Source organism: Dendronephthya gigantea, unplaced genomic scaffold (assembly GCF_004324835.1).
Source record: "Dendronephthya gigantea isolate DGI-Jeju-01 unplaced genomic scaffold, DenGig_1.0 000041F, whole genome shotgun sequence".
Lineage (NCBI taxonomy): Eukaryota > Metazoa > Cnidaria > Anthozoa > Malacalcyonacea > Nephtheidae > Dendronephthya > Dendronephthya gigantea.
Window position 1 is genome coordinate 1,134,638 of NW_021163051.1, and position 72,089 is coordinate 1,206,726.

Here is a 72,089-nt window from a genome sequence, read left to right on the forward strand (position 1 = left end):
CAGATTTTGCCGAAAATAATATCTTTTGACTGTAAGAATTCCTACATTATTTATAAATGCTTTTATTTCATCATTTTACATCATTTGGAAATCGTTTTTTCGCTTCACAAGCTGACAAGCAGTTACGGAACAATTTTTGGCATTTCGCATTCGCCAGCCTACGGTTCACTTCTACCTGCTAACAAGCCCGCTTTTTGGGAGTTTGCTTCTTCGTTCAACTCAATAACATAACTCAGAAAGACATCGTCGTAGCAGTTGAGATAAAAATAGAACATTTTTGATACAGTCAGCGGGGGGGTATAAGCTATATTTAGACCGTTCGACTGTATCAAACCAATCAGAATCGCGGTCACTGATACAGTTTGATACAGTCAGATGCTGAGTCAGCTACATTGCTCTATTTGAACGATGTCCAACATTCCACGCAAAAGGCGCAAGTCTCATTACAAGCAAACTAAGTCTATACGCAGTTTATCTGGCTATCATGGCATCACGCGCACTGTTAGACAAGTTGAACTGTGCGCTCAATAAGCGAAATTCTTTGGCTGAGAAGGTCGAAGAGCTAACGAATATCAAAATTCATGCGAAATGATTTTTCTGCTGCTCAAAGAGGGGAATAAATTGCGAGATGTACACATGTCAATTTGCGGAGCTACAGTTACCCAAAAGCCAGCGATTGCGCTCTCATAACCATTATCCCGTCAGGTAACTACAAAGCTTTGTGAATATATTAATATCTTATTCGTTGTGATGATTTTGTGAAGTTAATTTGTATCATGAGTGGAAAATCTGGTTAAATTAATATTCATGTTTGATATGTATACAATAATAGCATCGCGTTAGGATCAATGCACATGTTTATATTAAAGCCGCTATTATTAATATTTTCTTAAGGCTGGTCTGCTAATAGAAATAGTACTAAAGTCGTTACTGTCGTTAGAAATTTGCCTGAATCATTTCCTAAGCTTTGTCCATCTAGTTTTGATAGCTATGATTGAGTTTATGAATAGGAGTTTGCTCTAAATTTTGACTGTGAAATATGAAATGCTCACGATGGGAAATATGATACCACTATGCCCAATGAATAACCTTAACATTATATAAGTCTAGTCAATGACTGCTGGGAGTAGAACTACCTTTAATTTACTGCAACTTCCAAATTTATCAATTTGATAAGAATAAATAATCATAATCATAATCAATTTTTTAAGTACGCGTTTTAAAGCCGGGAAAAATCTGCTTTGCTAAGAACAGCCGAACATTTTGGTAAAAAATATATCAGGAAAAGTACGCTCAAATCGCGGGAAATGGCATCTCCGGGCTTCCAGTTTCAAAAATTTTTCGGGGGGGCATGCCCCCGGACCCCCCTAGTTATGCGAGACCTAGTCCGTGATACAGTCACATTTTCGGCCAGATCCGCCCCTGTACCAAACATTTACTATGCTACGAATGCCATAGCATTCCAATTTATCCATCAAGATATCATGATTTACTGTATCAAATGCTTTGCTTAAATCTAAAAAAATACCATACAAAAAATATTTATTTTCAATCGCTTTTTGAATTTTATCTGTGATGAGTGTTACTGCTTGTATTGTGGAGTGTCCAGACCTATATCCAAATTGATACTCAAATATAATTTTCTTATTCTCAATATATTTAAATAATCTCCCATACATTAATTTCTCTAATATTCTATTGAACACAGACAATAAAGAAATTGGTCGATAATTTTCCACGCATATTGACAACCCGTTCTCTTAAATACTGGAACTACCTGCGCTATTTTAAATTTTTCTGGTACAATCCCTGTAGAAAAAGAGCAATTATAGAAAGTCACCAGAGGTTTAGACAAGTAACAACTTAAGCGTTTCAATAAATTTGTTGGAATACTATAAGGTCCTGTGGATTTTGAAATATTTAATTTTGAAATCTCTCGTTCAATTTCTTGAGAAGTTACCGGAGAAAGAAAAAAACTATCAGGGTCCTGAAAGTTCATATATTCCAGAGGGGATTTATTTACTGGAATAATGGAATTAGCCACATTTATACCAATAGTTGAAAAGTATTTATTAAATGTATTAGCCATTTTTTTGGTATCCTTTATCTCTAAGCCATCTTTAATCAATTTAGTTGGAATTCCTTGTGTGCCATTTTTATTAGTATTAATTATCTCTCTAATTTCTGACCAAACCTTTTTTAAATTAGAAGAATTATCCCTAAAATAATTCTGATAATACATCTTTTTACTTACTATTAGCAACTTGCTAAGTTTATTACGATAAGTTCTGTATTTAAATGTATGCACTTCCATTTTGCAAATGTTTCTTAAATAGGATATTTTTTTCCGAATTGACACCTTCAGTGCTGGGGTAATCCAGGGTTTTAAATTAAACTTAGTCTCTTTTTTTGTTAATTTCTTTAAAGGAACATGCCTATTGACAACCTCTGAAACTTTTGAGTAAAGACAATAAAAAAATTTCATTAACATTTTTACTTAAGGAATAAAAAAATTTCATTAACATTTTTACTTAAGGGTAAAATCTCCTCCCAGTCTATAGATGTTATTTCATTAATCAGTTTTGATTCATCAAAATTTGCATAGTCTCTTATAAATTTTAGTTTTAGTACTCACATTACAGGTTTTATTAATGATTAAAAAGTTAGGTAAATGATCAGTTAAATCAGATAGTATATTACCACTGATAGTGTTATAATCAATCGAATTAACAAATATATTGTCTATTAGAGTTGCAGTATGGTCAGTTATTCGAGTAGGTTGGATTATTCGAGGACTAAAAAAGTATGAACTTAAAATATTTACAAAATTTTCAGTTTAGGGGTGTGATTGGTAATTTAACAGATTAATATTAAAATCCCCCAGGATAACACACAGCCTATTTTCATTCTGAATTTTGTCTAATGAAGAATATAAATAATTAGTAAAACATTAAAAAATTGCCTTAGGGTCGATATAAAACAGCATAAGTTATATTTTGACCATGACTTTCATAATCAACCCACAATGCCTCAAATTCATTCTTTGATATACTTAAATAATTTCTTATAACATACTTCAAGTCATCTTTTACAAATAAACCTACCCCTCCTGCATTTGTAAGGGTAGGTTGTGACAAAAATGTATAACCACACAAGTTTACATTAACTAAACAATGTTGTTGATGTTTAATTCCAGTTTCGAAGAGGCCAATAACTGAGAAAGGATATTTCAATTCATGCAATAAAAGAGAAAGCTTATCAATATTAGCTGGCAGACTTCTAATGTTACAATGTAATGTGGCAAAGGATTTTCTTTTCAATAGATCACAAATCTCCCGACTATTTAAGAAATCATCACTGGAATAATAACTAAAATTTATCAAGGTGGGTAGCTCATGATCAATATAAGCATTTCTAAGGGGCGACGTCCATACTCACATTGCCACGCAAAACGTCAAACTGATGTTTTCAGGCATACCCATCCACCCAGTCCTGAAAACGTCAGGTGTAATATGCACTTTTCTTACGAGATTGGAACACCAGTGTATATATTTAATGTGTGATATATTATTACAACATCAACAACTAACCAACGACGTGAAATACACCTAATACCAGCAAAATATCAAAAGTAATTATAATTCAATAACGGTTTTTATGCTATGCCATTAAGCAGGAAACAAAGCAAAACAAGACAACTATTATAAATTGAAGGTCTAAAAAGTTTGTATATATTATATAGTGCATATTTTCATAGGTTTATCACATGTTTGTATTCTCTTTGTTCTGTTTATTTGCAAGATTCGCAAATGAAATCATCATTCGGCAAAATGTCTTCAAATAGGGCACAAAATGCACACACCCATGCTTTACAGTGATCACACTGAACCCATTCAATGTCGTCATTTTTGTCACGGGCTATAATACATTCTATTGCACCACATGCATCTTCTCTGCCTTCGCAATTTCTCTCATCTACATTCCTCAGCAATTCTTGCAAAGACCTTTGTTGTTTCCTAGACGATTTTCCTGTTGATTTACCCTTTCGCTTCACAGCTACTGGTTCTTTCATGACATTTGGCTCTTCTGAATTATGGGCGTTGTCAGTTCTTGACATCATGCGTCTTGCTGTATGGCCTTCCTGCCTCTTGTGGCGGTTAAGAGTAGATAAACTGGAGAAAACCTTTCCGCAGCCACTTATCTTACACTTGAATACATTTTGTTGCTTCCCTGAAACGATAGATTTCCTGCGATGAAACACAGATATGTGCCTTTGCTGTTTTGGATTTGAAATGATAAGATTTGCAGCCCTGAGAATATGCACCAAGGTTATCTTTAACTGCAGTTGGCTCCCCATCATGACCATATCATTTACTCTCATTCAAACATTCCTGCAGGAAAGTTTTGTAGTGGCCTCTTCTTTCTTTCGATAGTGTCGGAGAGGGAAACTTAACGTTGCTACTCGTTCCACTGAAATGATGAGAAATATCCTCAGATTGCCATTTTTTGCAGCAACTCAAATCTTCACATTTTACAAAAGCGATTTCGTTTAAATGTCAATCAAGGTGTTGGTGCATGTTGGTGAATTCTTTGCGAATCTCTGTGTACTTCTGAATGTCTCGAATTGGACAAGTCATAAATTTTTTTACTTCATCGTAGTCGTTGAACAGCAAATCAGCTTCCCCTGTTAGTACCGGGTACGAAGAAACCGGAAAGCTATCAAATGTTGCATTGTTCCAGAAATTCTGTACGATGGATTTAATAGCGTTGTCAAAAACTATTTTTTTTGCTTGCAAAGTTCTTCTGCTGATAAACCAGCTTGATGACATGGTGGTTTCGGTTGATCTTCAAGAGTGGCGCTAAATTGGACACCCGCCAACTTATTACTAAGAGGAGACCAAAGGTGCTCAATACAATTGAAAGCTGAACACCGTGCAGCATAAGTGAAAACAGACAAAATGTCAAGTTCTAGCACTTTAAATAATCGATAAAAATATAAAGTATTCAATACTGACACTGGGGTGAAATCTGGGCCACCATCTGACATCACCATCAAAACTGGTTTTTTCTTTAGGCTTTCGTTGGAGGAAATGATCTTGTGAAGATCTGAAATGTGTGAAACAATTGTTGTTCCATCATATTTGCTGGCTCGAACAAAGACGTGAGCAGGACCAGAATATAGTGTACCTAAATGAAGCCGTCCAAGATTGTCTAACGTAAGACAGTCAGAATCTGGCTTCAAGGGAATGCTTGAAAACTTTTCATGAGATTCCTTGTTAAAAACTGGTAATGCAAAGGTTGTCGAAGTACCTTCTTTGATCATACAGATGAAAATCGGAGCTTCATCTTTAGGGCAAGAGGTTTCGACATTAACGAATATATTTTCCGTAATGTTAAGGAGCACTATACCAGTTTTCAGAATGGATGAGATCGCCGATAAAATATCCTTCAAGTTTTCATACGATGGGTTTTCAAGTTCTCCAGTATCAAAAGATTTTTCTTTTTTTAGAGAATCCATAATTTCTTCCTTGGATATTTTAACATTCAACTGGGTACTGGCTTGGTGAACGATAATGTTGTACAAATCATTGATGGACTCATCATAGAATATATCAAATTTATTACAAATAGTGTCGACTGGGCTTGTTACGTCTGTGTGTCCCTCATAATCGTATGTAGAAGCATTAATTAGATCTGATTCAGGCGTTTCACTTGCAACTATGCCAAGAGGAGTGGCCTGCAACAACATATATCCCGACACTGACAACAGATAATTAGGCACCGGAAAGTCATGGTCGCTGTTGTTTGGTGTGTCATTCGTTGGGAAAAGACGTTTAATCTGATGATACCGGGAAACAGCAGGTGGGCCAACTTTGATTTTTGCCATGTCATCTGTGCTGATAATTGTTACCGAGTCTCTGAAAAGCTAAGCAAATTCTCTTCGTTGTTTGTTTTTCGAAAACAGATAATGAGCATCAGGGTGGTGCTGGTAAGAATTACATTTTGTTCCGACTCTTGCATCAACATAGCCCTTGTATCTTGCGCTCGCTAGGTTACCGTAGTTAGGTGCGTTAAATAATCGTCAAACTGTTGACAAAGAAATTCCAAATTCTTTCAAGCTATCGATTTCATTTAACAGATGGTCTCTGATTTGCGCTATTGTAACACCACATGAGTAACCAGTCTCGGTTCGCCTACGATGGTGAGCAGCAAATCTGTGTTGCTTCATGAATTCTGCAGCTTTGTCGATTATCTCAGGAAATTTGGAAACTAAGGAAGGTTGACCTGTATAATTTCGTTTGAGATCGTTCTTTGATTCATCGCTTTCTTCACCCTTATTGCGGCTTTGCTCCTCGTCCTCATCTACAGTTTTGCTATCAGAGCATAAAAAGGCTTCAAATAACCCGGGTGTGAAAACGAATTCATGAAGATTAATGAACAAATCATCTTTCTCGTTCGCAACCATCATAACGGGCATTCTTTGCAATATTTCGCGTTTTTCTGCTTCGCTGTCAACAGAAAGCTCCGAAGATGTTAGTATGATGTTGGTTGAGATTAGCGTTGCGACAGAGTAAAGTTTTTCTTCCTTGTCTAATTGCGTTGAGCCACAGGAATTTTCTTTCTCAACAAAAGTTGAAAAGACGTCATCCCAAGAAAGCGTTGTGGTGTTGAAACAGAAGCACGAAATTAGCTCATGTTTGAAGCGAGTGGTGAGATACGGAAGTGAGCTCTTGTTTTGTTCTTGTTGTTTAACTCTCCTCCTCAATGACTGCACAAGATCCTTGTTGCAAATTAACATTTTCAGTTCTGATCCAGCTAGAATGACATTTTTTAATGCATCTGCGCATTTTAAATAGGCTTGACTAAGAAGACTAGAGCATAATCCAGGACCACACTTCATAGACACAACGTTTTCGATTGCTTTCTTTAAACTGGCTTCAGCGTTTTTAATGGCGTCAAGCTTCAATTTCAAGTTAGATTTTCTGTTGTATACTTCTTGAGTCTTATAGTTTTGGTGGATATCATGAAACTCACTCCAAGAATACATCAATGAAGTCAAGAACTTCATGAAAACCGCATCAGCTAAAACATCCTGCTAAAGAAATTGCTCTGGATCAATACCAATTGTTTCCAGAAACTTAGTGATTTGAACAAGTTTGTGTGATTTTAGGTATTGTTCTCTGTTCTGCGTTTTGTCTCCAGGATTATTTGTGTTGCCAGAACTGGATGGTTTCTGTTTTGCATCTGGACTTGTTGCCACTTGAGAAGTTTCATTGTTTCCCTGAGATAGCCTTTGAAAAAACTGTTTATTTTGTTTTGGAGTATCCTTTTCTTTTTCAGCTAGATATTCTCGAGCATTTTCGGGATTGTCTTTCACCTTTTCCCATTCTCTTAAAACATACGAAAGGAAATCCTGCTTCTTACCGAAACGATCATGTTCCGTACTTCATTTTTTGTTCACAAACTTCTCATAGAGAGTAGAATCCTTTTTGAAATAAGGTTTTGGTTTGAATGAAATTCCAGTCAATGTCAACTGTTTAGACATTATCGACAATGAAAGACAAAATTCTAAAACAAATGATGTATTAGACTATTTACCGCTGTCTACCGTAGTCTTCGTTGTAATGACCAACCTCGTTTCCAACTTTTTTTATGAAACTCTGAAGCTTGAATAGTTTCACTATGTGCAAACCACAATAAATAATTTATCACATTTTTGAGAGGATTCGTTGATTGTGTTAAATGCGTCTTGAAGTAAATTTAAAATTATTTGCCGCAATGCAAAAATTAGACAGTAGTGCAAAGCAAAATTGCCCAAATAGCCGGCAATTGTTATCATGTGACTATTCTGGCAGGCGCTTTCTTCCTTCTAAAAAGTACTTATACTTAAAAATACTTTATACTTAAAAAATTGATTTTAATATATATATAATATATTATATATAATATATATATATATTATATATTATATATATATATATATATATATATTATATATACACCCATTTGCAAAAACGTTGGCCGCAGATAGATAGATAGATAGATACTCGAAGTCTAATTAGAATTGCATATGAGTACATTTGCATGGGATTTTAATCATATTATTACACAACATATGCAATTCTAATTAGATTTCGGGTATCTATCTATATATCTATCTGCGGCCAACGTTTTTGCAAACGGGTGTATATATATATATATTTTTTTATTTAGAACTTCCCTTCGAAAGTACTAAAAGCTTGAATTCCACATTTAAGGACGAAATCTTTTTTAAAAAGATAATAAATATTCAAGTTTGAAAAGTACGAATGCAAAATATTAAACTGTGCAAATATTAGGAAAAAAACACACTTTTAAATATATTTCTAATACTAGGAAAAATATTAAATATATACAATCAAGGTAAAAAGGTAGAAAATATTTTTGCATATTTTACTTACCTAAAATAGCCTAAAATACATCCGGCGCCATTTTCCAGGATATATGCGATATTAAATGTTCATGATAACATGAAGTCTCCAACAAAATTGTGGCGACCGCTGGAATAAATCTTGCGGACACCGTGAAGGAGATTATTTATTTATTTGACATATTTCTATGCATATTTCGGATACATTTTATGAATAAACATGAAAATCTGAAGTCAAACAGCACAAGAACGTAAAACTGCAACACACAGGTATAAAACATTCAAAAGTATGCCACGCAAAACGTCAGACAGGATCAAATTTAAACACCCACCCACCCAAAACGTCAGTTTGACGTTTTCCGTGGCAATGTGAGTATGGACGTCACCCCTAAGAGATGGAATTTTAGTCAGTTCTGATATTAGATCAATGCATGGTAAATTATCAAGACTTTGATTACTCATAGTTATTAATAACACAACAAATTGCTACAAGAAAATTATTCCACGAAGAACCAAAAAAGAATACATATAGAATAGTCAACAAGTGAAAGTTATCTTTGCAATCTTTCCAAAATCTATGAATTGTCAATATAAATAACTGGGCTGTCATTATCCTTTCTTAACAGAATTCTACCATTTCAAGTCCACAAATAGCGATAATCTAGCTCCTTTTTTCTTCTTAATCTCAGTTTGACGTTTTCCGTGGCAATGTGAGTATGGACGTCGCCCCTAAGAGATGGAATTTTCGTCAGTTCTGATATTAGATCAATGCATGGTAAATTATCAAGACTTTGATTACTCATAGTTATTAATAACACAACAAATTGCTACAAGAAAATGATTCCACAAAGTACCAAATAAGAATACATATAGAATAGTCAACAAGTGAAACTTATCTTTGCAATCTTTCTGTTTCCAAATAAACTGTCGAGTAATTAGACCGAATCAAATCCCTCTAAAAGTCATCTATTTTCGCTATAAGTCTCAGGCAATAATACAGAACAAAAACAAAATACAAATATATTTAACCGCAACGTTTTTCTTGCGATTCAGACGCCCGCGATCCATGCATATCGCAGACTCAAAATATTGTCCAAACTTTAAGTAAGCTAAATCATAAGCAGTTTACTCGTTCCTTAACATTCCCCTCCCGAATGCATAGCATTCGAAAGTGACTGACTAGATAACAGTCCAAAAGTTTAACAATTATAACAAATCCTTTCAATTGTCATCCTTTCTGGTCAACGTACTCCAGCGGACTCAGGCGGTCTCCTGTATTCCTTTCCATTCGACCACGACTTTACAACTCTAACCGTTCCGTTCTCATCAGGAAAGACTTCCGTAATACGTGCTAAAGGCCACTCTCCTCGATTGTTCTGTGGTTCAGCCACTAAAACGACATCACCTACCGCGATGTTATGTCTCGGATGAAACCATTTCCGCCGGAGACTCAGCTGTGGAAGGAATTCTCTTTGCCAGCGTTTCCAGAAATGCTGAAGAAGTTGTTGAACCCTATGCCAACGTTTCACCGGATGACACGCGTCAACTTTGTCCATAGCCTCCGGAGCAAATGTACCCCCTACTTCTCCTACGAGAAAATGATTTGGCGTTAAAGGCGTCAGATCTTGAGGGTCCGAGCTTACGTAAGTGATAGGTCTAGAATTTAATAGTTTCTCAGCTCCGCAGATGGCCGTGTGCAATTCTTCGTCGTTTATCTCAGCATTTCCCAAGATGGCTTTGATTGCTTTTTAGGCACTTTTCACCATTGCCTCAAACACCCCGCCAAAGTGTGGGGCGGAAGGGGGGTTGAATTTCCACTCTATGGGATGGTACTTGCCCATCATCTCGACGATTTTATCTTGCTCCAGTTGTTGAACCAGCTCTCTGATCTCTCGTTCTGCTCCAACGAAATTGGTTCCGTTGTCGGTAATCACGTAAGAAAGCGTTCCCCTCCTTGATGTCATGCGTGGGAAGGCATTCACAAACGAGTCCGTATCCAAATGATATGCCATCTCTAAAGGGACTGCCCTCGTCGCTAGGCACGTAAACAAACAGAGATAACGTTTTGCGCGGGTCTTCCCAAGACCTTGCTTTGTCGGAAACGGGCCGGCAAAATCTATGCCAACATTGTCAAACGCTTGTAAGGACTGTAGCCTTTCGTTGGGCAAAGGTGCCATGATTTGCCCAGTAGTTTGAACTCTAAATCTCCTTCGACACTCTTTACACGATGATACAATATCTCGCACGACGCGACGTCCTTTAACAATCCAGAATCGCGCTCGCAACTCTGTCAACGTGTGTTCCACTCCAGTTCCATGTCCGAGAGTTTCGTGTGCGTTCTGCACAACCAATCTTGTTAAAGGATGTTTCTTTGGAAGGAGAAGTGGAAACTTTGCTTCATAAGAAAGACTTTCAGCTCTTGCTAAACGTCCGTTAACACGGAGGAGTCTGTTTGCATCTTTAGTTGGGGTTAACCGTGCCAAGCATGGCTCCTTCACTCCGTTTGGGAACGCTTCAGACTGGCATCGCTTGACCCAAAATTCTTCGGCTTCTTTAAGTTCAGTCGGCGACAATGTCTGAACAAAGTTCTGCTGGTCTAAGTTCTGTCTACAGTTGTGAATAAAGCGCTTTATCCAGCACGCCACTCGATACAACTGTCTCAGACTGGAATAGTCGGCAACAGAAATAAACTCAGTTTCATTCAATGTCGTTGTGAATGTTTTGACTGTAGATCTCTTCTCTAGATCCACCTTTGCAACGTCTTTTCTTGGTGATGGAGGCCAACAGGACTCGTCGCTCTTGAGAAAAAATGGACCCTCCATCAAAAAACTGCTTTGGCTCAATTCAACGGCGGTCAGGCCTCTGGTTGCAGCATCTGCCGGATTCATTTCTCCAGGCACGTGGCGCCACTGCTCCGGGTTTGAGGTGCGTTGGACTTCGGCGATACGGTTTGCCACAAAAGGTTTGAACAAACGACTTTGGTTTCGCACCCAATAGTAGACGTTCTCTGCGTAAGTCCAAAATACGATACGATCAATAGTCAAAACGTGCGAGATGCTAACGCTTAGTTGGCTGGAAAGAACGGCACCCAACAACTCGAGTCTCAGAATGGTGACGGCTTTTAGTGGGGCGACGCGGGACTTTGATGCAACAATACGTGATGTGAAAGGGAGGTCTTTGTAGCGGCCAACTAGGTAAGCTACGGAGCCATACGCATCTTGTGAAGCATCGGAGAACAAGTGCAGTTCGACAATATCTGGATCAGAGAGACGCAAGCAGCGTGGAAGGGAGACTTTCGAAAGATCTGGCAGTTCGAATGTCCAACAATTCCATTTCGCCTTCAAGGCTTCAAGCAGTACATCATCCCATTTCAATCCCTCGGTCCAGATTTCTTGCATTAAGATCTTGGCTCTTATCACGAATGGGGAGAGGAACTGCAGCGGGTCGTAAAGTGATGCAATTGCACTAAGAACAGTTCGCTTCGTTGGTGCGATGTTCGGGTCAGGTGACTTTAGTTTGAAAATGAATACGTCGCAGCTAGCTTCCCACAAAACGCCAAGGGTCTTGGTCTTTGGCGATTCGCCATCGCTGAGCTCAACAATAGGGAGACGGTCGGTTGGTGGCACATTTTCCAGGACAGCAGGTTCATCGGAAGCCCGCTTTCGCAAGTTGAATCCTGCGGCGCTCAACATATTTGACAACTGGCTTTGCAACGACTTTGCACTCTCGACCGTTTCAGCAGAGTCCAAAAGATCATCTACGTACATGGCGTTGTCCACAGAGTCTGCAGCTTCAGGAAAAGCTCCCTTGTTCTCTTGAGCATGGCTGTGAAGAACATACTGAGAGCAGAAAGGCGATGCAGTATTCCCAAACACTAGTCTTTGAAACTCGTACACGTCTGGGTCTCAAATTCTTGCCAAAGAAAGCGGTGATAGGCGCGGTCTGGTTCGTGGAACTTTGCTTGCAAAAACATCTTGGAGATATCAGCCATAAGCGCAACCGGGGCTCTACGAAATCTAGTTAGGACTTCGACTACTTCTCTCTGCATCTTCAGTCCAGCGTGAATGGCATCGTTCAAGCTTTTACCTTCGTACCTCATCGCGGCATCAAACACGACACGAACTCTCGTCGAGCTCTTTTCTGGTCCAATGACTGGGAAATGGGGTAAAAACCATTGTTTTTCGCTGTCCGACTTTTGCACTTTCTTTATGTAACCCTTTTGCTTATAGTCCATGAAAATGTTGCCATAAGACTCCATTATGTCTACACCCCGTTTCTTCAGCAACTTTTCTTGGCTTTGTAGTTGTACAAGCTCAGCTTCATAGTTAATCTTCAGTCCCGGCTCCTCTTCTTTCCACGGAACACCAACGGTGTATCGGCCATCACATAACGAAATAGTATTTGCAACCTTCTCTACGACATTCTTCTCTTCCATTGACATCTCTTGTTTCACATCCCGTATACCAATCGACTCGAGTTCCCAGAATTTGCATAATGTGTCGTCAAGTTGTGTCTGTGTCAGAGCTTGACTTGTCCGATGTGTCCGAGCAAAGTTACTTCGGGATCTGCTACGAGGATTCTTATCAGCCAATGCAGGACCAAAACACACCCAGCCAAGGTTAGTCAATCGTGCAATAGGATCCTGCAGGTCACTTCCAGATACTTCCTCTATAACAAGGTGAAGAAGAGGGTGGTCACTTCCAATCATAACATCAATACACGGCCGTTTCGACACAGTCTCAAAGGGAATCGAGCGTAAGTGTGGCCAGTTTTCTTTCAGCTGGGACCATGGGAAGGCGGGGGTATCACTAGCAATGTTGTCCAGGACGTTTGCATGTAGTTGGGAGGAAAACTTCTTATCTGGGCTAGCTACTGAAAAAGTTAAGCGCGATATCATGTTGTTCCTGTTCTTCGCTCTGGGAATATCCTGAATAACATTGTGTATAGCTTCTTGAAATATCTCTGATGCCGAGCAGATTCCGAAATTTAGCCGCTTATATCAATAGAGCCCGACATGAGTATTAAAAGTTGTGATGTATCTGGAATCCTCGTGTAACTCGACTTGATGATATCCAGCACGTAAGTCCAGCTTATTGCACATTTTAGCCCCGTTTAGATCATTAATGAGTTCATCGACAGTTGGCATTTGATGCCTTTCACATTGGATTGCTTTATTGGGCTCTCGCATATTTACACACAGTCTTATAGCTCCTGGTTCCTTTTTCGGTGGTGTGACGATAGGTGATACCCAAGGTGTGGGGGTGTCTTCAACCTTCTGGATAACATCTTCTTTCAGGAGCTTTTCAATTTCTTTTGCAACTTTGTCTCTTAGATGGAACGGTGTTCTACGCTGTTTTAGTGCTACCGGCTTAACCGTTTCATCGATGTGCAACTTTACCGTGGTGTTCTTTAACCTTCCTATTCCTTTGAAGAGATTCTTATGCTTAAGGAGGGGGTCAGTTTTTTTAGTTAAGGACAGCTATGAGGTCAAGTTCAATGGAAGTGGAATATCCTAGGAGTGATCCATGATCACCTGGGACGACATAAAATTCATGGCTTTGGATTTTCTTGTTTGTTTCCACCAGTAATTCGCACCGGCCAACCACCTTCAATGGTTGGCCACTACCATAGGGGTATAAGCATCTTGTTATCGGCTTTTTCTTTAAATTGGGTTGACCTAACCGTTTGTAAACAGTTTCATCTATAATGTTAACAGAAGCTCCTGTGTCAATTGTCACTTGGCACTTGACATTGTTCAATTTCACTGAGGTTTTAGGTGTTTTTTTTGTGCACAAATTTTAAAACGTCTTCGTCAAAACGGACGCCATAACAATATTCATCTTCACTGGATGAGTCAGACGCATCCGAATCATTTTGTGGATCTTAAAGCTGGGCAAGATCCAGTATGTGGATATGCACCCCCACAATTCTTGTGGATATGCACCCCCACAGTGTCCTGGTCTTGGGTGGTGCCTTTGTAATTTGACGGTGTGTCTCCTCGTTTTGCCTGTTGCTTTTTGCTGTATTTGACTGCTGAAATAGATTTATTCTCCATAGAGGCAGCATGTTTATCTGTTAGTTCCAATGTTCTGCCTATGTTCAAGATTTCAGTTAACAATTTATCAGGTTCTCGCAGGGCCCTTCTACGAAACCGACTGGAGCTACAATGCTGGATCACTTGGCATAAAATTTCCTTGTCAAGGTCAGTGAATCCACAATTCTTTGACAACTGCCTTAGTTCTGTTACAAATTCATCCAAGGTTTGCCCTTCTTTCTGCTTGCAACTACGAAAGTTGTAAATTTCTATTTGTATATTTGTCTTTGGCTCAAAATACATAAGGAGCACTTCTTTAGTATTGGCATAGGTGTTTCCACTTTCCCCTTTCTTCGCTTCATAGATTTCGTAAACACGTTCTCCTGCATAGTGTAATAATAAAGCTCGTTTTCTAGCGTCATTGTTGATGTTCATACCGACTAATAAGTTCTCAAGTCTTCCAATCCATTTTTTCCAAAGCGTTGGCCTTGTCTGCTACGACATCGAAGGCTGGAAAAGATGGCAGATTTGCTATTCGTGGTTGTTCGCTAAATAAATCGTTAATCCGACTTGTATTTGTCCAAATTTACGTATAATGCGTTGGCTATGGCTCGTAGGTTCTCTTAATCCTCGTTGCCAATGTAAAGGTTCTAATTTATTGCTTTGATTTCATCTTACATAAACTCACATTAACCGTATAAAAACTCTCTATCTCACGTATATAAAATGTTTTCTTCTTCCTCTTATGCGGGCTCACTTTTTCCGTGTGGTACTGGACACTACAACTGTGATTTGTGTGATAAGATGTGACTGATGAACCTGTAATGGTTCATCTAATGTTATGATATTCAACAACAGCTAGACATATGTACAGTAGTTGCGGTAAATGCTTACTTTTGCTCATATTATAAAAGAATCAAGAAACAACATGTTCAAACTCTTCTGGAACACTTTAAAATGTCAGTTGGCTCTGAAGTGAGGCAAAATGCTATTCTGGATCTTCTTAATTTATCAAACTCAGAAAAAAATTCAAGTCACCAAAGCAATTAAGGAAGCTCTCCCAGGAACCTGAGTTACTAGAAAACACTTGAAAAATGGTTATGTCACATTTTATACAGATGTTGCTTGCAAATCATTTTCCTATACAGCGAGTGTTTTATCAGATACTACAGAATCAATAACACTGAATGAAAGTGTTGAAAGTGCACTTATCAGCAACATATCTTCAGAACTGGATTATATACATTCTCAAATAAACAATAAGTTATTCTCGATATTCAAGATATATTTGACCAGGACAGTTTGTTATCCGACGAAGAAGATGTATTAATTGCACAAATAGATAAAACATTTTGCAAGAATACGTCTGATTTACGTCATACACCATCACAACCAAATGGAGAAAATTGCAAAAGGACATGCCCTGGATTTGTCACACCAGTTGTGGGAGATGTTGGCACATGCAAAATTAACAAAGCAGCTATGAGCAGGTTGGGTGCACACAGGGGGATTGGCCTATGCCTGGGTGACCTTCACAATAAAGGGTATTTTTGTAAAGCTGCCTTCCAAGTGCACGGATCATCAGGATCTCACATCTTATTGGCAGAAATAATGAAACAAAAGAGGCTCACAACTGATTGCTTCATGAAAATATTCATGATTGCTTGATCCTTGATTGCTTCATGAAAATATTCTCCGGAGGGACAAGCGCCCAGTATCAATCACCTAAATCTGTATGGACTGCCATCAGGCATAGGGAAAGCAGTGATATAACGCGACTTCTCGGACAATGTGATCTGCAGATACCCTTGGGAGAGGTCTACTTCTGTGAATATTGCCAATCCTTTCATTTTATGCAAAATGTCATCGACTGTAGGCATCTGGACACGGCGGCGAACCAAAGCTTGGTTTAAAATTCTCATGTCAAGTACCAAGCGAACATTTCCTCGTTTCTTGGGTATTGCAATCAGCGGTAAGAGCCATGGTGTTGCGCCTTCTGCTTCCTCTATTATGCCTTGTTCTTCCATTTTTGTTAACTTGCGATTCATGGTGTGTGGAATACGTCTTTCTTGTTGAGCCACTGGTTTAATATAAGGATCAATTTCTAGTTTGACTTTTTTCTCTTTGAGATTACCCATTCCTTCGAATACTTTTTTGTGTTTATTCAATACCGCTGATATTTCTGGATCAGGATGGTCAAGTGCAACAGAATTAACTTTTAGGTTGAGTAATCCAAGAGCGGTGGATGTTTGGCAGCTGAGCAAACATGTGCTGTTCGTATTTGTGACGAGAAATGTACTTGTTATCATAGTTGAACCTGCTGTGATTCGGGCTTTGAAGGCGTATTTGCTCCGTACAGGAAAACTTTCTTATGGGAGATTTGTAACTGGATATCTGGATTTTATTTGATGGATTTTTGTAAAAGTTGACTTATTTAGAAGGTTTACTGAAGATCCTGTATCCATCATAACTTTAATTGAAACATTCTCCACCGTGACAGTGGTTTCTGGTGGCTTGGTGCTTGAGTTGATTACAAAAGTGAATTCCTCATCCGTATCATCAAGATATCTTATTTACATCCCACCTTGAGCTTTGTTTCTGCCCTTGCAGTTGTGCTTTTGACAGACAATGTTTTGCAAAATGTCCTAGTTTTCCACAAGCATGACATTTCTTCCCTCCGACTGGGCATGACAATTTGCCTTCTTTGTGCGAGAACTGTTCCCCACCATTGCAACACTTTTTGGAGTTTTGATCGATGTCCCTTTGGCTTTGCCTAGGTGGTATGTCTGCATTGTTGTTTTGACGAGCTTGGTAACATTGTTGTGGTTTTCGATTGTGTGGTTGATCTGAAGGGGGTTTGCTGACTGGTTTAACTCACGATTTTGCTCTAGAAGTTCAGCATTCATATCCGTCTTTTCCAACATTGAACCATACGTGAGAAGGGCTTTTAAATCTAGTTGCTCTTGAAGTGCTTTTCGCCGTATACAACAGGCGTACATGAGCAAAGATTCCTTCGGTGTTCATCACACATCCCGCCATTCAGTGCAGACCTCATTACCAGATCAAATCAAGGGTGCTTGGTTCTGTGACCAAAAGGGTTTAAAAGAAAAAAGTGCCTTGAAATTGAATGCTATCCTCTTAACCACAAGGGTTGCGCTTCTGAGAAAGTTCCTGAAAACTTCATTGATACAATTTTTAAAGGAAGGAAAAAAGAAACGAGACATTTACAGAAAAACTGTACGAATGTTTTCCAGATCTACTATTTACTATTCTCATGGAGTAACACCAAAAAAGAATGAACACACGTAAGGGAGGATTAAAAGTGCTTAAAACTATTGTTAGATACTTCATATCATTCAGGTCATATCATACCGCATCAGATAAACTTTCATATTGTGAACACCTATTTATATTAGATAATTGTTGCATATTCAGCTAATTGCATCCCTTGTCCATGCTACCTTAATGCAATTAACTCAATACCTAATTGATAAGAAACATTTAAGTGCGGATTTTGTTCTATGCCATGTAATGTGAACACTGCGGTCAAAAGGTACGCGCATGCGCGAGGTTTCACAAAAGCGCAGGAAAAGTAAATGTTAATTGTATGTAAAGGAGTGCGGGGTAAAGAAAAGCACAAAGTATAAGAAAACGGCTGGAAGTATAAGGTAGAGAACTTCTGAGTATACTCCTTGTGAAACTGTATAAAATCATTCTCAGTTTACCCACTCATACTCTTGTTTACCCATTTTTCTCAAGATTCATGAACGTGGCATATTTTTTCAGTCGTTTTACACTCTCCTAAAATAATGATGACTGCTGAAGGATACATTTACGTAAGTCAAATAAGTGGGATGCTGCAGGAGATGTTTTGTACATCATGAAGAAAGTTGAAGCAATCTCGGAACATGAACATACTCCTAGGGCTTATACAAAGAGGAGTGCACAATACTGAGAAAATTACTTGCTGGAAAGACGAGAAAAACACAAGCGACAGAGAATTGGCAACCCATCCCAAAGGGCAGTCCAACATAACAGTATAGAGCAGTTGTCACCTGCAGAGCTGGACCAGACGCATTGTCGCCATCCCACTTAGTTTAAGGAAGACGAGTTACGACTATGCGAAATAGTGAACATTACGAAATCGTAAGCACCTATGAATCTCTTACTCAAAGGGTGAAGCATCATAGAAATTTGCTCCAGAGTTTTACGAAGCGATGGAGAGACGAATACCTGTTAGCTTTAAGAGAGGAATCAAGCTGAAAATCAAGAGGTAATCAGAATCCTGAGATAACTGTGGGAGACATTGTTATCATTAAGAACAAACAAACAAAACAGAATTTTTTGAAATTGGCAAAGGTAGGGCAACTAATGGTCGGAGAAGATGGAGTTGCCCGTGCTGCAGTCGTTAGAGTTTTTCGTGAAAGCTCAAACCATTCTCAGTTGTTAAGGCGTTCCATCCAGCATTTCATTCCTATAGAAGTTAGACAGGTAATCAAGAATGATCAAGCAAGGAAGGAAGAAAAAAGCGCAAAGACGACCAAGCAAGTGTTACATCCGACTGAGCGACCACAGAGAAACACAGCAATTACTGGACAATTACGAAGGTTGAAGGAAATGGGAAAATTATAAAGGAAATACGAACTGTTATGTTATTGCACGTTATACTAATATTAATTTTTTGTTGTAAAGATTTAGTAGACTGTTGACTTGTTCATAGACAATGTCAACCCTGGGGAGTGTAAATAATGTTAAGAACCGGAAGTAACGTGTTAAACGTCACAATTAGATTTAGAGCACGTGATTAGAGCATGAGATTGAGGGTTATAATTTTTTTTGTTGTTGTTAAGATTTCATATGGAGTGAAATATATAAATTGTTTGTTGTTGAAGCGATTTAACGATTGATTAGGAAGCAAATACAAATGATTATAAAACATTATGATTGCAAAGATGGAGAGGTACTTGATAAGAAGCAAAGTACCCAAAGCAAAGTACCCCAACATTATGAAACTTGTGGCAACATTGGCTTAATTGCCATTTTCAAATGCTGCAGTAGAAAGAATCTTTAGTCAGCTCAAACTTGTAAAAACAGATCACAGAAACAACTTGAAGTCATCATCACTGATTTTCCTGCTTCAAAGTAAAATGGCAAAGAAGAATGGCTATTACTGTGCTGCTAGCCTTAAATCAAGCAAAAGATTATTTCGACTTGCCTCTGCAATGAATCTAATGCAACTGATGAAGTGAAAACAATATGTTTTTTTAGGCTTAAAAGGGAAATATAAGATTTTGAAAGTGGAAACACCGCACAGGAATCTGTTATTTATCGCCCATTGTGGTGAAGCCTTTAGAGGCAGAAAGTATCATTAATTTGCACATAGTGTTAAAGGCAAAAAACAACAAAAAATATAAATGATGATAGCTTGACAAAGCTTGTCTGGATATCAGGAAACCATTAATAACATTGAATATATTGTTATTGATGAATACTCCATACTTGGCCAAGTTAATTTTACAAACAAGCAAGTTTGCTAGCATTGCAAACAAGCAACTGGTTATAATAACAAAGTATTTGGTGGAACATCATTGATTTTAACTGGCAATCCAGGTCAATTGCCACCAGTAGCAAATAACCCTCTTTATCATGCCAAACCATCAAATGCTGTTAGCAAACAAGGTTATCAAGAAAATCATGTTTCACAAAGTTGTTAAACTCACTGTAAATCAAGGTGTACAAAGCATAACACCAGAACAAATACAGTTCAGTGATTTGTTGTTATGACTTTGCAAAGGTGAGTCGACAGTCAATGACTGGAAATTACTTCATACATGCTAACCATCGAGTGTCAATAATTTAAGCACTAGCCTCTTTTATAGTAATGAACAAGTTGCAACAGCGAACAAAACTCAAACATCCAATTGCTCATATTAATGCTCACCATTCCAAAGGCACCAGGAAGGTGTTCATGTGGGGTTTTGTTTGGCCAAACCATAGCCCCGTTATTAGAATGTTTTTCGATCGTAGATGTGGAGGCAGCTCATTCACCATGGACTGAATTGGCCAAATGGAGTACAATGATGATTTGAATACAGGTACACCATCTGTGTTCCACATTAGTGTAATGTCATTCCCTGAAAGGCGATGTTTCTGTACGAGTTTCCTGTACAGCAAAGATTAAGTTATGTCTGATATATAGATGGTTTGGGCAGTCAGGTCACGATTCGTCAAATAGGAATGTATTTTTGGATCACTTAACAGGTCAGTAAGCTGCTGCTTCAAGGGGATGTACAAGAAAAAATTACCACTTTTAATGCAGTCATCAGGGATGAATTCCTCTCCACAGTCATTGCAGGGTTTTGCAACCTTGTCTTTTCCCAAGTAGGCAGCACACACAGGGCAATAAAAGTGCACCTAAAATATAATCAAACATGTACAATCAGTGACAAAATTCAATGTAGAAATCCTTTAGATTTAATAGCTTCTATACATTTCAAAATCCGTTAAAGCTGGTAGTCACTAGGAAACCTCTAACAAAGTTAATTTGACACTTACTAAAATAACCTTTAAACAAGTGTCCCACATTTTAATGGCACTGATTGCAGCATATATCATGGTAGTAATCATGTTAGTACCATGTTAATCACCTGGTAAGCGTCACCATGTGATACACATATATATATATATATATATATATATATATATATATGTATATGTATATGTATATGTATATGTATATGTATATGTATATGTATATGTATATGTATATGTATATGTATATGTATATGTATATGTATATGTATGTATATGTATATGTATGTATATATATATGTATAGAGGGTGAGTCGAAAAAAAACTGACACCTTTGAGATTCAAATTAGCCAGAACTTTTGGCAGGAATGTAAAAGGCCGTAGAGTTCCAGGCAAATTTCTACAGTTTTATTATTTCTCGCACAATTAGAATGCATTTTATATCCCAAAGGGAACAAACTTTGTGTTTTAGGTTAACTTATTTCATATGCTTCGTATACCCATGAGATATTTTGGAAGACATATAGTCCAATTAATTACTCTATACATACCTGTGATTCAATTTAATTAAATGTCTTGTAAAATTTGTTCTTCGAAGTTGGAAAAATACTTGGGAAATGCAAATTCAGTATTCCTAGTAGATCTGTCAGAGCTGCATCTGTCAAGCCATGGCGCAGGAGAAATGACAACGAAATCAAAATACTTTGTGCTCTGGTAATCATTGCTCCTTGGTAAACAGGTTCATTACCATCTTCAATATCCAGGCCCTACGAATTGCAATTAAAATGTACATTAATTTACGAATTGCTTAGCATGCATAGATCTGTTTAACACATGACAATTTTATTAGCAGTGGTACAAGACCCAGGGTACTCTCAGTAAAAATGTTATAAAATTTTAAATACTTATAATTTTATCTTACATCATTCTCTCCATCTGATTGATCATCTGAGTAATCATCTGTATCATCATCATTGCTAGAACACCTTCTGTTCTACAAAAGACAATTTAATAATTGGGAATATGATGTCAAACCAATATGTATTTTAAGAGAACTTCCAACCTCGTATCAGAGTAAATGTAACAAGATTGGAAAACTTATGCTAGTACCGTACTAAAATTCTTGTTCAAAGAAAAACTAGCAAAAAACCCAACATATAATTGCCGAGGTGCAATTGCAAGAAATGCATAAGTCAAATACTTCTGGCCGACTCAATCTGGGGAATGAACTGACAGGTCTCTTTTACTCTTTAATTAACTTATTCACAAACACCAATAAGTAGTTGCAGCCAGAAACAACATACAAATTACTTTGCTAGCAGAATGTCACTTTCTGTTGCTTCTGTGTGGCTGTTGCTTCTATGTTGCTATACATGTACCAAACCAACAACCAGCAACAGAGAATGACACTCTGCTAGCAGGGTATGCACTAATTTGTTACCAAATATAAATGTTTGAATAAAGTCAATAAACCATACCATATTATTCTCCACATTCTCTGAATCATCACTGTCTTTGCTAATTGGTTTTAAACCTGCTGGTGATGAAGATCTCAATGATGTCGAATCTCTTGATGATGATGATGGAGAATATGATGATATTCTCTTGACAGGTGTCATTGATTTTACAATTTTTGTAAGCTCTGATATGGCCAAACTTACACTTGATAACTCTAAATAAAGAAAAAACAAACATATATATAAAAAACAACGCTTCTCATAGTCTCGTTGCTTGTCTTTGAATCTAGAAAAATTGATATAATTACCATAATATTGGCTGTATGAAATTGTATAAATGACCACAACACGAGAAATAAGTAATATATGGCCAGAAATTAAATTTACCTTCCACATTGGAAGCAATACGACGCATATCTCTGACTTTCTGTTTTAGGTCCTTGACTTTATCTTCTAGGCCTTTAACTTTTAGGTGCAACTCTTTGTTTTCTACTCTGAGTTCACATACTTTTGCTGGATTCCCAACATCCTCATCTGACGAGTCTTCATTATTCTACTAGAAATACATGCATGCAGCAACCCCTCGCTATTTCAAACCAAGTACACAATTTCCTGAGTTAGCCTGACCTAAACTTATATTATGAAATGACACAAAACTCAAATCAGTCTTAAAGTTTCCATCATTCAATACAAAAATAATCATAAAGCTAGTGTAAACATTGCCCGTTCAATTTTGCTGCATTATACCATGCCAGCAATTAAGTAACGGTTTAAAATCGAAGTTTCAAACAATTAAAACGGTACAAAATCTTCACAGACAAAGAAAAAACTTCAAATGTTATTTTATTCTGTATTTTGCAGTCGACGCCGGCGGCTAAAAGTTTTATACTTTATAAATATAGTGTGTATTTTTTATACCAAAATTCAAATTACACTTTCAAAAACACTTTTTGAAGTTAAAGCAAAGGTGTAATAGCCTTTCACAGGTTTATGCGTTTGCATAAAAAGCTGAAAATTTAACAAACAAACGGCATACAAAGCTGAAAAGTATACAAATAAGGCTCATTCTTATCGCGAAACAAATATGAAATAAACAAAGGAAACACGTACCCTTTGTCTATGAAAACATTTATAAGTTTGCAGATTATGAAATATTCCTCTTACACGGCTTTGTCTTGACCGTATCCACGTTCATCTTTGCTAACTGTCATGCTTCATATGTCTTGTTTCTTCTCGTTTTACTTTCTTAGTACCCTCGCAGGCGCGGAGCGCCCGCTCGGGGATTAAATAATATTGTCTCAGTATATAATAATCCAACCTCAGAAAAATCAATTTGACATGAGATAAAAATGCACTTCTGTGGGGCTTTGGTGGTGCAGTCATCAGAGCAAGGCACTGGCTACAGACTTATGCGAAAACAGCCAGTCAACACTCTGCCGAAAGTCGTGGGTTTTCTCCGGGCACTCCAGTTTTCTCCCACATGGAAAGTTGGCAGGATGGGCTAGGATAAACGTAATTAGGAAAGTAACAGTACAATAGTTGTAAAGATATACAGCCTAGACAAGCAAGTAACACAACTAAGCGCAATACTTGTTGATATTGGAAACTCTTGTTTGCTGAAGTAACACAGTCACATATCTTTAATTATCTATTACATGGTGTCTGTTTCAAAGGGTGGTGAACAACAAAATGAAAAATATGTTGTATAACCTGCACCATGCACCCTCTCCTTTCTCACCCCAAGCTGCCAGCGATGTAGGAGAAAACATTTTCTGATTATTTCATTTCTCTTCAGAAATTTTACATTTATAACATTAATAAACCAATACGTACTGTTCGGTCATTCAAACTATATTTTGCTTTCACCATGGCTACCATATTGTCAGTATTATTGGTGCACATTGTTCTACTGCATTTAGGTTTCTTAGGTGGAACCTAAAATAACACATTTCAATACATATTAGATACAAGTTACACATGATACAGTATTCCTATTAGATGTCAACAAGATATCATGTTTGTAGTGCACCAAACAGACTTTTAAATAACAATGCAATGCTCCTAATACTAACCTTGTCTGAAGGATCTTCTTCATCGCTTGCAGAGACATAACGACCATTTCTTTTGGAGACAGAATGTCCTCTGCCTCTATCTGGTGTTTTGGTGTCACCAGTCTTTAAATAGTTGTCTAAGTGCTTCTTAATGGTTTCAATGTTGTCTAAATGAGAATTTTTTTATTATATTAACATCAGTGTGGGCTACAAAGTTCACTATGTACATTACACCTTACCTGCTCTGTAACAAAACACTCCTGGCATTGCCAACTTCATGTGTTAGTTGTATGTACTACATATTGTATAAACAAGCAATGTGTGTATGCTAACCATCATGCTTTGCACACTCAAATTATCGATTTCGCGCCTAGTAAATTTGTGGTCATATTAGATTATTCAGATGTCCCTGTTTTCAATCGATAATATTCTTCAACATCTTATGGGTATACTTGCTCATTTCAAATTAGTTATCCTGAAAACTCTTCAAATAAATATATTTCATGTCCATTGGTTGCAATGGCAATGCGATGAACAACAGAAATAAGGCTACATGTCTTATAAATTCAATATAGTCAGTTACTTCGCAATTTTATGCAAGTATTTTCCCATTCTCAATACTTAAAACATTCAGTGTTGACTGTTAATTGTGTGCTTACTGTTCAACTTCACAATCGTTGCAGTGCAAAAACGTTGAAGCAATATCGTCTATCTTTATTGGCATCTTCCCCAACTTCCTTACAATTTTACTGAAATGTTTAGGCCATCGGACGACGACTTTTTTATTTGATAACAAGCAAAGATCGTTTGTTAACTTGCTTTTGTCTTCGTTGAGAATCCATGATGTCTCTCCAATCTCGCATGTGTGGTTGTCAAATTCGAATATGGCAAATTTCATTTTGACAGACAATATGAAAAGCCTGAAAATCCTTCACGGAGTCGGAGCAAAGCACCGAAAAATCACAGTAAATTTGAATAAATGTGCTCGTTCAAAGCTTTCAGAAAATGGCGGGATGTATTATATCATATGGTTTTCCACATATCATTGCAAAAATGCGCCTGTTGTCTTGACCGCTGACCAACGTAAACACCATATGGAATTTTGAATTTTCAAAGTTTTCTTCAGTCAAAGCTGTGTTTTTACCTTCGTAAAACGATGTTTAACTAACTAATACATGATGAACACAAGGCGAGGACCTTACAAAACAATATCAGGTGAATGGAAGTAGTAATATTCCGAGAAGAACCAACTACAGGAAACGTCTGCAATTGCAGTTAGAAGTTAATGAACAGATACAAGCTACATCAACCTCAAGAAGAGCTCTTGAACAAGTCGAGGTTTGTCTGCCTCTGTTTATATCACCTCTTTTGCATGTGTTTGTATGATGCGAAGTGTATAATTATTTTATCATTATTGAATACAAAGTATATGATTAATTCTTTGTATGGGTCAATTTTAGGAAGGTCTATTCAACGACTCTGAACGTGAGAATACTGACCAGCAGGTATGATACATTTTTATATTTCTATTCACATTTGTTACTCTCAGTAATGCTTGTGATCAGGGACCGCTGAAGTTTTTCAAGGTTATATCTGATATATTATATCTGATAATGGAACACAAGAACTGTGGAATGGTTTCACACACCTTATAATTACATTTCCTGTCAGAGGAAACTAGGATACCCAGAGAAAATGCCATTTGAATTTGAAATTCATATTCATTAATATATTTATTCAATATTTCAAGTTTTCAAATTACTTTGGAATGTACATACCATACTATTTATTGATCACACATTAATTTTAGGGCCTGGATGATAACAATGAATTGCTGATACAACAAGAAGATAGCAGCAGTAACTCTGGTGAATTTGAAGGTGAAAACATGCAGGTATTTATTTAGTTACCATAACAAATTGTTATATCTGCTAGATCTCCCAGTGTTGGTATACTTGTATTTTTAGAAAAAAATGTTAATGCATCACCACCATGTTGGTGGTGTTATACATAAAAATCAAAACTTACTTGTCAATTGATTTATTCGATGTTTGAATTTTGGCAAGTTAAAGCACTTATTGTAGTTCACGTTTCAGAAGATATAATGAATGCAAATATATTTATTTCTCATACATTAATTTTAGGACCAATGAATTACTGATACAACAACAAGATAGCAGCAGTAACTCCGATGAATTTGATGATGGAATCGTGCAGGTATTTGTTTAATTACTGTACCATAACAAATTCGCATAGAAATTTATGCTGTTGGAAAAGTAATAAATAAATAATAAAAATAGGCTAAATAATAAAAAGTATTGATATAACCGTGTAATGTATGTAATATGATGTTTGTATGTCTTTGCTGTGTGGTATCAAAGGTGGTTATCCATCCTGGCATTTCAATTTTAAAAGCTCAAAAGAAAATGTTCGACACCTGTGGAGATGCCAAGTCCTATACCTATTCCATAATGGAGATGTTGTGGTCAAGGAAAGTGCTGGCCAGTCATTCGATGACCAGAAGACAGGGCCGGATTAACCATATGGCAGAAGCGGCATATGCCGCGGGCCCCGCGGTTTTGGGGGCCCCGCGCTTTATCTTCAAAAAAAAAATAAAATGGGAAAAGTAGACGGTTCATGGTTGACAAAGGCGAGGGGCCCAATTCCTCAAACGGCAATACCACAAGCATCACTGGTGAAATATAATTATTGTATATTATGTAATTGTTTATGAAATGCCACATTATATGTGACAATTTGCGTTAATTTAGCTGCAGATATTATATTACATAGAATAACACAGTGTTTGACTGTCTGGCAGTAGAATTGCAGCTTGATATTGTAGTTTACATAATTATAGCGCTCTGGCTCTGTCGGATGACACTCAAACCACACTCAATCCTTTTACGTTTTCTTGATTCATTTAATAATATTTGAGGACTGAGATTATTGCTACTGTCTGTCTGTCGTTGGCCAGTTCAAAGTGAAGGTACTAACAGGATCTTGCTGAATGCTCACCGCTTACGCTGTAAGTTTTGATAATTTTATAGCTGCCATATGTATTTTCGCGTTTCTTCAATAGCTACCATTCCTACCAAGTCAACTTGGTTGTTTATTGCTTATATATAAAATGCCAATTTATATAAAGTAATGATATATTTGCATGGTGCAATCAGCGCAATGGCAGCGTTATGGCGCACGTTATCGATATTCCACGCAGCGTGCTTGATCATAGTGAAGCCGCAATTTTGTCTTAATTCTTAAAGCCAATATTTTAGATAAACGGAAGTCGCAAAATTCTCCCGTTTCTAAATAGGTTTTTACATGCCATTGCTTTTATGTTTATAAATGAAAACCTGTAATTTAACATGCAAATCAATGCTTAGTTTATGTATAATTTCTGAAAATATTGCGGAAAATATTGCTGAAACGGAGCTTTGAAATTTTTAGGTTCGCAGGCTTATTACTACAATATAGTTGGAAAACCCATATTGTTGATTAAAATGAGTTCTACCGGTGGGGGTGGCGCCCGCGACCGCGACAAAAATCGCAAATATGCATCCAGGAGAAGCAAAACGAAAGGCAAAGGATGAACAAATTGCACGGCGGGGAGGAGTACTTAGCAAAGTGCCAAAAATATCAGAGCTGTTTTCTCCCGCTACCAATAGCACCGGTGGCAATGCACCTTGTAGCAGCGTAGACGCCCACTTGCATGCTCTGCAATATGACGAAAGTGCTTCTTGTGAGACGACCACTAATCCTGAAGCGATGGCAGATGCAGTCGAGAAACCCGACAAGCCAGCAAAATCGTTGGCATCTGGTGATCCGTCCAGTTCCACTGATAGCACTGATGGATATTCTTGTGATTTGGGAATGTGGCCCGCAGATATTTCAGACAGCATGAGAGAGCATTGGGCAGTAAAAGGGAGTGACCAATGCAGAAATTTCGACGCAGATTTCAGCTCAATGTCAACCAGATTTGAGGGAGATGTTTACAATCGACGGTGTCAAAAAAGCTTGTTCACATACACACATGAGCTTACAAATCAGCAACATCCTCGAAACTGGCTCTGCTACTCACCATCTAAACACACTGTTTTCTGTTTTGCCTGTAAACTGATGACTGACAGTATCGTTTTTGGAAAACAAGGATACAATGACTGGAAACGCGCATCCCAATCAATTCCACGACATGAGAAAAGTTCAGCACACCTTAATGCTGTTATTCAACTACTCCAACGCAGCGACGCTGGCTGTCGTGTTGATTCGAATCTGGTCAGGCAGGCCAGTGAAGAGCGCAATTATTGGCGGGCAGTACTCGAGCGGGTAACAGAAACTATCCGTCACCTTTCCGAGCGAAGTTTACCATTTCGTGGCTCTGATGAAATCGTTGGATCGCCAAAAAACGGTAACTACTTAGGAACATTAGAACTTATATCCCTGTTCGATCCATTTCTAGCGCAGCACATCAACCGTAACGCAAACAAGGGGAAGGGTCACACATCCTATCTGTCAAAGACCATTTGTGAGAAATTCATCCATCTAATGGCGACCCGTGTACGCGAGCATATCTTTACAGAGGTTAAGGCTGCGAAGTATTTCTCCGTCTCTGTAGACTCCACCCCTGATATTTCACACGTTGACCAACTGAAATGCATTCTTCGATATGTTTTACTCTCTGGTCCTGTGAAAAAGATTTTTAACCTTCCTTGACATACGAGGGCACAGCAAAAAAGCACTAGCTGAAACCTTACTCGAGTATTTAAAAAACAATGACATCGATATTGCTGATTGCCGCGGCCAGTCATATTACAATGCGAGCAACATGAGTGGGAAATATAATGGCATGCAGGCCATTATTCAACAGCATTGTAACCTAGCGGAGTACGTACCCTGCGCCGCGCATTCTCTTAATCTTGTTGGTCAGTCATCTGCCAGTTGTTGTCAGCAAGCCGTTAGATTCTTCAGTTTCCTCCAACGACTGTACTCTTTCTTCGCTGCTTCACCACATTGTTGGAAAGTTTTGACTGACCAACTTTCTAGCAAGAGCCTTCCCACAGTCAAACGCATGTCTGATACTCGATGGTTGGCGCGTGCAGACGCTACGAAAGCTCTAGTAAAAGGATATGATGAAATTAACGCTGCTTTAGAAGAGATTCATAATGACGAAGATGAGAAGCCGGACGCCAAAGATGAAGCTGGTAGTATTTCGTCTGATATGGACCGACTTGAAATCGGAATTCTTGCGGCGTTATGGCATCAGATCCTGGAACGATTCCACAGAACAAGTCAGATCCTGCAATCAGCCGATCAAGACCTCAACACTGCGGTTGCATTATATGAATCGCTGATTGATTTCGTCCATTCGCTGCGAACAAGATTTGAAGAATTTGAAGCCAAAGGAAAGAAGCTCGGTGAATGTGATATATATGCAGGAGAAGTCAAGCGCGTGCGTAAACGAAATCGCCGTTACGACGAGCCAGGGTCAGCACCTGAGTTGCTGCGACTAGGCCTTCAGATTCTTCAACTGCAGCGAGACCTTCTCATCAAGCTAATGAAGATGACGACATCGATGTTAAATCGGATGATGATGATGACATCACAGTGAAGGTCGACTCCCTAGAGCTGCGCATATATAGGCTTCTTGTGGCAAATAACTTAGAAACTGTATTTCCCAACACTGTTATTGCGTTTCGCATTTAATGTAGAGAAGTGTGAAAAGTTAAAAAAAGCTGCTGGAAAGTAAGAACAATATGTTGTATTAGAGATATTAGCATTTTCTTATATATGTAGTGTAAGTGGTTTTAAAATAATTTTGCATACATTGTTTATTGAAATATGATCTACAGACTACAGTCTATTTCGTACTACTTGTTACAAAACAGGAATTGTTGGGAATGACTCCAAAATATGGGCCTTATCCATAATATTTCCAGATTTCAAGAAACTGTAGGGAGCCATTATATTGGTAGCGGTACTTAGTGAATGAAAGGACATTGGCAATCAAATTTTTTATTGTATATTTATATCCCTTGGCAACAAAATTAGAAATTTTTCTTCTGAAACTTTCACCTTTGTTTATTGTTAATCGTATAATTTAATTTAGTTTCAAACAGGATTTTTCAAAAGGTTTTTATTTTTATATTTACTACGTTTTGAACAATTTAACTGACCGTCCGGACAGTTACACTGTTCGAAACGTTGTAAATTTAAAAATAAAATCCTGTTTGAAACTAAATTAAATTATATGATTAAAAATTATAAATGTTTTTCAATGTTTCTCATCATGTAGTATCTGTATGCAAAACTTCGTTCAGTTTGATCGGGTCAATAATAAGTGAGCTATGCTATTCAATAAACATACTTACCCAACTAATGATGTACGTCACACAGCTTATTTTTTCATGCTCTAGCTAGCTTTCAAATAAAACAATAAAATGTTTGAATGTTAATGTTCTTTACATTAAACTTTCTATGCATGTGAAAACACTAAAAAGACAGAATGAGTGGATCAATGTTTTGTCCAGTTCTATTAGGATTATAACAAAAATAGACTGAAGATCATATTCAACGTTCTGTAATTCAATTGCTATGGTCACTTGTAAGATATCATTGGCATTGGGTAATTTGCACCATTTCTCATTTTTTTATTGTAGTATCTGTTTGAAATGTTTTAAAATTTATTGATGATTTGTCTAACTTGTTTGTCTTTATTTGTAATACATAGTAGTTTTGCAGAAACTAGCTGTAATGCCTGTTTAACAAATAGCAGGAGTAACTATGTAGGGATAGGCAGCCACATGAGTTACAGGTACTTGTAATTAGTTTCATCTATTGCATGCAATAGAAATCTAATCGCATTTAATTACCTCTTTTTCAGAATTTGTTATTGCCAATTTGCCATTGGATGCAATAGTAATACATACCAATTTAATTCCAGTGACAGTGCACAATTCATCTCCTTTGAATGGGCACTTCATCACACTCATCACACTGTGGATAAGTGGCATCATCACATCCATCCACAGCAGCACCGCAGTAGATGCACGCATCCTCATACTCGCACGCATAATACAATTTCTCCATGTGATCCCCACAATCATGATCCTTCACCATCACATTCATGCCCGGAAGATCAAGATCATCTGCATAATAAAAATATAAATTTAATTGATATTAAGGAAAATCTGAAAAACGTTTTTTAAATTTCCTGATACTCATACAAATATCAATATTCCAATATGACAGTACATCACCCACCTAGCATCATGCCACATGTGTAATCTACACCTTCAAATGCATCTTGTAATTGCTTCACCTTCTGCTATATTATATAAAAGCCTCAACGGCCTCCAACATCTGATGTAACTCAATTTTAATGGGTGCCTAAGGCATCCGATCCATGCAGGACAGTGCCGGAATAACTTCCCGAACATCAATGGACAACTTTGAAAGCTTCTGCTCTGAGAGATTTTCTAGCTTTCTCTTGCGATGTTTTGTTTGCTCTGGCTGGTTGAACCCAGAAAATCTCTTACCAAAGTTCTTGGGAAACTTTAGGTGTAAAGGCAACTCATTTTCAATCTTTGTGTATTGCCCATCCAGGTACCATAGCAAGTCACCCAACTTGTTCACAAATGAAGTGGCTATGTCAATATTGGTTCCATCAAACTTACACCCCTTCTCATTTTTAAGCTCGTGCTATTTTTAAGCTTCTCCCTCTGGTTTTTTGGATGCTCCACAGGTTTAAGTCTCTGTTGGCCACATTTTTGGCTGCAGACATCATAACCTGAAATGCACACATAGCAGGTCTTGGTGCTGGTGGCTGACATTCTTCACGATCTGCTTTATGGTGCACCATCAACGTAAAGAACTTCATATCAAAATTTTTCACAACATCAATCACATCTGTGTCGGCATTTCCAAGAATTTCATCAATGGAGGTCATGCTCGATGTTACCCTGGCCTCAACAAGGTCATAATTCTTGCAAGCGATTTTCAAGCCAGCACAAATTGATGGATACACCACATTCATGAAATCTACCCATATCTCTCCATATGTATACTGAGTTTTTATAGTATCAAGTGGAACCAAGACAAACTTCCATAGTAGCAACACATTTTTTTTTGTCATCAGTTACCCGAAAGACACATTGTTTCCCCACCATGAGGACTGTATTAAATAGAAATATATACATTGCCTAATATATACATCCATACCTGCTCTGTCAGAAGTCCGAAAATTTCTTAGTCACGCCAGAATTTCTTCGTCACGCCATTGGCGATTGTGTTAAAATTTGCATATAAACTACGAGGACTCAGGAATTTCCGAGTGTACCGAACAAATGCCGAACGATCATCGGCGATGCTGCTTTTTTAAATCGAAGATTTGATTATCTAGATCTGTTGTTTTATAATATATTTGAAAGTTTCGATGTGTAGAATTAAAAATAATGACAAATAATGAAAATTTTTAAGAATAATGAAAAATTGTTGCGGTAGTTGGTAGTTAGATTTTTTCCATTGCAAAGTTTGGACAACAAACCAGAAGGTGAACATACAGCAGACTAAGAGTATAAAAAAATTGACTGCCAATAATCGAACTACAATAGTATTATTGTGTCCCAGAAAAAGTAGCCTGCAACAAGCCATTTGGTTTAATACAGTGATATTCTCAATAACTTTATATCCATAGGCAGATAGGCGGACCTATTCTGATTGCTTGGCCTAAATTGCAGAATGAGGCAACAGACTAATGATTATTAGCTTACCATTCTAGCCTCAATGAAGCCTCAATGATGCTTCTCAAAATTGCCACTATTTACAACCAGCATATAAGCTATGTGTTTAAAGGCGAGCAAATGCAAACTGTAGAAACATGCAACAACCCCTTCAATTTGTCGCGCATTCGGCTGATTGAACAATTTAATTCCTTATTGTTATTGCCTCAATGCTATAAATATCCATTGATTTGTGAAAGCTGTTGTTTAATAAAAATTGGCAGCAGAATTCCAATTGTCCAAACATTTGGGGACATTGATTTAGAAACCACATCAAAACATCATATAGAATGTGAAATACATGTATTGGAGTGGATACAACCCTGATATTGATATAGGTGTCTTATTGCTACTTTCAAATTTGAAGGGTTGTGTGTTTGAGCGTACAGATGGTGTGCATGTTACGTCATTGTCACCATGTTGCATGATATTGACAAAGGATTTTCCTGGCTTGCATTTCAAATATCATCCAACATGGTAATAATCTCTTTGTCTTTCAAGTCTTGCGGGAATGCTTGCACACCACCTTTATTGTACAGAGGTTTTAATAGAGAACCGAATATATCCTTTCATGCACCAAAACTGAGCATTTTGGATAATCATGGCAAAATTGAAAAGAAGTGCTTGACCCATTAAATGCCCTTCCTTTGACATTCCCTACATGGCTCAATTTTGCCCTGATTATCTGAGATACTTTAACGAGAGGGCTTAATTCAAAAATTAGATTGATTGAGTCACAATGGTACCAAATTAATGTTGTTCGATAGTCTAGCAGTTATTAAAGTGTCTATGAAGTGAAAAAATCTCATATTTTTTTTTGTTTCAAAATGATAGATTAGGGATAGACGGAAAGTAAAAAAATTGTTTTATAAAATTTGGTATATTAGTGACCGAGATAGAGCTACCTAAAGTTAGAGTTTTAAGTGACCATTTTTTATGGAGCCTACTATGGCTACTGCGATGGAAGTTACTAAGGAAAGCGAATGCTCTTCGAGCTCGAATTCATCTTGACAAGAAAGTGCTAGTGAGGATGAAATTCTAGAGCTCCAAAGATGGAGCAAGGACGTGCCAGTGAACTCATGGTGAGTCGCTCTATTATTTGGTTCATCCTAAACTAAACTTTTCATTGAAGGCACTCTATTAATACAATATAGGTGTCAATGTGGACAGTGCAACGATCGCCACCTCAGTAGCGCAAGGGAATATTGTTGCTGTAAGGAAATCCTTGAGTGTGCAGGGAAGTATACGTATGAGGGTAAGGATGGAATCAATTTTTCAATAATTGTTTTCTTATTAATCCATAGATATCTATGTTCAGTCGCCTATCGGTGGCTTGTTTTATGGCTGTGTGGCTATCTGGGATGGGACCATTCACAACCACTACCAGCGTGCATTTATGACCACATCAGGTCTGAGTTCCCTAGTGCTGATGTACAAGGTTATAAAGGTGCCAGACAAAGACAGCAGAATCAGTGACTATATATTTATATTACCTTTTTTATTAACAATGATGAAATTTTGAATGTTTGACTGAAATAAAGTTAGACTGAATTATTTGAATTTTCACAAGCAGATTTTTTGTGTCCTTTCATTGGCTGGTTACATTTCTTGCATGTTGGTGCTTTACACTTGTGTTTGGCTGCTTGTTGCTCCCTTTGAGCATTCAGTAGTTTCTCTTGTTCAGCAACTGGCATAGAGAATTAATGATGTACTGAGTTCTTGGTAATAAGTATGAGACAAATTGTTCTGAGGAGATAATTTACCTGCAGGAAACAGTTCTGTTACCATTTTCTTTCTTTTCTCTTGTCTCTCAATTGCGTCTTTCCTTCCAAGACGATTCTCAAACTGTGCTGATAATGGTTGGGAACTTTCTTCCTGTACTTTTTAAATATTTTTTTCATATCTGTTAAGGGCAGGTTGAACAAAACTCTTTTTAAATCTGAAACATAACCTTTTATTATGGGAAAAAAATTGTGTCAATTTTTAAAACTATGAATTTGTCACTTGACTAGTAATGCTTTAATGTAAAATTCAAATATTACCATATGTGGGAGTGATTGCAATCTCACAAACTAATTCATCACCAAGCTTGTATTTTGGATGTCACTTTTATGTATGGTAAGCCTTCATTTGTTTTTCTAGTTTGCCTGCTTACATTCTCATTGAAGTGGAGACATGCCAAAATGTGTGTAACACATAAAATAAATTTTGATTGTTATGCAGAAAACATACAAAAAACTACCTACAGAGATAGCTGCATGGAACTTTCAACAATAATGTCAGCTGCAATATGTACCCATCCAAGAGAAGCTTAGCATCTTAGGGTACAAATGGTTTAATGTAGCATGAAAACCTTCCAAAGAGCTTGTCTGAGCTTCTGGTGAAATATTTTGTACATCATTAATGACGTTCCCTTTCAGCAAGATAGATTTTAATTTCTCATGTGGTCTACTGCCTGAAAAAATACTTGCATATATTTACTGCTTCATTTTATAGAACTGTTCCAAAATATGTTGTGTTTTGTTGTCATATACATTGGTTGTATAGCTGCCTCTCCGTACTGAATATACCTACAGTATTTCAACCGTTTTCTTGGCGCCAAATCACCATGAGCACATGCTTTGTACAAATGGGTCTGGGTGGTCCTTATGTTTATTACACACATGCCGGAGAAACAACTTCCACTTAGCAACAATCAAATATCCAAAACCAGGTTTTGTAGAGGTTGCACACCAGTAGAGATGAGACTTAATAGCCTTAGTCCAGTTTTTTAGAATTTCGCATGTATTGTCATTGTTAGCTTTGAGAACCTTTTTGATTATGGATTTTGCAATATGCCAAATGTCATAAAAGTGCGTTGTTCCTTTTTCTCTTGTTCAAATCTACCAATACCTCTATGTCAATCAGAAATAAAAGTCTTTAGCTCCAAACCAGATGTTTTTAAGTGCGAGAAACATCTTTTGGCGCCAGCCAACTCCATAGCATTGCTGCTGCCTGTCTTGTTAGACTAAAAATGCAAATTATCTCTTAAACTCTCCAAAAGACTGTGATACTAGATATAGCACAAAATTATTTAAAATACCTGCAATAACTCAAAATGAACAATCTTTTAAAGATCGCAGCAAAACATGCTGTACACACCATATTTAGCACTATGTCCCATAGAATCAAATCTTCCATCGCCACACCATGAAACATCTTGTAAACCTTTCATCTGCCAACCAAGGCAGCTCTATACCTTTCCCAGTGTTTCAGTATGACTGGGAACAAGAATTTTGCTTGATGTTGATAGAAGGCTCTTGCTGTAAAGACTGCTAAACCCATATGCTTAAACACCAGTAGAATTTTGCTTATTGAAGAACCGGCCATTAACGTAGCAAAACTTAAAAGTATGTTTCCAGCAGGGTATAGCCTGAGCACAAGAGGTTGGCTGTGCTGTGTCGACTGCTGGGGAGTTGTCTTTACATTTGAAGCAAAACATCGAAAATAATGACATAAGCGTAGAGTAAAACACAACAAACTTAGGTTCATCAGTGCTGGAGGTGCCTGGATCCACCCTATAATTATACAGGATTTACCATATGTACGCAGGTTCAGTTACCTTCCTTAAAATGCCAAGCTTAAGTATGGTATATGCAAAGCTAATATAAAGAATGTTTTCACATATTAACCTGACAATTGTTTTGGAGTTAGACTCGATAGAATCCCCTTCGACTAAATCCTCCGCATTTTCGCACCATTCGGGATCACTAGCTTCATTATAAACCTCTTCATCTGCTGTGCTTTTCTCATCTTCGTCCATCATTGCTTCAACTACTTCATCATCAACAGACATTCTCTGTATCAAAAAAACATGGTAAACAGATGCATGTTGTAGTGGTTTTCAAAAGGAATACCATAACTATATTTAATAACATTAATCTTGCTAAATGACACCACACCTTTCCTATATTTTCTTGCCTCTTTTTCTCTGATTCCAAAGTTTCATTTCGTTCTTCACAGGACTTTAACTCACGTTGTAGTTTTTTAACCTTTCGCTGATACATCTGCGCATTTTTACGTCTTTTTTTGCACATTTTGCATGAAACTGGAACTGCACTTTTATTTTCTTGGTTATCTGGAAGATCGCTACCAACGCTGGCAACTATCTAATACATCATCTGACATAATCATGGAATCATCTAGGCTCGTATCAAGTTGATCTGCTTGTTCTGTAGTTATCTTCTCTTCAGTCTCTGCATCTTCCATCAGCTGTTTAGTCGATGAACAGGAACCTTCTTCATTTCCTAGCATTTTGCGAATTACCTAAAAAACAATTAATCCCAATAATATAATTTTATTTGTTACATAGTTTTGTCATTTAATTTAAAAGTGCAATATTAGAGTAAGTAACTAGAAATTTACGTGGAATTGAACCCGGTTTGAGATACATTGCTTTTGGCTTTAACGGAGAAGGAACACCCAAGGAATAACGCATTGGATAACACGATGTTTCAAAATGAGCAGAGCAAATAGCCGAAGAGTTTGTAGGTATATAATTTACCCGGTGTTTTCGAACAAATTGGACCCACAATTTATATTCGTTTGGCTTTAGCCTCGGACTTCATTGGCAATCCTGTTGTTGTTGTTGTTGTGGCTGTTGCTGTTTCTGCTGTTGTTTTTCTGTTCCTGCTTCTGTTGTAGTTGTCTTTCTGTATGTTGTTGCTGGTGTTCTTCTACTTGTTGTTGCACCTGTTGTTTTGACTGTTGTAGCTGCTGTTGTTTTTTGTCCTGTTGTTGCTGTATCTGTTGTTGTTGCATATGCTGTTTTAATTGTGCATGCCCTTGTTGCTCTACCTGTTGTTGTTGTTCTGCTTGTTGTTGTTGTTCCGTCTGTTGTTGTTGTTCCACCTGTTGTTGTTGTTCTGCCTGTTGTTGTTGTTCCACTTGTTGTTGTTCCACCTGTTGTTCTGCCTGTTGTTGTTGTTCCACTTGTTGTTGTTCCACCTGTTGTTGTTGCTGTTCGACTTGTTCATTCAACCTCACATTGCCTTTGTATTCTATACATGTAGGGGTGAGGCATTTACAACAGACAGCCAACTGAATATGGCAATTTATATGGGGAATTAGTGAATTAAACTAAAGCATAAGCTTACACAACCTTTTTGAACTATTGGTGGAAAAATGGCACAGAACCTACCTTCCATAAACTTTCGAAAAAGATTAAGGGTCAGCTGTCCAAATTCCATTGTTTCTATTGAGCTTTTGTTGCCAACAAAAATGAAACGCTGGCACCTTCCGTCCCATAAAATGTGAGAGTATCACCTGCACCATGCTTGTGGTGCATCAACACAACAACATCACAGTTGAAGTGAACTTTTAAAATATTGGCCTTAACAGAAAACTTTCAAAAAGAAATAAAATAAAACTAAAATACAAGTTAACAAGTAAGTCCAAATATAGTTCACTGTCTGTTCACACAGTTGAGTTGCCTACTAAAGTGAACCAAAATATCACAAGACTACTAGTTATTAAGCTTTTACTTCATCAGGGGTGGATCTAGGGGTCGTCAAACTGGTCACGCGACTAACGTAAAATTTGCAAAAAATAAAATGATAAAAATTCGACTTTTGAACAGTATTCCAGTTATCTTTATCATGCAGTGCAGCTATGGCAACTAAAGATTATGTTTCGTAAGGCAGAGCAGTCCAGTTACTGCAGAATCTATTATCATACAGCCATAGTATTTACTAATCTAATCTTAGTAGACACTAAACCTGAGATTTCAGTCAAGCAGTTGCTCGATGAATAGCACGAACAGCAGTTTAAGTAGGAGTATAGGCGCCAAGATCTATATTCTGAAATGTGTGCGAGATAATAACAAGGACAAGTCGTGCACTGCAATAGGGTAAATTTTATTTCATACATCTATTTTATTTCGTTGATTTAGGATTTTAGGTATTAGGTTGTTTATTAACAATAATGATTAATGAATATTTAATATAGCGAGCAAGACGCGCGCCTTGCTGTATGCTGTCTGCTACGAATTTAGATTAACACGTTCAATAAATTTGCATATATCTGCGGTTGAAATTCTAATTTCTTAACTCAATTCGTAACATTGAGAAAGGTTTGGATTTTGAGTTAGGTTTGGATTTTACTGTATTTTTAACTTGAGTTTACTCAATGTTTGACAATTATAGGTGTAAAGTAATATGACACTATGACTCTAGCATTAGTCACTGAGAAGTATAAAAACATGCCTTGTCACTTGTCATTATCGTAAATAACTGTTGCTGCTGAATTAACTTGCTTAGGTTGAAATAGCGAATAAAATTTAGAGTTTAATTCTGCATCCTTTGGTTTTGTAACTTTGCTTTGTTTTGCTATGCAAATGTATTTCCTAGGCATTCTGATGAGCCCTAATATGGGGCGAAACAGACTTGAAATTAATGAACATTGATAATATAGATGTGTATATTATATTCCATTATATTCCATTATGATTATAATCCATTTTTATGAATTATAATAGAAGACATAATGATCATATTTCTTCAAGTACATTCAAGAGCGAGTTAAGAACGGCTGTTGAAGCAAAAATCAGTATACTTTTGTCTTTTGTCCTATCGATTGCCCACTAAGGTTTTGTTATTCTCAAATTGCTGCAAATTGCTTTTTAGAGGTCAGAAAAACGTTTTCGAAAAGAAATCCTGAACCCCTCAGAGAGACCCCCCTAGAGCTAGCTTACAATCCAAAAATTTTGACTAAGGTACGAAAAATCCTGGATCCGCCCCTGTACTTCATAACAAAACCCACTAATGCTTTAACCATGCAGCCATGAGTGTCAGTGGCGTAGCCAGCCCGACAATTTAGTCATGCTATGCTAATATTTTGCTGTTCATTGACCGTGAAAACAATGAATCTCTAAAGAAATGAATAATGATAATAACATAAAATTTGCATAGCATGACTAAATCGTCAGGCTGGCTACGCCACTGATGAATGTGCAAAGTTACAGAAAAATTAGACGTGTTGAAATTTTGGAGACCACCAACGAGAAACTAGTGTCCACCCTAGCAAGACAGAATCTTCCTGAATGTCATCCTGACGTTTTCGAAGGTGAGCCAACCCTTTTTCACCCCTGGAGAAGATCCTTCGCCGCCATGATCCTGGACGCGAATTTGAACCCTTTCCAAGAAATGGCCTACCTACGCAATTACACCGGAGGAAAGGTAACAAGCCTTGGTTGACAACTACAGGAGACGGCAACACGCTGATACTGGAGAGACTTAAGAGAGCTCTGGTTAGAGATCGAGCGGAGATTTGGTAATGTTGCTGTTATTACCAACTCGTTATTAGAAAAGTTGCAGGAAAACGTGAGGTTCGGTGGGAAAGACAAAACCAAGTTACAAAGGTTCGCAGATATTTGCACTGACGTGGAAGAACAAATGTGTTATTTGCCCGGGTTGGCGTGCCTTAATTATGCCAGCGCAATTCGCCTCGTAGTGGAGAAATTGCCCAACTACTTAAGATATAAGTGGGAGAAACAGGTAGTGGACTACGCCGAAGATCACAACGATATGTATCCAGAGTTCAAAATATTTGCGTCTATGGTTAGGAAACAAGCAAAATTGTGAAATCACCCCAACGTCGTCGCCGGGGGAACTCAAGAAAGCGGCAACGACACCAAAAGGAAACCTAGAAAAGACGGTCGGTACGAATCAATCCACAACCAAAGAGTCTTCAAAACCAACATGACACTCGGGAAGGAGAAAGAACAATCAACGGAGAAACACTGCCCCTTCCATGAACGAAAGGGGCATAGTCTAAACGAGTGTAAAGCCTTCAGTAGCAAGACACTAGAAGAGAAAACCGATTGGATAAAAAAATCGGGATTGTGTTTCCGCTGTCTGGTTGGAAAACATCGCACTAAACTATGTAAGGAAAGCATCGCGTGCGATATATGCCACAGCAACCTCCATCCAACATTGTTACACAAGGGCAAGGTCGCGGAAGATCAAACAAACGAGAACAATAGCAACAAGGAAGAAAACGGAGAGGAACAGCTGAATTCCAAGTGCACGTCGATTTGCAAGGGAAAGGCAGGAGGTGTATCGTGCAGCAAAATAGTTCTTGTTGATTTGTTCGCGAAGAATCAACCCAACAAAACCTTTCGCGTTTACGGCATTATGGACGAGCAGAGCAACGCGTCCATGATTACCCCTGACTTAATCGAAAGGATGGCCGTTAAGGGCCCGAGAGAAAGATATCTCTTGTCTATGTGCAGCAGCAGTAGAGAAACGAAGTACGGTCGCCGAATCAGCGGATTAGTTGCGAGAGGGCTAAATGGAAACAGCATTGAACTACCCACGATGATCGAATGCGAGGACATACCACAAAGCAGAAATGAGATACCGTCGCCTGAGATGTGTGATCCCTTTCCCCATTTACAAGAGATTTCTTCCAAAATCCCTCCAGTTGATCACAATGCCAACATAGAGATCCTCATCAGAAGGGATGCGCCAGAGATTCTAAAGGTGAGACACTTCAAGAACGGACCACCGGAGGCACCATGGGCGCATAAACACATCCTTGGTTGGACCCTATCGGGAGAGGTATGTCTAGACCGAGTAGCAAGACCCGTACATATTTCATCCTATCAGACGGAACTCGAATCCCCCTCGGAAGCTAAACCACAGGGAGGCCCAGCGATCGATGACGTTGACCACGATCCAAAATCAGAGCATATTCCCTGCCCCAATTACTTCCGAGTGAAAGAACAACAGAATGAGAGGGCCTTCACTTCGGAAATAAGCAGAGACGTCTTCATCAAAACGAACCGGGATGAAGAGCCAGCCATGTCCGTGGAAGACCGCCTTTTCGTGGAGATCATGGAAAAGGGAATACATAAAAATGAGCCTTTGCCTTTCAGTTCTCCCGAGATAGTCATGCCTAACAACAAAAAACAAGCATTAGACCATCTATACAACCTAAAACGTTCCTTTCACAAGAAGCCTCAAATGCAAAAGGATTACGTTGAGTTTATGGCCAAGATCATCGCCAGAGGACATGCTGTTCCAATCCCACCAGAAGAAGTCGAAGCCTTGGGAAAGAGAGGAAAGGTCTGTTACCTCCCTCATTTTGGTGTTTACGCGTCTAAGAAACCAACCCAAATACGTGTCGTCTTCGATTCATCGTGTGAGTTCGAGGGCGTTTCCCTGAACAAGGTCTTGCTATCAGGCCCGGACATGATGAACAGTTTGATCGGCGTGCTCATGAGATTCAGACTGGAAAGAATCAGTGTAGTCTCAGATATTGAACAGATGTTCCACTCGTTCTACGTAACCCCAGAGCATAGAGACTACTTGCGTTTCTTGTGGTTCAAAAACGACGATCCCAATCAGGAAATACAGGAGTTTCGGATGAAAGTTCACATCTTCGGAAATGGTCCCAGCCCCGCGGTGGCGACCTTAGGGCTAAGAGTGACAGCTACTCACGGCAAGGAGTTTGGAAGTGAGGTCAAGGAGTTCGTTTGTAGGGACTTCTACGTAGACGACGGCCTGACATCAAGAAAGACCGAAGCAGAAGCCATAGACCAGATCAAAAGAGCTCAGACGATGCTGTCCACTGCTAATCTGCGATTGCACAAGATTGCCTCTAACTCGTTCACCGTAATGGAGGCCTTCAATACCGAAGACAGAGCGAAGAATGTGAAAGATTTGGAACTACGTCAAGACACCCTGCCGGCCCAGCGATCACTTGGTGTTCTATGGGACTTACAAAACGATACGTTCACATTTAAAGTGAACCTGCAAGAAAGACCCTTCACAAGGAGAGGAGTGCTGTCGGTGATAAACTCATATTACGACCCCCTCGGTTTAGCGGCTCCCGTGATTCTGGTCGGAAAGTTATTACTGCAGCAGCTCGTCGCAATGGGAAAAGAAAAAGGGAAAGACCGGTCACTCAGATGGGATGACCCGCTGCCAGAACACCTGAAACGTAGATGGGGGACTTGGAAGGATGAACTTACTAAGTTGGAGAATGTTGCCATACCCCTCTGCTATCACCCTGAGGACTATGATGAAGTCAAACACAATGAACTCCATGCCTTCTCCGATGCCAGCAAGGAGGCTGTTGGCACGGCAGTCTACCTTAGGCAGGTCGATAAGAGTAAAAGAGTTAGTGTAGCCTTGGTTTATGGACAAGCAAAGGTTGCACCGATACAACCTACGAGCATTCCACGACTCGAGTTATGTGCCGCCGTCTTGTCAACCCAAGCCATCAGCCCAATAAAGAAAGAACTAGTCGATCTAAAGATAGAGACGGCCCGCAGATTTTACCTGTATGTGGCGAATCAAGTCCAATACATCAGGAGTATGTCAGAGCCAGCCCAGTGGAAGTACGTCCGCACGTCTGAAAACCCAGCAGATTTAGCGAAGCGTGGAATACCGACGAAAGATCTTGCTCACTCAATGTGGTTCAATGGCCCTCCGATGCTCGGACAACCAACGTCAGATTCTACGGTAGACGGAGAAGAAGCAGCCGTTGTGATCGAAAACGATCCGGAAGTACGAAAAGAAGTCACTGTTCACGCCAACAAGTTAAGCGAAAGTGAGAGCCTGAGCTCGTCGCGTTTTGAATGTTTTTCCTGTTGGTCTCGGCTGAGAGAAGGCGTAGCGTGCTTGATAAGTAAGGCCCGGAGGCATTCAAAGAAGCACGACGCAACCAACAAAATCACGCTGGAAGAACAAGCTGAAAAGGTGATCATCAGAGCGACACAAGGAGAACCCTTCGCGAAGGAAATACGTCTGTTGAATGAGGAGAGCAGTCAACAAGTTAGTCGTGTCAGCGATACGAGGAGAAAGGAACTGCTGCGTAATTCAGATATTAGGCAGCTGAGTCCGTTCTTAGATCAAGAAGACATCCTGAGAGTTGGCGGTCGGCTACACCACTCGGACTTGTCCTTTGCAGAACGACATCCGATACTGCTCCCAAAGAATCACAACGTAACGAAGTTGATCATTAGACATTACCATCAAAGAGTCCATCATCAAGGCCGAGTCATTACACAAGGCGAAATTCGTAGGGCTGGATATTGGATCATTGGCGGTCACAACCAGATAAGCAAAGTGTTAAGGAGCTGCGTCACATGTAATCGATTGAGAGGGAAATGCCTCACACAACGGATGGCTGATTTGCCGGCAGACCAAGCAGAAACAGGAGCCCTATTCTCTAATGTGGGGGTGGACGTTTTTGGTTCTTGGATAATTCAAACACAAAAGTTACGAGGCAAACCTTCCGAAGTCAAGTGCTGGGGAGTCCTCTTCACGTGCCTCGTAAGCCGAGCAGTTCACCTGGAGGTACTCCATTCGATGGACGCCAGCTCGTTCATTTGTGCCTTACGCCGTTTTATAGCTATTCGGGGGCCCGTGGCTCTCATTTGGTACGACTGCGGGACAAACTTCGTCGGCGCGAAATTGGACTTAGCGAAGGCCCTGAACGAGATGAACAAGCGAGAAATAGCGAGATATCTACGAGACCAAGAGTGCAAATGGGAGTTCAACCTGCCCCATCCTTCCCATTTCGGGGGAGTATGGGAGCGACAGATTGGAACGATAAGACGGGTGCTGGATGCAATGTTGTTGGGAATTGGTAGTTCTCAACTAGACGATGAGTTACTAATCATATTAATGGCAGAGGCGTCGAGAGTATAGTGAACAACCGGCCGATAAGCACAATTACGACAGACACGGAGGAACCCATCCCCTTGACACCATCCACGCTCTTAACGTTGAAAAGGCAACCTGTTTTGGCCCCTCCTGGAAAGTTTGTCGCTGAAGATGTGTATGCTCGAAAGCGATGGCGCCGAGTTCAATATTTGGCTGAACAAATTTGGGTGAGATGGAAGCTAGAATACCTTCAGAATCTCCAAAGGAAGAAGAAATGGATTGACGAGCAACGAGATTTAGTTGACGGGGACGTAGTGCTCATGAAAGACAACAACGAACTGCGAAATGCTTGGCCCATGGGAATAGTACGTGAAGCAATCAAGAGTGCCGATGGAAAGGTGAGAAAGGCGAAAGTCGAACTGTTTCGAGAAGGAGAAAAAAGGATTTTTCTACGTCCAATCGGGGAGCTCATCTTGTTGATGGAGAGAGACGGAGATAAGTAGACTAAATAATTGTTCAAGGATTTGTAAATCCTTGGGCGAGGAGTGTAATGTATATGTCGAATTTAGTTTAGCGCCTAGTTGATCAATAGTTTCACATGCGTGATCCCGCGGGACTCTAGCGTGAGAAAGGAGGGACGCTGCGATGCACTTTCATTTTGGGGAATTGTTGTTTGCGATACATTCATTTTGTATTTTTATTTCATTATTCTTCGACATTGATTTGACCATTTTAGTCTTGGAGAGGAATAGAACGTTAGTATAAATTATGTAGTTTCTCAGTATTTATGTATGTATTAGTCTATCAGTTGTAATATGTTTATGTGTTGTTATTATAGTTTCACCGCTTCGAGTTATAAATATTAGACAAGTTTATATTTCTCAGTGGTTGACACTTCTCAATCTCCGGCGAGAAGCCTTACGGGTTACCTCGTCGGGAACACGACAGCTCCTATTTATGAAAAGGCGCAATACCCTAATTTCTGTTTCATTAATAATTTATAATTATCAAAATCTTTTGTCAGCAATTGTTAACTCGCCTATCCATAATAGTTTAATATCAATTACAATTTACAATTAAAATGAATGTCCATATATGAATAATTTATGTTTTCCAAATGAGTTACTTGTTGCAAAACTTGTTGATTAAAAATGATAGTGTGTTGAAATACTTCAATAGAAATACAACTGCATTGCTGTTATTTGCTGATATCTTGAACTACAAGATCTCTTCCCACCCCCAGATAGTAACTTGATATATAGCAACTTGGTCAATGTTGCAAATTTATCATATCAGTAATATCAGAGGCCGATAACATTTTATGATTATAATAAATTCCGTAAGGAGCTGATGTTGATAAGATTGAAGCTCTTCACCACAATAACCAATCAGATTTAGTACCTATCCAATCAAATTACAGGGGAAAATGGCACTAAATTTTATTATTTTGAATTTTTAAATGCCCTGCAAAATTTCTTGACAAAAATAGATGGAAATTACTTGCATTTTACACTGTCTACGTTTTTTCAGCCAATAAATCGTTTTGAATATTTTTTTTTGTATGATTTTAAAATTAATATAATAAAGTGGAAATTGCATTTTGTGTGAAATCAATGTGTAAATCAAATGTGTGATGACAAATGGCAATCTGGCTTCGCAGTTGTGCGATTTTGTAATAATGTGTTTGACTTCACACCAAATTGCACTCCACTCAGTGCAATTACCGTTATTAATAACCCTTGCTTTCAGTCCCTCTATTTCCAGTTTCAGCTTTATTTTTGTCACTGCAAGTTTCCTACCTTAAACTCTATTTTCTTTCGAAATTCTTTTTTCCAACTTGAGCACATCGATTTGCATTGATTGCACATCCTGGTGAGTAACCTTTCTCTTTTTCCTTGCTCCAACCGAAGAAGCAGAGGCATGATCTGTGATCGTGACTCCAAAGTGATAGAAACACTAGGAAGGCTGGTGACTTCCACCTCAACATCCACTGTCTCACCTGGCAAGTTTTCTTGAAGCATTACCTCTTCACCAACAGTATCGTCAAAACCTTTAAGCTCACCAGGTATGGAAAGTATGTCCACAGTATCTGGACAGGTAAAACTGGTCAAACACAGTATATAAAATTGTCAACTTATTCAAAATTATAAGCAAAAATATAGTTGTTACCATGTATGTTTATATTATAATATAAAAATTTATTACTTTCAGACAAAAATAGTATCATAATGTATGTCATAACACATCTCAGACAGGAGCATACATAATGTATGTCATAAGAGATCTCAGACAGGAGCATAATTTGAAATAAAAATTGTACAGTTCGTCATGTCAAGTCTTACCAGTGAATTTAATTGGATCTTGGCGTGTAAAAACACATTTAAAACTAACAAGTAATAATCCTTGCACAAGCGATTCTTTGAAGCAACAACTAGCGTATAATACAATTGCAAATCACCATAGCAGTATAATGCCTAATGAACCACTTTCGCTTATTATTTTTGGTGAGGCAGGTACTGGGAAAAGCTACCTCATTAATGCTATACAAAACTTGTTGAACCAAAAATGTATTATAACTGCTACTATTGGCAAGGCGGCTTTCAATATAGATAGCATAACTATTCATTCATACCAGTGGGCAAAATGTTGCAAAAGGATTTATCTGGCCAAAGTCTAGATGATTTAGTACATAATACAGTAGTAGAGTAACAAAGAAGGTAACAAAATATAATAACGATCGTTTACTACAGTTAAAAACACCTGTTGTGCAAACATTCTGCGCTATTCATTAGTAATGCGATAAATGCCTTGAGATGATGGGTTTGCAGCCAGTCATTTTACTTTGCAAAGGGGCAAAAGTAATGCTTACAATGAATTTGTGGCCTATGGTTGGCCTGTGCATTTGGTTCAACAGGAACTGTTTTTGATATTATTTATGCAACAAATCATAGTCCACCAGATTTGCCTATTGCTGTTGTAGTTAAATTTGACACATATCGTGGTCCATCGATTCCAAACATGCCTTCATGTGTTTCTATTCCACCAGTCAGTGCATCTGTAAACATAGGCAACGCTGTGCTTGAAAGACAGTTTTCATTGATTATTCTTATGTCTACTTTGTTATAACTGTATCCAGCTAGCAAACTAGCCCATTTTTGCCTTTGCATATGGCATTAGAACGTAAAACTAAGCATCATGCAGTTGATTTCCCCGCCATTATTGCTGCCTGTCATTTGACATTAAACAAAAAAAATCTTTGCCAATGCTTTGGAGGCTACCCACATGTATGCATTGCATACCTATTTTTTGTTAAAGTTACTGTATATCAATGTGTCATAAATTTTAAATAAGGATTTATATAAATTTACATATTGTTTAAAGGTGATATGCCCAAGGTGCCAGACTGTGCCACACCAACTAAAGTTATAAGAAAAAAGCCCTACAAAAACCGTGCAAAGTGCACATACTGTATGCACAATGTTACATGAACACTTGAACTTATTTTCTGTGTACATATAAACTTATTGTAAAAGCTTTAACTTTGTTAAGGTAAAGAAGAACCCATGGGCACCAGCACAATTGCTCAAATCAGTGAGGGTAAGAAATGTCTTATCCCCGAGCCGGTGCGGAGCACCGTGCGAGGGTACTAATTCCGCCCGGAGATTAGGAATTACACCCGGGACCCGGGAGAACATAGCGGAATCCAAAGTTGCCCAAATGTCATGGACGTTCAATGGTCATGGTACTTGTGCGCATGCGCGAAATGCAAACGAGTGTAGACTGGTAATCAGCAACTTCCGGATTGGCTAAGACGAAACGTTTGTGTTTCAGTGAAAAACGTCAGCAATTTAACTGTCATTTTGTAAACTATTTTTTAAAAAAATGTTTTGAAAACAAAATATGAAATGTGGAATCAAATAACAGATAAAACACTGGGAAGAGTTTAAAATATTATCAGAACTGGAGGAATTAGCGGTGAAAAGGAACAACTGGATTATAGTCCTTGAAATGGTAGGAGTCTATTTTGTTTATTTCAAGGTTTATTTCGTGTTTGCTGTACAAATACATTTTATGACCTTGGTACAGTATGTCGTTTTGCTCGGTTTTGCGAAGACGTGACCCACTATTTAAGGCTTTACATCATCGTTTTAACTTCCAAAAGAGTCGTTAAAAGTGTAATTCGGAGTTTTAATATAACAAATATCACTTTAAAGGTTTATATATAGTCGACTGCAATCACTGCATGAATTTAATAATCGAAAAACAACATTCGACGTTCACTGCTTGGTTATTTATATTATTTGGGCTGTTTTGATGATTTGAAGGTTTAGCTATAATGAAGTATAACTAAACTGTGAAAGTCTATAACTTAATGCAACGGAAAGCAGCAGGAAAACGGGTGATTTCACTTCACCTTTACGACTGTCAACTATGTTTGTTTCCGAAATATTTGAAACATCAGCTATCGGCTTTACATTTAGGACATTTCATAATATTGAAGGTTAAGTCTGGCTAGCTCAGGAAATATTTTGCTTCCTTTGAAATGGCGAGGGGTTGCTGCATGCATGTATTTCTAGTATATACTGTACGTCAGCTTCTTTCAATGACATGTACATAGCTTACAAGTGATTACATTTATATTACTTTAGAAACACCCATGATAGACTACCTCCACAACCTCCCATAAAAACCAGTCAAAGATCTAATTTATATTTCGACATGACGTTACAAGCTGAAAAGAAATCAGAACTGTCTGCTTCACGCCAGAATAGCATTCCCAGTTTTCTGCAAAGTTCAAAGCGTCTTCACCATAAAAATCAGCAAGTTCCATGTAAAAAGGAATACCAGAAATGACACAAACGAAATTCACATTAACAAGCGGACTAGATTAGAAGATCCATTGGAATCAGAAGTAACCTTTGATATAAAAAAACTTGAACCAGAACAAAAATGTAAACCAGGACTAACAAAGGTTTCCGATCTGCTAGAAGGTGATACAAACGCAGTCCTAAATGTGTCTGGACAAGTTACATTTCAAGGCCCCAAAGAAACCGTTTTGTCCAAAGAAAAAACACTTTGGAAACAAGAAGTAATATTCACCAACAACACAGGAAGGATTCGCCTCAACTAATGGTAGAATGATATTGCACAAATCATGTCAACGTCCATCTACAACATATCAAGAATAGTTGTTTGTGAGTATAAAAACGCAAAGTACCTCACATTGAACAAGATGTCAAAGATTGAGGATCCCTACTGTACCATTCAAAGGCAAGATAATCCATCTGAACAGTTACCTGATGTAAAAACAGTTGATTGCCCAACCAATGGAATTATCTCATTACAACGTTTTTTGTCATGCAACAAATGTCAAACTAAGTTGCCGACAAAAACATTGTGAAGTGTAACGAATGTGGCCTATCCCAACTCAAATCCAAGTGCAAGCAACGACTGTATGCCAACGTTGTATTTCAAAGCCAAGGTAACTCCATCAATTTCCTCCTTTTTCACGATAAACTCCACAAACTACCCAAACTTACACCAAAGAGACCAATGAAAATCAACCGTTCCAAAGTTTGGATGATGATGCTTTAATGGAAGTTATTCTTACTGTAAATGCTACTGTCTACTATGATGCAAAAAGAAACGTTCTATCAATACACAGGAAAAAAGTTTAACATTGTAAAACTGTCTTAATTTCATCAAGAAAATAAATTTTGTTATCTTGTTCCGTTTCGAAAATAAACCTAATATTCTTATGGCAAGAGTTAGATTATCGAAAAATGGTTTTAACTTTTTCATGGTTTATTTTATGATCAAATTGATATGGTATAGCAGTAGGCTCTTCTTTAGCTCTGGTTCTGGCCAATCTTTTCATGGGCCACCACAAAAGACATGGGATTAGTAATTGCAACAGAAATAAGCCTCTTTTCTACCGATGTTACGTTGATGATTTTTCGCATGTTTGAAAATGAAATTGATGCTAATTATCATGACCCAATTTTCTAAACTCTTGCTATAAGAATATTTGGTTTACTTTAGAAACAGAACAAGATAACAAAATTTCTTTCCTTTATATACTTATTAAGAGATCTACCACTATGTTTTCGACCTCTGTTTATCACAAGAAAACTTACACCAGCCTTTTGACCAACCATTTTAGCTTTATGTCATTTCAGTATAAATCAGGTTTCATTAAAACACTTATAGATCGCTTTTACAAAATTAATAACACAGAAGATAGCCTCAAGAACAATCTTAAAGAACTTACTAACACACTTCACACTTCTTACAATAACAGGAATAACTCACAAACAACAAACACTCTCAACACTAATCTACCTAGTCAACAACAACCCAACATTCATTACTTCAAACGTAGGACATTACTCTCAAATTACTGAGCAGAAACTCCTCAACATTGCCAATTGATTTTGTAGTGATATCAACATAAAGCTAGTGTTCACTTACCACAAAATCAAAAACATTTTTAACTTTAAGGACACAATCCCCAGTGATCTTTAATCTCTTGTGGTATATAAGTTTACTTGTGCAGGATGTAATTCCTGTTACATTGATGCCACGCCAATCATGGGGACCCGTGTGCCGTTTGCTACCATATGAAAGTATCATAAATTGAACATTTAATCATGATGCCTACTTTTCACATAAAAATTAACCGGTAATATTATTGAAAATGCATTCTCCCTTGGATTTGCAAGTTTGCATGTTACTTGTAAATTTGAGTTTTCTCTTTGTGTGGTTTCTAAGGTAAACTGAATGAAGGTAAACTCTGCCCCCACTGCCCTGAACTGCTTTTGGCATCTCTGGTGATAGCCATTTTATATACTGTAGGTAACAAATTACATTAAGTTATTGTTTAAAATTAGGTGATCACTATGTGCTCCATAATCAATGTAGAGAAAGGTTACAGTAGAAACCCATCATATTGTTATGCCAAGGTTAATGTTTTCCTGGCCAGACAAAATTTAAAAGGAAAGGTTGAATGAAAATGTAATATTTTGTAAGTTGCACAGTTTAATTGAAAATAAAAAATCCAAATATTGAAAAATAATCCTATGTGATTTAAAATACTGTATTATATATACTATGATGAATATACCATTTCGATAATATCATCACTTATTTGAATTGATTGATTGATTGAAAACTTTATTTCAAGAGGGTAACAGATAACAGTTAGTAAAAACTGATGAACCACTGGCCCTCAAATTACAAACATTAAAATAATTACAAGTTTATATAGAACTATCTGACTAATCCTATAATTACATTAATATACTACCTATAAGAATTTACTTTAATAAAATGAGTAAGCTCTTACATTAGAAGTGATCAACACTCATATATTTATCTAAGAATATTTTCTTAAGAGATTTCTTAAAAGAGAGAAGAGAAGGCTTTTTGCGTATTTCAGCTGATAAACTGTTCCAGATTTTAGCACTTGAGACCGTAAAGGATCTTCCTCCTTCATTCTCACGTTTATAGCGAGGGCAGACAATATTGATATGCCTGTGCCTAGTTACTCTTGAATGAATATCAATATTACGGGAAAACATGTCACTAATATAATCGGGAGCATTCCCGTTTATTCTATTATAAATTATTGAACATTTCATGATTTCAACTTCATCGTAGAACGGGAGCCAATTGAGTTTTCTAAAAAGATCAATGCTACGGTCCTTATAGTTTGCATACAGGATTGTTCTCGCGGCACGTTTCTGTAGCTTAAATAGTCTGTCAACATTGACTTTCGGACAAGAGGTCCAAACAGTGCTACCATAAAGCATCACCGGTTTAATCGTAGCGTTATAGAATTGTAGTCGTTCACGTAGGGGAAGATACGCTCTGATCTTTCTTAATACTCCAATCCTCCGGGCTAGCTTCCTGCACAGGTAGTCTACGTGATCGTCGAAAGTAAGCTGGTCGTCTATCACAATACCAAGTAGTTTCTTGGTGCGGACCTGTTCAATCTGTACTCCCTGAGCTCTTAGATCCAGTTTGCCATCTGTCAGCTGAGATAGAAGACGTTTTCCTGTAACTAGCATCGAGTGGGTTTTGGAGGCATTAAGGATCAAGCGGTTTTCGTGCGACCATTTCACTAGTTGGTTGGTATCGTCCTGCAACTGGCTTTCAATGGAAGTCAATCCTGTTGCAATGACAGTTGAGGTACTTAGGGTTACATCGTCTGCATAAATATCAACAAGAGAATGTTGAATTTGGGAAGGCAGGTCATTTATAAAAATTAAAAATAATAGTGGACCCAATACGGATCCTTGTGGTACGCCGTGTGTGGTTAGTAAAACAGATGACTTACATCCGTCAACAACAACAAACTGCAAGCGGTTAGTTAGATAAGACCGCATTAGGTTAATGTCCCTGGTTTTAATTCCGTATGCATCCAACTTGGCAAGGAGGATTTCATGATTAACGAGTTCGAAAGCCTTCTTGTAATCAACAAAGATAAGTCCGCTGATACGATTTCGATCGAGGTCTAACAACAATTGATCTATTATACAGATTAGAGCCGTTTCAGTTGAATGGGCTTCGCGGAAACCAGACTGTAGTTTGTAAAGTAAACAGTTTTCTTTCAGGTGATTGTATACGGCATCATTGATATGTTTCTCAAAAATCTTAGACAGAATAGGAAGCACCGATATCGGGCGATAGCTTTCAACGTTATCTTTATCTGCTTGACCTTTATAAATAGGCTTCACTCTAGCTTTTTTCCAGACAGTAGGGATGGTAGAATGATCAATGCAATGGTTAATAAGTCGACTGATAGATTCCGACACAACTGGTGCAGCAATCTTCAATATTGCGATACTTATTCCATCCGCTCCTGTTGCTTTGTCGGAAGGCATAGACTTTATTACGTTGCCAACTTTATCAGGAGTGATATATGGTATAGAAAGGATAGGTATTTCACTCCGCGACAAAAAGGTACATAACTGCGATGAGAAGGAGTTCAAGCTAGGAATCATAGATCCAACTGAACGAAGTAGCTCAGAGGGCCGTTTCACGAAATGAGAATTAAATAGTTCAGCAATCTGGACCTTATCTGTAACTGTTTCTGTGACCAAATCACAAATCACACCAACAACAATCTCATAGTCAACCTGACAAACCAGACACTTGCACCACCACTCAAATCCTTACTCACAAAGGGCTTGAAATTCATACCCACACCAGACAATACCAGTCTAAAAACAATCACCAATGCCTTTAAACAATTCAGACGTCCATGTACATACATTACCATTTTCGAAATTCCCCCAACGAACAACCAAACCCCCTCAAAACTACCAGCACTTGGCAACCACCACTCCCAGATAACCCTAACCTCATCTCATACATCTGCTCAGTAGCAGAATCCATCAACCTCACCTTCAAACATGGAACATCAACAGAACACATCACAAACCTCACTGAGGAAGAAACAAACTTCCTCGCTTCACATAACATTCACAATAAAAAATATGTCATCAAACCAGCAGACAAAGGGGGAGCTATCGTTATATGGTCTACTCTCGACTATGAAAAAGAAGCCCTCTCTCAACTCAATGACAAAAAATATTACCAACACATACAGGCCACTCCAATATCAGTCATCACAACACAAACCACAAAAATCACACAGTATGTCAAAGATCTCTTTAAATATGGAGACATTGACTACAAAACCATGACATACCTGTTACCACCACCCCCCCCGCATACCTATCTTCTACCTACTACCAAAAATACACAAACCTGGAAATCCAGGCAGACCAATCATATCCGGATGTGATTCACCAACAGACAAACTTTCCTCATTCATTGACACACATTTACAACCATTCTGCACCACTCTGCCATCCTACATAAAAGACACAAATCATTTCCTACAAATCATTTTCAGCATTGAAATACCATTACCACCAAACACAATCATAGCCACCATTGATGTCAAATCCTTATACACAAACATCCCACACAATGAAGGAATAAATGCTACTCTCGAAGCATTAGATTCCAAACATGGGCGCATGTGGCCTCTCCGCAAAGTCATACATCAGTTCCTTGAATACATACTAAAGGAAAATTACTTCACCTTCAAAAACAAACTTTACCTCCAAAAACATGGTACTGCCATGGGCACCAAAATGGCACCCTCATTTGCCAACATCTTCATGGGTGCATTGGAGGACTCCTTACTTTCATCTTCACCAAACCACCAACATCCTCTCCTGTGGAAAAGATACATTGATGACATATTTCTACTTTGGACACACGGGGAGGATGCATTCAAAACATTCACCACACATCTAAATACATTTCACCCAACCATCAAATTCGAGGTGAACACTCCACAAAAAGTGTCAACTTCCTTGACACAACAGTATACATAACTCTCAAAACACCCTCGAAACCACCCTATACATCAAACCAACCGATCGCATGCCTCTCCTACATAACAATTCACACCACCCAAACTCCTGCAAAAAGGGCCTCATCTACAGCCAAATGTTAAGATACAGGAGGATTATCACTAAAGATGAAGAGTTTCATCAGAAAGCTCAGAATCTAAGAGTAGCCCTCATAGGAAGGGGCTATCATGACAAGGATATCCTACCACACATTAACAAGGCTGCCACATTCACTCAATCACAACTACTCTCAAAAACCACTTCCACCAACCACACACGCACACTCCCATTTGTCATACCATACAACCCAGACCTAAAACCACTACGCCACATTCTCCTACAACACTGGCAATACATCCAAAATGACCCCACTCTATCCCAAATATGGCCAAATCATCCCGTTGTGGCTTATCAAAGACACAAAAACCTAAAGGAACATTTTGTGCGCACCAAACACATCTAACCATTTACCTCACCCCATCAATTAAACCAATGGGCCAACCCAAATTACCTCTGACCAAAGACCAAAATCTCCACCACCCAGACAAAACTCACAGAACCAGCTCCATCAAGCGACAACCAACAAATCGAAAGAGCACACCCATGGAGACCACATTGGAGTCATTCACCAAACTACAAACCACCTGCAGCCACGTTGACAAATCTGGACCCCTCAGACAACACAACCTTGTCACGAATAAACATTTACGATCACATAAGCAAACAATATGTACAAGAAATACGTCCAAAAATTATGTATAAAAAATACATTCATTAATGGCATAGATGGCAGACAATCAAACCATACGATGTCGGCCACAAACATACAGTTGTACAAATAGTTACATTATTCATTATTCAACCACCATCACACAGCAATATCATGTAATTAATTCATTTGATTCGCTCACCGAGCATTGTTGTAAATATAACACACGTTCACTTTTTTCAATCACAACCTTGATACAATTCCACAATCCGCCTTGAAACAAAAACACACGCATGAGTTGAAATATCGCTCCGAACGTTCTCCAAAGGGAACTCGTAATCATATTACTTGTATATTTCGAATACACAACACGTCATTAAACCGGCCGCCATTTGCAACAGTCCAAACAATACACCACTACCCCTCTTCATCCCCCGGATTCACCAAACACTCCCCCCCTATCCTCACCAGTGCTTCCACCATCGCTTTCCCGCGCTTCCCACAACGTGGAAACACAAACCACACAACCCATTTTTCAAACGAGACCCTAACCCGGACCGTAAGGGGAACCCTAACCCCAACCTTAAACAAAACCCAACCCCACAACCACATACAATCCCAATCGTAAGATCGGTTTCCGGGGTTTTTTTAAAAAAATAGCACCCCCCCCAACATTCCCCCCCCCGAAATGAATTCGGCCTTGTTTTCACGATCCCAACCACGATGTCACACAGCCCACTCATTTTACATTTCTTGCGCGTTAACACTACAGCGAACTCCGGTAAGCATCTTGGACGCACACTTTTCTTCAATTTGAAGGGTAAGTAAAACCATTTAAATCTCTTCCATCTTTAATTCCTAACATAACAGTCCCCGGGGCACAGGCCAGCCTTAATAGATATCTTATTCACAGAGATGGGCCCAAAATATAAACAACATTTTCCTCGGCACGCTCCCATGCCGCGGTATATAAATATTTCAATATCGGGAATACACGTGGGATTGAATACCACCCTTCCTTACAAAATCTCTTCTCGAAGTTTAAACCAATAAAGGACGGTGAGGATGCTCGATTTTGCGACTTGGTTCATCTAGTAAAGCGAAGCTTCAACACCCTGAGAAAAGTAGGACGAGAGAATGATATGAATAACAATCACATGCTAGCCATCATTGAGCAGAAAATGTTACCTACGGTTTGGGCAGAGATCCTGGGAGCAAATAACGTCAAGAAAGAAGCTAATTTCTTACTAGACACTGGCACTCAAATCAGCTTGATACAGACATCGGTTGCAGAGGAACTTGGGCTTAAAGGGAAAAGGGTCAACATTACCATAGCAAAAGTCGATGGTGAAGAAAACGAGATGACAACAAAGATGTATCGATTTCGAATTCGATCCCTAGAAAATCATTTGATCCATCCAACCACAGCCATAGGAATTCCGAATATCAGCAGTGATATGTCTGTAACGAAGATCGATAACGTAGCTAGAGCCTTTGGTATTGGAAAAGAGGAAATACGGAGAGGAAGGAAGTGGTCCAGTTGATGTTCTCTTAGGAATTGATCACCCAAAATTACACACCGGTGAAACTAGAGAAGCCAGCAATCTTGTCGCAAGACAGTCACCATTGGGATGAGTTGTCTTTGGAGCAACATCGGAAAAGAGCGACAATGTCAACCAAGTCTTCCATATCAAGTGTTCGAACCCGATCGATATGAGTGACTTTTGGACGACAGAATCGATGGGCGTGGAAGGGAAAACATGTTCATGCGAGAGCAAAAAGTTAAGCCCAGTTGAAGCTTACAAAGCCAAAATTATAGAAGAGAGGTGTCAAAAGATTGGTAAACAATGGTTAATTTCATACCCCCGGTCAAAGATGCAAAAGAACTACCGGATAACCAAAGCCAAGCGAAAAGGAAATTGGAAACTACTGAACGTCGTTTAGCCAAAAATCCAAACCGTGCAGAAGCGTATGACAAACAGATGAGAGAAATGAACGAAATGAACTTTTCTAGAAAAGTATCACACCACGAGATCGTCAGACCCGAGAAAAAGAGCACCCCCATACGAATTGTTTTCAATTCCTCAGCATCGTATAAAGGGCACCGCTTGAACGACTATTGGATGAAAGGACCTGACTTACTGAACAATATGTTAGGAGTGCTTCTACGATTCCGAGAAAACAAAGTGGCTATCAACGCAGATATATCCAAGATGTATCACAGAGTCCTAATTCCTGAAAGAGACCAACATGTGCATCGATATCTTTGGAGGAACATGGAAACGAATTGAGAGCCGGATGTTTATGTGAAAACAGTCTTGACATTCGGAGACAAACCCGCACCAGCCATGGCACAGACCGCTCTGCAGAAGACCGCCGAAGAGGGACAGAAACGCTATCCCGAAGCAGCTGAAGTCATAAGAAAAAACACCTACATGGACGACATATGCGATTCCGTGAACTCAGAAGAAGAAGCTAAGAAAGTCACGGCAGAAATTGATGAAATCCTTCGCAACGGTGGCTTTAATGTCAAGGCCTGGATATCAAACCGACCATTGAAGAAGGATAAAGAAAGAACTGTTGAAAGAAATTAATCGGATTTAAAGCTCCAACATGGTTCATGTGAAGAGAAAGTCTTGGGAACGGTCTGGGACCACAACGAAGACGCAGCTGCAGCTTTCCTGATTTGTGCCAAAATAAAAATCCAAAAACTCTGGCTAGAAGGATTACAGTGGGATGACGAACTACCAAAAAGACTCCAAACAGCGTGGACTCGATTCTTCCAAGAGTTGAACGACTTAAACCGCGTCACCTTTGAAAGGTCCCTTACACCAGAGACAGTGATTGGAGCCCCTGCACTATGTATCTTCTCTGATGCATCGATTGAAGACTTTGGTGCCTGCGCCTATATCAGATGGGAGATGGAGACCAACACCTTTGCAACCAGATTTATCGCAGCGAAGTCAAGAGTAGCCCCACTGAAGTCGTTGACTATACCTATCTTAGAGCTACAAGCAGCAGTCCTGGCAGTACGATTATGTTCTTCCATTCTTGAAGAGTCTCGGATGCAGTTTGTAAAGATAATCTTCTTCTCAGACAGCCATATTGTCCTTTCTTGGATTCGAAACCAACCCAGAGAATTTAAACCGTTCGTTTCAGCTCGAATTGCCGAAATCCAGAGCAAGTCTAATCCAGAACAGTGGAGGCATGTCCCTGGGGAGCAAAATGTCGCTGATGATGTATGGCGAGGAATAACTGCACTACAATTGACCGGCAGATGGAAGTATGGTCCCGATTTCCTGAAGTTACCTGAAGAGGAATGGCCAAACGAGTCGTCTATCGCAATTGCCAAAGAAGCTGATGAATCAGAACGCCGCAAAGCCCAAATTGTACCTGTATTGCAAGTTACTCAACCGTCAGAAATCATTCCATGTAAGAAGTTTTCAACTTGGAAGAAACTGATTCGAGTCACCGCCTACGTGTTTCGATTCATAAAAAAGCTAAAAATCCGACGTCAAACAAAGGAGAAAAGAGAAACAACCCAGCCGACCCAGCCAGAAAATAACTCAGAAGAAATTTCAATATCAGCGAAGGAGTCAGAAGATGCCGAGTTATATTGGATAAAGCAAAGCCAGACGTCACTCCATAATCGCATTAAAAAGGGAGAACTAAAGGGACTAACCCCATTCACCGATGACAATGGAACAATCAGAGTCGGAGGACGCATAAACGAAGCCATGATATCGTACGATGCCAGACACCCACTTTTACTCCCATGTGAACACTGGATATCGTTACTGATAACTCGTAAATTCCACCAAAACGGCCACTCGGGAGTCGCAACGACCGTTGCAAAGATAAGGAAAGCGTATTGGATCATTCGATGCCATGACCTTGCCAAATCTGTGAAATTCAAGTGCGTATGTTGCCGTCGAATGCAAGCAAAAACCGAGGAACAGTTCATGTCGAATCTACCAATCACCCGCCTGGAACCACTAACACCACCCTTTCATCGCACGGCATTCGATTACTTCGGCCCCTACCAAGTTAAAATCGGCAGAAACAAGAGTACTAAGCATTATAGCGTATTGTTTACATGCCTGAACACTCGGGCGGTTCATCTCAAACTCGCAGTCGACTATTCCGCAATGGAATTTCTGCAGACCTTACGTCGATTTTTTGCAATCCGTGGACAGCCAGCCCTGATGATCAGCGATAACGGAACGCAACTGGTGGGAGCGGAACGTGAACTTAGAAAGATGATACAAGGATGGAAAGAGGAGGAAGAGTTGAAGAAATTCGGCGCTGACAGATGTATGGAGTGGAGATTCATCACTTCTGCTGCACCACACCATAACGGTTGTGCGGAGGCTCTCGTCAAGAGCTCAAAGAAAGCGCTAAAGATTGCGATAGGTGAACAGATGTTAACTCCATTCGAGCTATACACGTGCCTATTGGAGGTTAGCAACCTTTTGAATCAACGTCCTATCGGAAGAATTCCCAATGACCCAGACGACGGTTCTTTCCTATGTCCCAACGACATTCTTCTTGGTCAAGCGTCAACGATGGTACCACAAGGACCATTCAGAGAAACAAGGAATCCACGTCATCGCGTCGAATTTGTCCAGAAGATAGTTGACAGCTTTTGGAAACGTTGGAGTAGAGACGTTTTTCCCACCCTAGTTCCTAGGAAGAAATGGATCACCGAGAGAAGAAATGTACGAGTAGATGATATAGTCGTGGTCCAAGATACGAATGCCGTTCGTGGCCACTGGACCACAGGAAGAATTGTTGAGTGTACTCTGGCGAAGACGAAAGAATTCGTAACGTGAAGGTGAAAACATCGGTATCCCACTACAAAAGACCCATCACAAAGATAGCAGTGCTGTACCCTTCCGAAGGATACGAACATTAATTGATGAGGAGAATCCTCATCGGGGGGGGGGGAGAGTGGATCAACAGCTTCACTAGGCATGATAGACATGTGAGCAGGCTTGACACAAACTTTGACCTTACGTCATATAGGGCATGTATTAACATTTAACACCAGCACATAATTAGTGAGATAGGAAAATAGAGCAAGCGAGACGGAAAATGTGTAAATGTATGTATGTATGTGAAGTATCTGTTTGAGAGAATACGACGAGCTAACCTGTGCCATCATTAAGTATATGCTTAGAGGACCTCGCCACAGAAGTAAGCTATTGAATTTATATTGTTGTTTATGTCATATTATTAGGGGTAATTTAGATCACTCTTGCGAACTTGATCGGAACTATATATGCATGTTTTTATTAATATTCTTTGTGTTAATTTGTTCTTATTCTAGATCGAATTGTTTAATATAATTTATAATACGATTTGCAAGTTTCCTTGGACATGTGCTTAATCTAAAATTGTGCTAACCGGTCGTCTTGGTTCCGACGAAACAAATATTCTATCTGCTGCCGGAACCACATCTCAAAGACTTTGACTTACACCTTAGCGCAATGTTCATATGCATGGTCTTTTAAGTGGTATCCACATGTTTCTGACCAGACCAGCTGGTTGAAAAGTTTTTCTGCTTTAGGGCATCCAAAAGGTGATAGATGGAATGCTAAGCCTAGTAAGCAAGTCCTTCTCATTTTCTGCCTTGGTACACAATCTTGGAGTTTGTGTTTAACTGTATTTAACAGTGAAAGTTCTCCACAAATGCCTTCAGGTTTGCGAGTTGATATGCCTTGGCACCTTGCAGCACACCAAACAGAAGTTCGTGTATTTTCCTCAGCACAAAACTACATGCTTGTTTATCTTTCAGGCTCATTCCAACATAGCCCAGTGTCAAACAAATATAATTTTGCCTCATTGTCACCAATTTTTATAACTCCCAGTTCTGTACAATAGAATTGTTTCCCTACTAACAACCAATCCATGTCTATTATTATACCAACAATATCAGTTTTGCAAGCCATCCTAATGAGCAATTTAGAACAATATAAATTATAAATCACGAAATTCGGGCAAATTAGTACCTAAAATACAAGAACCAATTAACAATTTAAGATTAGGAAACTTATTAAACTGGGGTCCTGGGAGGAAAATGTGTTTAATTGACTCAAATGGCTGACATTTTAAAATGCAATTTTTTAGCAAAAAATGAGTGAAGGTTTGTTGAAGACAGTGCACGCAAAACTTGTTGAATGCTGCCACTTGACTTAAAAATTCACCGTCAGTCTCACGAGAAGTTCCTTCATTAATTCCACTAACAATTGAGAAACAAGTACACTTACACAATTGCCTAAGGTTACTGTTGCTGAAGAGCGCAGATGCCTATTTGGGTGTAGACTATCCATTACAAATTCAAGGGGTAATCGGCCACCTCTTTCAAAAAGGAGAATGAATTACCACATCAGCTGGCCAAAGAATATCTGTAGCAATCCGAAACACCTGCTCACACACATTTGTGACAACACACACAACTCACACACATTTGTGACAGCTTCACCTCCAACTGGAGCAGACAAGGTGAATATGGCACTAGCTGGGTTGAAAGAGAAGACCATAACTTTTAAAAATGGTGGAAATAGTGACCATGTTCATAAAAAAAGTCCTTGAATCATTTCCAGTCCTGGCCAACGTAGGAGGCTACCAAATTCAGGGGAACATGGTAATTCCCATTCCTTTTTCCATTTTTGAATCAACACTATCTTCTACAAAAGGGTATGTATGTTGTTTTCAAAAGGATATCAAAGTTGACAGGCCTATCACATTATCCTTTGGATTATCCTTTATTATTACTCCGGCTACCGGAGTTCTTATAGTTCTAACTACTTATGTACTGTTTCGTTTTTTTCTCTTCCAGTATCCATGACTAATAATGTGTTTGCTCTGGATTTGTAATGACCATGAGTAACATGAACAGAATAAAATGTGTAAAACCATAATCCCCCAACATAACATGTCTATGATACATAATACGAAATGTTCAATTAGCTGATGAATCTTAACCTTAACTGTTTTAAATCTTAGCTTTAATCAAATTTTTCTTTGTTTGTCTCACCATCAACTTCCATGCACAACAACGCTCTTTCCTCATCTGCACCTATTAATTATATGTACATGTAGTTCTTATAGTTCTAACTATTTATGTACTGTTTTAGTAACATGAACAGAATAAAATGTACAAAACCATAAACCCCCAACATAACATGTCTATAATACATAATACGAAATTTTCAATTAGCTGATGAATCTTAACCTTAACTGTTTTAAATCTTAGCCTTAATCAACTTTTTCTTTGTTTGTCTCACCATCAACTTCCATGCACAACAACGCTCTTTCCTCATCTGCACTTATTAATTATATGTACATGTAGTTCTTATAAATAGTTTTAACTACTTATGTACTGTTTTGTTTTTTTCTCCTCCAGTATCCATGACTAATATTGTGTTCGCTCTGGATTTGTAATGACCATAACATGTCTATAATACATAATACGAAACACACTCCAACATAACATGTCTATAATACATAATACGAAATGTTCAATTAGCTGATGAATCTTAACCTGAACTGTTTTAAATCTTAGCCTTAATCAAAAGTATTACTTTTTCACTGATTAAAAAAGTGTGTTCTACACAAGTTTTCCAACAATAATTTCAACCTTCCACCCATCCTGTAATTTTTTCAAATTTTTTGGGTTATTTTTTTGTTGATGATGCTGCTCTGGTGTTCTGGGTCTTACCAATCGCCCTGCTGTTTAACTTAGAGTATTAGGTATATGCCAGCTGAAATTAACCATATACATTATCAATCAAATGGTCACAGTAATTTCTACTTACTCCATTATTAGCTGAATACCATTGGTGATCACATGATAGAAGTACCATGCAGTCACTAGAGATAGATGCTGAACATGTCAAAAAGGTTGTGGAACATGTGGGACAGGTTATCAAGGCATCTGAACCTGCCTTTCCAGCTAGGGTGCACTGTATCTCTCCTTTGCAGCTAAAGCACTTGTAAACTGCTTTAAACTCTTTAATGGCTAGCACACTTGTCACAGATGTTGAGATTACACCATGCTTTCGACTTTGTAGATTTCCTATAGCTGTGACCTTTAAGTCCTCTTCAACTTTAACAATTGATGTTTCAAAGGTGGTAGACAACATCACTTTGTTGTTAAAGATTGTGGTTACTATATTCTCAAGACTGAGTACTTCATTTACTTTGAACTCGAAATTTTGTGCACGCTGTTTCCAAAGAACCATAGTGATAATCCCAGATTCATCAGCTAATTCAACATTTCGTTTTTCTATATTGTTAGGATGTTTTCCAACGATACATATGTCCTCGACTGATATGACCTTTCCTTGCATTGTAATTAGTTTTTAGGTTTGAATGCCTGTTTACCTTTGAATGCCAACTTAACCTCAAATGCCAATTTTAATAATGCATACCAACTTTATTTTGAAAGCCAAGCAAAATTTTAATTCCACCCTATGTACTTTGAACACCAAGTGTGTTAAGTTGAAATTCACAAGATCTATTTGTGAGAAAGCTGTATGTTTTGATTTGAATGCTGAATATATTAATTTAATACCAAACTTTAATACCAAAACTAATATTGACAAAAATATTAATAAGTTTACCTACGCATATTTCAACCTAAATACAACAGAGGAATCTACATACAAAGATTTAAGCCACAGGATAAATTACTTTGAACTCAGCCTCGGTGGAGACATTGAAGTCAACCCTGGCCCTGCCTTTGTTAATCCTGCAAAAACTATTTGTGCTCTTTAGAGTCAAGACAATATTGATATCTTTGGTGAAAATGCAGGTCGTCAGTGTGCAGCTATGAGTTTATGTTGTTTGATATATGTGTATCATTATGGTTCACTACAGTACAACAGTGCATTACATTATATTATGAATTTAGGTAATGAGCTGTATTCCTTGTTATCAAGGTTGTCAGGTCAAAGTTATTTATTACTTACAGAGCTACCCAGTGACCTCCATTTCACTACTCTGGATGAAAGCATCCTATTTTTCATGCCTTTAGATTCTGCCTTGGAACAATTACAACACGAAACATTTTATTCATTCCTATTGACAATTGAACATAACACTGTATCCATCTTTATTGACTCCAATGGTTTATTTAAAGTATTTTATTCTCATGCAAGGGATGTTTTTGGTATGCCTCATCTTCTAGGACGTGTGTGTTGTTTGAAGTAAATTATGTAATGCAGGCAAAAACACTCCCGAGCGGGAAATGAGCCGGTGGGAAAAAGTTCAAGAACACATGTACAAAGCCAGAACAAAGCGAGAAAACATATGTAGTATCACAGTATTGATCTTTATGTAAATTGTTTTTTTAATATTATAATTTTGAATTGGGATTGTGATTGTGTTGTGAAGACCCATTTCCAACATAAGTGGCGTCCCCAGGTGGGCTGATTCAGTCCAAAAATCATGGAATCAATTGAAAGTTTGAGCAAAAATATCGAGACAAAACTCATCAGGTTTACACAAGAACAAGCGGAGAAATCAGTCTGAACAAACAATGTTTTGGCCATCCGGCGACAGATTAAAACCTTAACAACGAAGGTTAGTGAGATACATGAAATCAAAGTTAAAATTCAAGAGCTAAAACTTGAAAATGGCAACAACATAGAAGACATACAAACATGGGACACTGAGTTAGAAAACAAATTATTCACTGTTGAAGCACAAATTGCTGACATGGACATGTCCTTAAAAAGGATCAATCAGAAGGCGGTCAAAGCCGAGAAGTTTAAAGAGGAAGAAATGGCTGCACAGTCTCGACAAAGGAAATTTGAAGATGAGCTAGAATAGAATCGAAGTGCAACAAACCCAGACGGAACAAAGCCAACCAAACTACCAAAGTTGGTAATATCTAAATTCAATGGTAACTACACAGACTGGACGAGATTTTTGGAACAATACGAAGCAAGTATTAGTGGTACCGACATTTCGAGTGTGACGAAATTTTCATATCTAAAAGAACTATTGGAACCCAAAGTAAGAGCATTAGTTGATGGATTACCGCTGACCACAGAGGGGTTTGAGAGAGCAAGAAATATTCTGAAAACTAAATATGGGAAGGAAAGTGAAATTGTAAATGCCTATGTCAACAACATCATGTCACTTGAACCTGTCCATAAGGATAAGCTGGAAGGTATTCGAAGAGATCTGGTGCGTACAGACGACGACTGGCAAAGCTGGAAGTTTCCTCAGCTCATCAAAGCATTGCGAAAGTGGACGGAACGAAATCCACCAAGAAATGAGGACAGAAACGAGAAAAAACCAAGGGATCCTAGAAACCGAAGCTTCCACACAAGAGACAAAGACGTACAACCAAGACCCTGTGTTTATTGCAACAGTACTCAGCACAAGTCAGTGAAATGCGACAAAGTTACAACCACAGCTGAACAAAAGAAAATTCTATCATCAAAGAAACTGTGCTTTAACTGCACCGGCACAAGCCATAGAGCCTCAGAGTGTTGCTGTCCATCCTCCTGTCAAATATGTCGTAAGAAACGAAACACCATACTTCTATCTGTGAGGAAAAAACAGAACAAATGCTAATGGCAAATGGTGATAGTTCAGTTATATATCCTGTCGTTGTAGTCAAGGTAAATGGGATACATTGTCATGCACTGTTAGATACCTGGGCGGGCAGTCCTTATGCATCAGCTGCCTTATTGGAATGCATCAAAACTCGGCCAATACAAAAGGAAGTGCGTCAAATCGAGATGATGATGAAGACCACCAGACAGGAAATAGAAGAACATCAAGTTAATGTAACCAGCCTATCAGATGAATTTACTCTGAGATCTGACGTAACAAAGGTGAATCGTGGGGTGTTACTTACCATGGACAACCCGAATTATCCTGAACTGATAAAGCGGTACGATCATCTAACGGAGTAAACATAAACGATACAGATACCAAAAGGGAACTACCCGTGCACCTGATCTTAGGAATTACTGAATACACCAATATTAAACTTGGAGAACCCGAAGAACCCATTGCAGAGCTGACACAGCTAGGGTGGAGTATCATGTCATTGGGCAAGAAAGGTGACCTGACCAAGATGCTCTTAACCCAAACAACGTCCTTAGACTATGAGAATTTGTGCCGACTCAACGTGCTTCACCTGGAGGACCACCCAACTGGATAAACAAGAATTTAAAGAGCAATTAGTGAGAAGTCCAATTGGATGGTATGAAACAGGGCTCCTTTGGAAGGGGAACCACCCACCACTCGCCTACAACAAGGACGGTAGCATTAAACGACTAAAATCTCTCGTGAAGAAACTGGATAAAGAACCCGGTTTGCTGTCCAAATACGATGCAATAATAAAAGATCAATTATTGGAAGGAATTGTTGAACGTGCGGAAGAAGAGCCAAAGGGGAAGGAATATTATATCCTTCACAAACCAGTCGTACGTGAGACAGCAGAAAGTACCAAAACCCGAATTGTGTATGATGCTTCGGCCCAGCACCGCAAAACCAATAATGGAGTATTCTCGTGAGGAATCAAGAGCCACCTGGTAGCTCTATCTGGCGACATCAAGCAGGCCTTTTTGCAAGTTCGGATAAGGAAAGATGATCGCGATGCATTACGCTTTCATTGGCTGAAGGACTTGACAACAAGAGAAGTGGAGACGTTGAGATTCACAAGAGGATTATTCGGCCTTTCCACGTCTCCATTCTTATTGGAGGGAGTCATCGAGCAGCACCTTCAGAACATGCAATCAGTCTTTCCAAATGAGGTTGAGGAAATACGACGCAGCCTTAATGTGGACGACCTCATATCGGGAGGGAACACGCTTGAGGAGTCCCAGAATCCTGAAGAAATCGTGTGTGACCATCTTCAGTGAAGGGAAATTTGAACTACACAAGTGGCATAAAAGCTGGAGAAACAAAGTTGCTTGGCGTGCCTTGGGATAAGAATACGGACAGTATCAAGGTGAACTTTCCAGAGCTGTTGAAGGAAATCACGAAACGAAATGTCCTCGCCAAACATTGCTAAGATATATGACCCCTTGGGAATTGTATCACCCACAACATTAAAGGGAAAATTGATCTATAGAGAAATCTGTGATAAACAGATGTCTTGGGACAAAGAATTAAAACCGGAATTGCTCGCCAAATGGATTTCATGGGAACTAAACTGACCGGAAGAAGTTGAAATAGCGAGGAGTCTTGTTAGATATCAGGAGGAAATCGATGCAATTGATCTACATGCCTTCGGCGATGCTAGTGGTAAAGGAGTGTCATCAGTTGTCTATGCTGTCACAAGGCAGCCGTCAGGTGTCAGCCAAGGTATCGTGGCGTGGAAGTCAAGACTCGCAAAAAAGGGTTTAACCATCCAAAGACTCAAACCCCTTGCGAGACATATGTCAGCAAACTTGCTCCACAACGCAAGGGAAGCATTGATGGGTTTTTCAATCCGAAATACATTCAGTTGGCTAGATAGCACAGTGGCCCTCCACTGGATTCGTGGAAACGGCGAGTACAAACAATTTGTCAGTCATCGCGTTCATAAGACCCAGGAAAAGGACTATATACAGTGAAGGTGTGTCAGTTCAACTGAAAATACAGCAGACTTTGGAAGCCGGGGAGGCAAGGTTGACGAGTTATCTGAGACGTGGCTCAAGGGACCATCATGGTTAATAGACGAAAACGAGTGGCCTCAAGACATACTAACCAGCCCAAGCAAAGAATCGCTAGCCGAAGCTAAAGTTATCAAGGAAGTCCTAGCTGTAGCAGTGGAATTGGAGCAAGATGATCTGGATAAACTTATTGAGAAATGGAATTTTTGGAAGACCGTTTGAATCACAGCGTGGATTACGAGATTCACCAGAAATTGTCGGATGAAACAAAAGGTAACCGGCCCCCTGACTACAGAAGACATGAACGAACAGCTTGAGTTTGGATTAGAAGAGCACAGTCGCGACATGAAGGAAAGAAAAAATTTGAAGAGGACAAGCTCCAACTAAATCTTCAATTAAACAAACAAGATATCTATAAATGCAGAGGAAGAGTGCAAGGAGACTATCCTATTTATGTTCCTGAAGAAGACGTAGTTGCCGAGAAATTAGTTCTGCATGCACACTCGCAGACCCTACATGGGGGAGCCTTACTGACAATGACTAAAATCAGGGAAAAGTATTGGATACTGCGATTAAGGCGACTGACGAAATGGCTGATATGCAAGTGCCACGGGTGTAAAAGATTCCAGGATCCTCCGACAGCTAACTTGCCTCTCGAAAGAACCACCGGTTCGACACCATTCCAAGTCATCGGAGTTGACTTTGCGAGACCAGTCAGATAATTAAGTAAAGCAAACAAAGAGAAGAAGGCTTATGTAGCGTTGTATGCTTGTAGTTTAACCAGGGCAGTTTATCTCGACCTATTGCCAGATCAAAGTACAGATGAGTTTTTACTCAGTTTGAAGTGATTTATTGCAAGGAAGGGACGTCCAGAAGAGGTATTTTCGGACAATGGTAAAATCTTTTTAGCTACTGCAAAATGGCTACGAAGAGTTCAAAAGAATGAGAAATTCAACAGTTGGTTAGCAAAACAAGATATCAAGTGGAAGTTCAACTTAAGCCTCGCCCCTTGGTGGGGCGAACAATTCAAGCGATTAGTCGGCGTAATGAAACAAGCACTCTACAAATCAACCGGACAAGGAAACCTACGCTGGAAAGAGTTTGAAGAAGTAGAGGATGATGTCCAGATGCCGATATTAATGCCAAATTCGATGCAGTTCGTGCAGCAAATCCAACTGCCTGAAGAAGAACCTGCTAAAGTTGAAAATGTTGAACTTCGAAAACGTGCAAGGTATTTGAGAAGATGCAAAGATGTCGTTTGGGCCACATGGACAAACGAATACCTAAAATCATTACTAGAAAGACACAAACTAAAGCATAAGATGAAGCAGATGACGGCGAAGCCAGGTGACGTGGTTTTAATAAAAGGCAAATTGGTATAATTGAATCATTCATTATTGGAAGAGACGGGGTGGTCAGAGGAGCAAGATTACGAGCTGGGAAATCCTATATTGAATGAGCGATGCAACATCTCTTCCCCATGGAGTTATCATGCGACAAGAACCAAATTGATGATATTGGACCCAAGGAAGAACGCGAAGTTTTATACAGAAGATCTTCGAGAAATGCGGCAGCAAAGGCGCGTGAACGTATTTCGAACATCGTCAAAGATGAATTAGACGAATTGGACTAAAGAACATTTAGTATAAACTAAAGAAACATTTACATTGAGTTAGTTGTTCAGCACGCAATTTATTGTGTTATATTTGCCTTGTTACAAGCCAAATAGGGGGAGAGTGAAGTAAACAAGACGCCTCTTTTGGCGTTAACTCCGGCGCACGTGCCAGTCTTTATTATAGAGCTTCTGAACATAAACAATACAGTTCATTAGGTTTATTCGCATTTAGATGCCTAGCGAACCTATAAATGTTCGATCGTGAAATTCAGAAGCACATCGTTCTTTAAAAAGTATAGAAGTTCAATTGTTCAAAAATGTAAATAAACTATATTCGCTTTGTCTTACACTTTGCCTTTGGAATTCGCGCTTATATAGTTATATTAAATCTTCAATCCTGTGCAAACTACGACGTGTCAACGCACTTATACACGACCACTTCATCTTGTTAAATGGCGAAATAGCAGCGATATTATTGAAATAGGACCAGAATCTACATGTATTAAATATATTCTTACCCAAATTCAATCTAAACTAAATCGAACAGCATGAAAAGAACAGCTTATTTATTCCTCTTGGAGGAATTGCCGTATCATGCGAGCGAAATCGAATCACGCATCAGAAAATTAGCCAAAGCTGTACACCACAACTCTTGGGAGATAGGACTGGGACGTAGATAAATACGGTTACATACTCATTTCAAATACTAGAATGTTTCGCGCCATTTCAGAATTGCGACGACGAAAAATAAAAAAAAAAAAACAAAACCGGGGCAAATTTTCAACTCCGTCGCTGACACCGGAGTAATTATGTGATACCGGCGAAAACACTCCCCAAGTGGGAAATGAGCTGGGGGGAAAAAGTTCGAGAACATATATATGAAGCCAGAACGAAGCGAGAAAACATATGTAGTATCACAGTATTGACCTTTATGTAAATTGTTTTTTATTATTATAATTTTGACTTGTGATTGTGATTGTATTGTGATGACCCGTTTCCAACATGTTAGAGTTTGATTCTATCAGCAATGTGACAGAATATTTGAAGAATTTTTACAGACTTGGAGTAATCTTTGAACTTAAAGGCATTAAAGTTGTATGTGGGTGGAATGACCAGTTACAAAATATAAATTCAAATGAAACTGTCATGGACTCAAGCACAAATCTGCATTGCTCCTCTTTAACAACAGCATATAATTTATCTCATCAAAGTAATATGCTTTATATACTGGAGTGCCCAGTTTATATTTATGCTATTTGTTTTTCTACAGTTATGAATTGTAGTTATTGGAAGTACCAACACAAAGTAATATTATTGAGCATGCCATACAAATGTATAATAAACAAGCAATTAATGATAAAAATCAACTACCACTAAATCACTTTCCAGCGTTTTCAGAAATATGTGGTTCAAAGATTGATATAGTTTATACCTCTAAGGATGAGGGAACACTGTGTCTTACCATAGACAATCCAAAAGACAGGGACTGGAAACGCTGTGATAAAAGCAGCGATGCTGGTGTGCAATCCGTGATGCGCCTAAATCACATAGCAATCATTTGTTGCCCTGACAACCTGCCCTAATTTTAACCAAAATAATCACAAACCTGTTTTGTATTTTTTGCCTTTTGGCAATTTTTAAATTTTTATTTACATTGAAAATTTATACTACTGCAAAAATAGATATTATTCTTCAAGGTATGTATGATTTTTTCCCTTGTTTATAGTAATCAAATCTTAACTTTTATCGTAACCTTTACATCAAAATGGCATATGAAAAAAAATCTGTGAGAGTGTACATA

At 38.6% G+C, this 72,089-nt stretch overlaps 3 protein-coding genes across 3 annotated transcripts; 2 read left to right on the top strand and 1 right to left on the bottom strand.

Annotated features, from left to right (window-relative positions):
- Window positions 1-10,158: 10,158 nt before the first annotated feature.
- LOC114526786 lies at window positions 10,159-24,762 on the bottom strand. The gene is made up of 7 exons (XM_028548306.1): window positions 24,723-24,762; window positions 24,505-24,650; window positions 24,266-24,367; window positions 21,898-21,969; window positions 21,679-21,742; window positions 12,505-13,078; window positions 10,159-12,235 (listed from the first exon to the last, which is right to left on the bottom strand). The coding sequence occupies exons 1-7, from the start codon at window positions 24,760-24,762 to the stop codon at window positions 10,159-10,161; spliced, it is 3,075 nt and encodes a 1,024-aa protein (XP_028404107.1).
- Window positions 24,763-29,308: 4,546 nt separating this feature from the next.
- On the top strand, window positions 29,309-30,091 carry LOC114526788. Its single transcript, XM_028548307.1, has one exon. It carries the CDS (start codon window positions 29,309-29,311, stop codon window positions 30,089-30,091), a length of 783 nt encoding a protein of 260 aa, XP_028404108.1.
- Window positions 30,092-41,614: 11,523 nt separating this feature from the next.
- Window positions 41,615-45,414, top strand: LOC114526789. Its single transcript, XM_028548308.1, has 2 exons — window positions 41,615-44,894; window positions 44,990-45,414. The coding sequence occupies exons 1-2, from the start codon at window positions 41,615-41,617 to the stop codon at window positions 45,412-45,414; spliced, it is 3,705 nt and encodes a 1,234-aa protein (XP_028404109.1).
- Window positions 45,415-72,089: the final 26,675 nt, after the last annotated feature.

What these genes read in the sequence shown, in the direction of transcription:
- LOC114526786 (XM_028548306.1), bottom strand. Translation starts at nt 24,762, where the DNA reads ATGAAGTTGGCAATGCCAGGAGTGTTTTGTTACAGAGCAG. An exon ending in AAGAAGATCCTTCAGACAAG is followed by an intron (nt 24,368 to 24,504) that starts GTTAGTATTAGG and finishes GTGTTATTTTAG; the next exon opens with GTTCCACCTAAGAAACCTAA. An exon ending in GTGTTTGATGCCGCGATGAG is followed by an intron (nt 12,236 to 12,504) that starts GTACGAAGGTAA and finishes TGTTCTTCACAG; the next exon opens with CCATGCTCAAGAGAACAAGG.
- LOC114526788 (XM_028548307.1), top strand. Translation starts at nt 29,309, where the DNA reads ATGAGTGGGAAATATAATGGCATGCAGGCCATTATTCAACAGCATTGT.
- LOC114526789 (XM_028548308.1), top strand. Translation starts at nt 41,615, where the DNA reads ATGATCGAATGCGAGGACATACCACAAAGCAGAAATGAGATACCGTCG. An exon ending in TGCAATGTTGTTGGGAATTG is followed by an intron (nt 44,895 to 44,989) that starts GTAGTTCTCAAC and finishes CAATTACGACAG; the next exon opens with ACACGGAGGAACCCATCCCC.